At 43.5% G+C, this 65,414-nt stretch overlaps 2 protein-coding genes across 2 annotated transcripts; one reads left to right on the forward strand and one right to left on the reverse strand.

Moving 5' to 3' along the window:
- Window positions 1-6,235: 6,235 nt before the first annotated feature.
- LOC112571127 (forkhead box protein G1-like) lies at window positions 6,236-10,266 on the forward strand (the record flags this gene model as incomplete). Its single annotated transcript, XM_025249939.1, has 1 exon — window positions 6,236-10,266. A coding segment is annotated over one exon (1,701 nt), but the record flags the coding sequence as incomplete, so codon positions are not given.
- A 35,189-nt stretch (window positions 10,267-45,455) lies between these two features.
- Window positions 45,456-60,591, reverse strand: LOC112571084 (fork head domain transcription factor slp2-like). Its single transcript, XM_025249892.1, is given in 4 exon segments — window positions 45,456-46,751; window positions 46,754-46,810; window positions 48,793-49,093; window positions 59,510-60,591. Coding segments are annotated over 4 exon segments (1,149 nt in total). The 5' UTR covers window positions 59,945-60,591; the 3' UTR covers window positions 45,456-46,395.
- Window positions 60,592-65,414: the final 4,823 nt, after the last annotated feature.

Below are 65,414 nucleotides of genomic sequence, written 5' to 3' on the forward strand. Positions count from 1 at the left end.
TAGTCGGCGACAATATGGCGTATTAAGAACGCGGGGGGCCTCTCTCCACCCGCACGTAATGGGAGCCTGGCTGACAAGTACTGAGCCAGCAAGAGTTGTCCACCAGAAGCAAACAACCCTCGTCGATGCCGATCGAAAGTGTGTCAACGCCTCGACCCATCTTTTTTTTTTTCTTTCTGTCTTTCTCTCTTGGCGCCTGCAGTCGTTACGGGGGTTACGTTTCTCGCTGGAGTCTTTCCCGAGGATTTGCGGACTGCGTAACAAGAAGGGAGCGGAGGCGACAGATCAAAAGCCAGAGGCCCATCACACCATCGACTTTTCAGCGGCCACGTCGTCCGAGCTTTTCTTACGAGCGTTCAGTGATCAATACATTCCTATCGTCGCTTGTTTCTCATCTGATATCGAACGGTGGAGTGGGGCTGTAAAGCGGTCGGTTCATCCGTGCTTTCACATCCGGGTAAAGCTTTGCGCATGGGCATGGCGTTGCTGCGTCGGTGCTAAGCTTGACAAATGTTTTACAGAACTCGCCCGAGAGATCAACTTTAGTGTCGATCACTATTTGATGCCGCTCTTTATTCGGAAAAGCACTTCCCCTCTCTCCCAATCTGTCTTTGAAGAAAAAGCTGTGAAACTTCTTTATCGGTTGTTGATTTAACCCTATTTTCGTGAACTTTTTTTTTCTCCTGTATATTTTTGTCTTGTTATGTTGCTTCTGCTGTTGGTGCTGTTGTTCTCCTTCTCTTCCTTCTGCTTTGTATCCTACATGGAGTGTGTAGATGTATTTGACAAGAGGGAACAGCGGACGTATGTGGATGATAATGGAGTTCGATTATTTAGTGCTCTTTGGCTTTGGGTAGCCAGTCCAGGGTACCATTGTGACCTCATAAGGTGAGCACTCGGCTGACCACGTGATCAGGTGCCTATGCCTACTAACTTCTAGAAATTGTCAAGAAAAAGCAGGAGAAAGGCATGTCCGTTAACAAATAGGGATTAACAGTGGATATTTAGAAACTAAAACTGCGATGACTCATTATGTGCCAGCTTATTATGGACTTAATTGTGAACTCATTATGGATTGTGTTGTCTATCCACTCTATCCTTCTCATGTGATTGTGGCGAAGTTTCAAGTGTGTCCGGACAAGAACAAGCTATGTAATATCATCGTCATCATCATCATCTTCATCTTCTTCTCACCACATTTCTTGATCTTGATCAGCCTCTTGATGATACTGAGTCTCCATACAGTCATTTTCTGACTTTCGTCCACTGTACACGTGACTCTTGCCTCCATGAACACGTGCCGGCGAATCGAAAGTAGCGAGAGTTCACTTTGCACTTGCACTAATTAATTTCTGACTTTGACAGCCCAGGACCACCGCAGGCGGCAGGGCGAGTGACGCAGCTGGAAATCTGGGAAAAAATCAGAAAGTTAACCTGGCGATTTTTTTTTTTAATGGCTCTTCATTTATAGAAGGAGACCCATGGGCTCTTGTGCCAAACGGTAAACATTTATAAACCTCCCTGTGAGCTGAAAATGCAGTTTGTGTGGGAATGTCACCCTCCTCCGGGTCTGCACAAGGTAGCTAACTCTATCCAACCTGACATCGGTTAGCAAGACAAGATGTGAATACCTTTCTGTTGCTGTTGCTGTAGTTCGAAACAGCATTGCTTCCACTGACAAGGTCTTACTAAATAAACAGACATTATTTGGTAAACAAAAAAGAGGCTGAACTAATGATATAAACTTTAACAGAATGTTTCATTTTGAAAAATGATATTGAAAAAATTTTAAAACACATTGAAATCGATCTCCAACCACATAATTTTGTGTTTTTGTCTGTGGTGTGAAAGAGAGACTTGTGAACAAACGATAAATAGCTTTTTTTTTTATTCTCTCATCCGTAGTTTAGGAAACACAACTCCTGGAACAAAACAATAAAACTTCTAAGAAAATTTACTTCTTGGAGTCTTTCGACCGTGTTATAATGATATCTGTCTGTTAGACTAAGCCATGTCCAGCCCCGCTGTCTTTGCCACAAATGTCGAGGATGTTTATTGTGCTCGTCAAGCGAGCAGTGTGTCTTCTCATGGTCCGTGCCAGACAGGAACACGCCCATGTCCGTTTGTTTAGCATTTCTCAGTAGCGGGAGGTGTTTACTTCCGGTAGGGGTCTGCAATGAAACTCTTCCCCGGAAGTCATGTGGAAGGCGCGGAGTTCCAGGCCCGGGGCTGACCAGTTTACGTGAGGCCGTAAAATACAGTCACCCCGGTCTCGCCATCGCTCAGCCACCCACGTAGTTACTTTAGTGGACGTGGGTAAGGAGGAGGCAGGAGGAGTTCCGGCGGAATCAGTTCGCATTAGCGCGGGTAGGCTCGCGCATTTTTATTGACAGGCGGACACAAACGATACTTCTGTCTGAGACAGTCATGCCACTGTGCCAAATATTGGCTTTCGTACATACTTCGTAATAACTTCACTATTTTCCGCTCAAAACTTTATTGACATTGAAGATTCCATTATTTCTGTGTTCCTACTTTTGTGAAGTGCTTTGAGCTAGATAATAATAATAATAAAAATAAACATCATCATCATCATCATCATGCTCAGCGGTCAGACGAGGTTTCGAATGGCTTGTAAGGTCTTACTTTTTTTCCTAACATGGAAGAATAATCTTGAATTCTGCATAGTCCAAGTCGTACATGAGCCTGAGGAATGTCGTTGTTCATAAACCAAAATACCAGACAAAGACATGGAAGTACCAGTATTATGTCTGCTCTTGCACTTTATCAGAAACTAAATGAGAACATTGTGTCAAGTTATATCAGTGCTGACATTTATATCAGTTGTAAAAATCATGACTGATGAGACAAAGAACAAAGCACCAAAAGAGAAGAATGAAAAAAACACTTTAACAGTATGTGGTTTTCATTTCCATGGTGACTCATGGCCCACACAATTTTCTGGATAGTGTTTGTACTTTTATGACTAATAGCACTGTATCGAGTTTTTTTTTTTTTCTTTTGGCTAAAACACCTTTGAAACGTTTTTCTTTCACCTTTCCCTCACTAAATGTTTTTGTTTTCATTTCTGTCACTTTATTCAGCAAATTCTTTCACAGTCACTGTTGTCATATGTTCGCAACATTCAAGCATTACTGGTTTTGTTCCATTACAAAGTATTTACATTTTACACATTTACTTTTCAAAATCTGAAATTCCGCGGGAATTTTCTATTTTTTTTTTTTTTTTTTTCCTTGTATATGGATTATAGCAAAGGAAAATAACGTGATAGCCAGTTACGTATTGAGTGCAGACAATTAGCTGGGACATGACTATTTTTACTGTTGATGCCTCAATATTGTCTGGCACTATAGCCCTGAATTATTTCATTACATTTTCTGCTGAATGTCTTAAGTTTTAAACTTATAATTAACAGCTTGGTGTATGCATCATCATCATCAGCAGCAGCATCTTCTTTTTCTGTCAGCATCATTGTTTCATCGTTTTCCACATTAGAGTCGTTGCCCACACCTGCAGGACTTGGTTACTTCCGCTCTAGACAGACTTCTGTAGCGAGTTGTGTCATGCACGGGTCCATCCTGTCTTCCAACAACTAGGACTGGCAGATAGGGTAGAAATGAATAAAAGAAATGTCATCGTTATTAGTGTTATCTAGTTCCACTAGCACTGGATGCTGCTGATGCCTTGAAAGAGCCTGTTGCGCTTTAGCGACAAGATTCGGAACCGTCAACGACCACCTCAACTACCACAACATCCATGTCCACTACACCTGTAACCACCACCGCAGAAGGTCAAGAAAGTTTCATATTCATGGTACGCACGTGGGCGTGTGGGTCTGTCTGTGTGGGGCAGGAATGTGACGTAACGCGACCCAGCTGGCGTTGAGACGAACCACGCAGGTGAGAAGGTGCACCTGTCCTAACGGGCTGCATGTTTGTGCCATCTTAATTAATTAAATAACTGAGTGTTTAGTTCGTTTTGTGTCCTGGCAGTATACATGCTTCAGGAGTAGTCACTAAACGTGAAGCCTTCACGACAATGTCCTAGAGGACCTAGAGGACCTAGACCTTATCTCAACAGGAAGTGTAAGTTCAGTAGTAACGAAGTCTTGAAGTCAAACTATATAGGAAAACAAACTTTGAAGTGAAAGAACCTATTAGAAAAAAATCACTATTATGCTGCAGCACTAACTGCAAAATTACAGAAGCTGTAATATAACATTCAATTAAATCTTAAAGAAGAATGAAGTTCCTGTATTGGGACCATCAAGTGATTGCTAAGTTCCAAAGATGTGGAACAGGGTATCCTCCCACATGACATCATCACCGAGTGATCTTTGGACAGAGAGTCTGGACATAGATAACACAGGGCGTTGGATGTTTGAGTGTCACGTCCTATGGTCGGTCCTCAGTCTCTGCTGGTGGACTCTAAGCCTGGTTGTCAGGTAAAATATAACACATGAACACTTTTAGCTCTGTGCACCTGGTCCGTGGGATCAATCTCGGCGAGGATGTTGAGTGACAGCAGCGTGGTGTGTGGTCAGACTGCAGACTGCAATCCTTTGCTGCTGGCAGCGTTTTCATTGTGTTGAATAGAACTGTAGAGCGAGCAGACTGTGTCTGGCATCCCTGGGAGCTGGCATTAGTAAGACTCAAGCTACTGTTTTTAATATACTTTAATTAATTCTTGTGCAACTTTGCAACTTCTTTAGCGATCCCATACACGCTGTTCTTCTACCTGTTGCTAATTGTATTTAAAGACTCTCATTGAGAGTATACGGACTAGATTAGGATGAGTTGATGAAAATTAATTATATTCTATAGGACGGGATGGGGGATAACCCTGACTAGTCAAGGAAAAAAGTACAAAATAACTCTTAGATAATTATCGTATTTTAAACTATTCGTAGCGCAGTCTTCAAAATTACAGATTATACTTAATTAGTATATACCTAATATAAATATTATGCAAAGACAGTAAATATTAGGTTACCACAACAAGAACTAGACATGTTGTGCTTGGCAAATACAAATAATGGTGTAGAGAAATCTATAAATTTACATACTGTCAGTGACAGAATGTTGTTGTTTGTCCGATGTTTGGTTGTGTCCTGTACACATCCTACTTACACAGAGCAAAGTCTCGTGCGCTGACAAGAGGAGTTAGTCCCTCGTCAGTGGCAGGGTGGCTGGGATTTTCAAGTAATAATCGGGCGCCGCTGTGAAACGGTTCTGTGCAGATGGGGGTGGAGAACTAGCATACAGACCCCATCGCATAGGATACAGACCCCCATCGCATAACACACGCGCACACGCAGAGCCGTTGCTCGGCCGAGAAAACGCGCTGAACAAGAGGCGTGTCACGCAACACTCGTGACTTCCTCACGAGGTGACTGGCAGCTCCGCCCACCAGCTCAGCGCGCTGACGACGCGGAACGGAGCTCTCATTTGATTGGCTGAAGGGGGCCGGGCCAGACGAGTTGATTGACGCGCGCGAGTGGAGGAAGGCGGAGGCAAGCCGGAGAGAGACGTCCGTGGCATGTTATTTGCTGTGTATCACGCGCTGCCCTCGCGCTTTGTAGAAACAGGAAGGTGCGAAACACCTCGCCATATGTATTAGCAGCCGCTAGTCAAACGGGTAGACGACCATCGGCATACCTTGCCTTCATCTTGTCCCGCTGAGTGTGTTGGGCCTGTGATCGTGGATGGAGTTGTTTTGTCTTGTGGACACATCCGAAGGCGACATGTCAGTTCGGGACAACGACCGTTAGGCCTCGTTGACAGCTGGCGTGTGGATTACAGTGTCAACCAACGACCTGCAACTCTCTTTCTCTCCAACTTGGTCGACTGCCTTCAAGTTCAGTGACAGCAGAGAAAAAGACTGGCGAGGACTGGAGAAAGTGAATGGATTATCCTGACGAGCGCTGGCTAACCCTCACCGCGTATTAGCCAGAGAGAGAGAGAGAAAAAAAAAAAAAACCCTGAAAGCAATCTTCCTTGTTTATTACCCTGTGTTGAAGACTCGGACAGTAACCTAAAAGATAATGGTTCATCTTCAAGGGCTCATCAAGCACCCAAAGCCTCGACTCCCGTTTAGCATCAGCAGCATGTTGGGGCAGGACTACGAGGAAGACGCGGATGAAAGCGAGGTCGACATTGTCGGTAACGATGACGAAGATGACAAGAGTTACAGCAGTCAGTCCTGACCATGGCCTGGGTCCCCGCAGCGCCGCGCACGAGGCCGCGATTTGCTTGATGAGCGGAGAGAAAGATCCCCTGCCGACGACAGCGACGAGGATGCCCTGTCGCCCAGCTTGGAGGACGAAAGCGATGGGTTTCCAGCGTCGTCTCGTAACCATGGCAACCACTACAGAGCGACGCCTCACCTGGACGCCAGCGCGTGTCATTACGCCGAGTCGCCGTCAAATGACGCCGCGCTGGAGTCGGAGGCGAACGTCAGTTGCCATGATGTTGCATCAGAAGGGTTCACGGACACCGAGCTGCACCCTGACGACGATGCGGAAGGGGAGAAGAAGGACAAAAGAGACGACAGCGAGGAAGGACAGATGGAGGCAGGGGACGACAAGAAAGACAAAGACGGGAAAGATGAGGACAAAGGTCCCGAGAAGCCCCCGTACAGCTACAACGCCCTCATCATGATGGCCATCCGCAGCAGCCCGGAGCAGCGCATGGCCCTCAGCCAGATCTACGAGTTCATCATGAAGAACTTCCCTTACTACAAGGGCAACAAGCAGGGCTGGCAGAACTCCATTCGCCACAACCTCAGCCTTAACAAGTGCTTCATCAAGGTCCCTCGCCACTACGACGATCCGGGGAAGGGGAACTATTGGATGCTGGACCCGGCTTGCGATGACGTGGTCATCAGGGGAAACAAACTCGGTCGTCGGCCCAAGTCTGTTGTCCGCACTAAGTGGTCTCACCTCTGGATGGGTGGGTCTCCCATGGCGTCCGCATACTCTCGCTACGCCTTGGCCGGAAGTCTGTCCGCTGGGGGACTGTATCCTAGTCATCATCCAATGAGCCGCTTCCACCCGTATACCGCTCTACCCCACCCTGGCTTCTACCCTACCAAACTGACCGCTGCGGCGGCATCCGTCAACGCGGTCGCAGCTGCTGCTGCAGCAGCTGGACTAACCACCTGGCCACATGCGGCCAATCCTGTAAGCTATCTTAGCCACATGCCCGCCACCCGGGGTGCTGCTAACCCCGCTGCGTCTGTGATGATGTATCCAGAATATGCGGCAGCCTACGCAGAACACTTGGCAGCCGCGGCTTCTGCCGTACCCAAGCTGTCAGCGAAGGCGCTCAACTTCTCCGTCGAGAAACTTCTGGCTGGCAACGGCAACGGTGGTGGCGCAACGGACCTCCAGGCGGAAGCCAGGAAGAAAGGTATGGACGAGGTCAGGAAGTCACTTCCGGTCACTCCGGTGCCTGGGTCTCCCACCTCCCCATCCCGCCAGACGCCACACGCCACTAAGCCAGTGTCACCGCTAACGTTGGTGGCGTTGTCGTCGTCAACGTCTGCCCTCAGCCCCGCGACCCTGACGACGGTGGGTAGGGGAGGTCTCCAGGTGCGCGACAGAGGTGCGCAGGCGACCCCGACCTCGCACGCCTTCTCTCCCTTGTTCCTCCAGTCCTCCTCGGCCGCGGCGCTGGCGTCTTTGTCGTCTGCCTCTTCTTCTTCCATTTCAACATCCTCTTCCTCGTCGTCGACCTCCGCCTCTTCGCTGGTGTCCGCGGGAGGGTGCCTGCCGTCGGCGTTGAGCGAATTTCACATGTACCCTCCTCTCCAAGCGGGTAGGGGCTATCACCATCACAGTCCCCACCCCGCTCACCTGTCTGTCATGGCAATGCCAGTGACCGCAGAACTTCACAGCAGAGACTGCAGCAGGTAGCCGTCAAAACGACTTTTTCTTCCCTTAGTTATTTTTTTCTCATTTTTTTTTATCACCATTACTACTTACTGACAGGTTCAGTGAGTAATGTAAACAAGATTTACAGTGCGAGTCAACAATACCACACAATGTGTACATTTATGCCCTAACTTACAGTGCCGTTCAGTACAACCAGGCAATGTGTACAGTTTTCTTTTCATTATTATTATTTTTGTTTTGTTGATGTGTGTGAGTGCGTCTGACTTCAACAGAACCAGATCAAATATGTACAGTTATCCACTCGCTACAGTGAACCACTCAATGGCCACATCGATATTTTGTGAGGCTTTGATGTAACAAAAAAATGAATGTTAAAAAATGTGCTTGTGTTGACATTAAATTATCCAGTGATGTGGAAAAAAAACTGACGAAGGTCTGGCACATGCTACAAATTTCTCTCAAAATATTTGTGCCCCAGTGAATATTTCTGGAACTCAAAGGAACACCATACCCATCAAACAGTGTAGTCTCTAGTGATGTGGGTTTTTTCCCCTCTAGTGTGTTTATGTGAGCTTCGATGTCACTTGGTAGGTTCTACCGACACTGTGCAGCGAATCTGTTGATCCTACAACGACTCTAACCAGGTGGACGACTAAAAAAAAAAAAAAATAAATAAGTAAAAAAATATATAAATCTGCCTACAGTGTGTAGTGAAAAGTTATTGCAATCTACATGTTTCCAGCTTAGTTATAAGTAATATTGTAGATTCGCAAGTAAGATAAAAAAGAGTGTGTGTGTGTGGATGCAAAAGGTGTGTGTGTGTGCTCTCTGAAATGTTCTGGAGTTTTATACACTCGTAAAAAAAAAAAAAAAAACTCACGGGTCGTCGGAATGGTTTCACTGTCGTCTGATGGCGGTAAATGTTTCTCTCATTACCGTTGCCCAAACACCGTTTCACTTCATTATAGTGAAACCACGACATATAATAAATTTTTCTTTGTTGTAATGCTAGCATTTATAATGAGGATCGTCTCTAAAATGTGATTTTTAGGTCCACTGGCAAACATCCACAAAATTTATATCGATTGCATAATGGCTCTCATCTCATTTTTATGTTAACCACGACTAATTATTCAGTGATTTCCGTGTTACATTTGCATGAGGATGGTTAACTCAACAATTGTTATTAAAATTCCTGTAAAACATTGTGTTTTTAGGATTATTTTTAATAGTCGTCTATTGCTTGAACAATTATTTCTACTTTAATTTATTCCACATAAAGACACGAGACATATAAAAATTAATTAACTTTGCCTCTTTGTGAAAGGAGCTAAGCTTTCTCTTTGTTTAGTTGAGCTGTAGCAGATAACTTAGAGAAGGTTCTGATAACTAAATGTATTTTCTCTCATTTTATTTTATTGTGGCAATCTTGAAAACCCGCTGTTTCTAAATTAGGATGATAGTAGGATTATGATAATTGTGACGAAGCGCAGATAAATTTTAAATAATTATTATCTAATTACTAATGTTACTATGTTTTGTTTTATTATTAAATTACTACTATCATCTTGTCACATTTTTTAAAATCTAGGCCCGCGGCAGGTTAATTTTTTTATGGTCACCAGATTACCGCTGCTTAATCATTTTATTGTTGGGAATGAAAAGAAAGTCATTGTGTAAAAGTTTACTTTTTATGCAGTGTGTAGTTTGTTATAATCTTCCATTGCTATTTTATTGCCTCTTGCACTTGGGAGAGTTAATGTTTTAAATATTTTTTGTGTGAAAAAAAAAAATCTGTCGTTTATTCACGGTGCTGTCTGAAAACCCTGAAATATCTTTCGACAACATAATGAACATGGTGAGCTAATTTTGTGCCCATCATAAGGAATGAATGAAAATAATTCGTTGACATTCTTCTCCTCTTCTGGTACAAATGCTGCTATTAATGTCCCAACTATAAATAATAATGATTATGATGATTATTATTATTAATGCTTATTACCTTAGTTCCCATGTACACCTTTCATTCTTTCCACATGTGCCCCCCTCCCATTCTGGTGTGACAGTAACAAAGCACTTGTTTGTTTGAGTGCATTCATTATTGTACATTTTTACACACAGGAGAGAGGGAAGAGGGAAAAGAACTGGCAGAATGCGGCCTTTTTTCTTTTGCCGTGTTACCTGATCTTTCTGAGAAATGAAACTGTGTGAAATGGCAAATTAGGTTGCTGTTTGCAAAGCTTTTTTTTTTTTTTCATTGGTGTCACGGGGTGAATGTTTGGAAAGCCACCCATCATTCAGTTTCAAGGCATAATATCAATAAAATGCACGTCTTGTGCTAGCACATTTTACAAGCAAGCTGTTGTTTATTTTAGTTTAAAACTTGTAGCAGATTGCACAGTATAGAATGTCAGCGCGTGGTCCATGGCATACCTGTTTATTTTCTTATCCATCATCATCATTGTCTTCTATCTACATCTACAACCTCCCAAACCTCATGAGAGTTCTATAGCAGAAGCTTCAAATTATTTTTAATTTTTTACAAGTGTAAGACTATCAGGTCAAGGTTCTGGTAGCATTTTGGTATCAACAATATACATTGCTGTTCTCCACAATAGAGCCTCCACTCTCTCCCATCTTGGTCTGAATGCGCTGTAGACGCCAAGTTCTCAACACCAATCCTAATAATCATTTTCTTTCATTTTAATTGAAAAGCATCAGCACAGATATCAGTAAGCCGCAGTTCAAATACTTAAACTGAAACCATCTAGAATAATTACAACTTTTTCTTTTCACGCCAAGAATCAGCAGCACTCCTCGACCATCTCCGAATTCCCATATAATAAGACATTATTTTTAATAATGATTAACATCATGTGACACGTTAAAAAAAAAAGCTGAGTAAGTAGAAAAGAAACTAATTATTCTGCTTCTGCTGATCGATTACTACCATTTGCAATTTCCAAGAAAGAATTATAGATTGTAATTTTTTTTTAATCGTGTCTGATAAACACTTAGCACACGTAATAAACACAATCCTACTCTTTGCTTTTACATCCAGGGGGCGATAGTGAGTTAGAGTGGTCTCCCTTGATCTCCCATGACGTGGCTAGACTTGAAGAGAAGCGGGTATCGACCTCAGCTTTCTTCCCCAACACTAGGCGGCGCTGGGTGCTGAAAACTGTGCCCAGTATGCAAGAATAACAAATGATATCATGCAATCCCATTTTAAGTCGGGTAGATCATTCATACTTTCTTTCCACGACCTCGTCACGACATGTGAGACAGACCAGTCTCAAACTTTACAAAACTGCAGGTTTGTCCTCTTCTCCCTCCACATCTTCCCCCTTACAGAGTAGTTCGTCCCTCCCTGTTGCAGTGTGTTTTTCACTTACATTGTTTCGAAGTTTACAGAAAGAAATTTGTTGTTCTGATAGAATTTTATTTTATTTTTATTTTTATTGTTATTTCTTATTTTTAGTGCCCATTGGTTTAAAATACAGCCACGTAAGTCATTACATTGTCCTTGCTTGTTTTCACACAGATTATGTAGTCCACATACTCCATCACTAAACTGTTGAGACCTTGCAAGTGGAGGTACAGGACAGAGCCGTCTTATTTTGCCTCGCAGCTTAAGAGCGTGCACGAATTCAAAGGGATACAACAGTGGCAGTTTGATGATCTCGGAAGGAAGCAATGGGAAGGTAGCTTTCAAGGTTTTGTCAACACTGCGGGTAACCGTTAAAGAAAGGTCGGTGAAATTTCAGCAACATAAACCTGACAGTCGATTAACTGTGGGAAAACCCCTGATTCACCGCATGTTTCAAGTGCTCAGTGTGTTGCTGTTGCCCCCATCCCACCCACACCCTCTCATTTGCATTTTTTCCGATGCGAAAGTGCATGCGCGCACTTGCTGTGGCATTTGGCAAGGACGAGTCTGGGAAACAAATGTCACAATAAACACAGACACGGAGTTTGTTCGCTATCTAAATGTTGCTGCTTGCATGGCAAGAGATGAGATTCTTCGACCTTAGCCTTGCGTTGTGGGTCACTTCTTACCTGTGACCCTAGTCCTTACCTGACGGTCGACGTCCTTCAGGTGCGCCCCCACGGCGCGTGTTTGGCTTGTCTGCCCAGGGACCTCGACAATCAACCAATCACAGCAAGAACAAAGGACAGTTAGCGCGCAGGTAATGCCCTCCCTCCCTAATCACCCTCTCCTCCCAGTCTTTTATCTTTTTATAGCGAGCTGAGTTTCTGTTGGTGCGGTTTAAGAGACATTTTTAAATGTTCTATTGCTAATGTTTTTTAAATTCGCATTTTGTTTTTCTCTATCTCTCTTCCTTCTCACCCTTTCCCCAGTGACACTGCTGAAGTAGTTGCTCACCTGCCTACCCGTCTGGTACTTTGCTCATCTTCAGACGAGAGACTCTTCAAAAGCTCTAGCATCCACTGAGTGTCCCTGATTGTACTGACGACTCAATTAGCTGAATAGAAAAGACGCCAAAAAGTTTGTTTAAATTTTTTTTTTAATCAGTATGTTCGTTCTCTTCATTCACCGCATCAAAATATTTTCTGTCGTTATTAATATATAGTATAATACTAAAGGTGTGTGTGTGAGAGAGAAAGCGTTTTCTAACTCACATAAAAGGTGGGTTTTTTTTTTAAACATTTTTTTTAAATACCCGAACAGCGCATGCGTAACGTATCTCTTGAGAGAAAAAGAGTTCCGTGTTTGTATACTGAAGATTTAAATAAACCTCTGGAAACACGAGTATTATGGAACTGCGCATTTCTGTTTCGTTTTCTTTGTAACTCGGTACATTTCAACAAACGTTCCTCCGACTCGCAGCCCCTGCACGATCCCGACACATGCCGACGCTGTACCTTAAGGGTGTTAACTCTAAATGGATGGTTGTTTATCTCCCTTTAGCTTGGTAAATATTACTATTCTCCAGTTTGCATCTCAGAATACCGCAAGAAAAGCGAAAGCAACACGAGCTTTGCCGTTAATTCCTAGACTTACTGCTTTATAAATGTGTTTTACTAACAGTTGTTGGCAGTCCCCCACACTACCCTCCTTCCAGCCCTGCCCCCTCCACCACCAACTTCTGTCAGAGTTTATGGCTAGGAAAATGGGGAAAAATGTCTTTGATGAGCAATAGCTCTTCATGTCTAAGGTGTGGCTTGTAGAACATTCTCCTTCATTTCCTTAGTTGATAAATCTTCTTGGGTATTCAGGCGAAGTTTTACAGTACTCGGCCTAGCGGATCTCGAACCAGCGACTTTCTGTTTGCAGTCAAGTGCATGAAACAAAGTTGTTTGTAAAAGACATTCACTCGTTTCGTTCATTAACGTGACTGCAGAAAAACATAGGTAGCACTCATGTAGATATACCAAGTGTACCAGCATCACAGTTTACACGGATCTTGCAAAAGATGGGTGGGGCAGAGTCTGGCATTGCTCGTGGTCAAACCTCGTTCCCGTAACAACAGGAAGTAAAAGTTGGGAACTGCAGAGAAACGAAAGAATCACAGCCTCGTGGCCTTTTATGTGATAATTCGCAAATAAGATAACAAGTTCATCTCTCCCCACTCCCTAGCAGCAACAGCAGCAACACACACACACCTATGCTCTAAAAAAGAGGATAAATCAGTTGGACAATTTAACAAAAATAAACATAACACGCCCAAAATTTGGGAAATAAAGCGTAGTAATCTATTCAGTCCATCTACTTTGTCCAATTTATTCCCTGTCCTGTGCTAAATAGGAAGCTAAAATTGTCTTGTACCCGGGGTAAACAGCGCTGTATATAGAAGTAAGGCGCGCTCATACCATGTAGTCAAAATCTGCCGGACCCATTCTCCCATCGCAGCTCTATGAAATTATTATTGAGTTCGGAGAAGTAAAGATAGCCCTTTTTTTTAAATCAGTGTTTCTTGTCTTGCAGTTTCTGTTTATGATCAGCATACCCTACTTCAGTAAGAACCCCTCAAATGCTGGCTTACATCAGGATGAAAAACTTTCTGCAGGCAATTGAATTGCAGGATCTTTAAATAACTGGGATAGAGAGATGTTATTGTTGACTGAGGATCAAGATATCTAAAACACATCCTCAATTTTCAAATTTCTACACCACTTTTTCTTCCTTTATAATCCTTTTCCTCCCTTTACTTTTTCTTTCTTTCTTTTATGTACTTTTTTCCTCATCCTTTTGCCATTTTTTCTCTTTTTCTTTCTGTCTTTAATTTAATTTTTTATTTGCGTATTTTGTTTTGTTGCTTATGATTGCTTTTCTTTTCTAACACCATTTTTGTTTCCTTATTTTCCCTATCTTTTCTTACGGATAAGGCTCACTGTTTCGTTTCCATCAAACACCTTATATTTTATAAAGGGATCCATGGTAGCACGAGCTGCTGCTGCTAACTGGGAGGTATCGACACACTGCTTGGGAGGCTGGTGTAAATTACTAGACAAGAAATCGATGGCGTGATGGACAATATCCTCTCCCCGTATTGGTTAACCAGACAGTTTATTAACCTCTTGTCTTCTAATGTCAATATGATTCATGTATCATGACTAAATTTCTTGCCAGTAATAGTCAGAGTGTTAAAGGTACAATATCTTTACGGCAATCGAGCGACATGGAATGTCTTTTTATATTGCCGCCCAAATGACTTGCTGGGATCAGTCCCCATGTTTATGAAACTGGAAAGAAAAGAAGGGCTGTCCATTTGTGATGTTGGCTTGACATCTGATTTTTATTTATTGATTTACTTTTTGCGATTTTCTTGAATTTGGATTTTTTTTCTGGTATGATTTTAGCAAGAAAGCCCGTCATCTGTCTTCATCAAATCAAGATGAAAAAAAAACCCATTTTATTCTTTCACCCTCTTAAGAGTATTGATATATTAAATATCCATTGCCCAACATACAAACCAAATTCCGTATACTATTATATAATATATTAGACTTCTAAGAGAAGTTGCTGCAGCTCCGATTTCTTGAGGTCACATCACTTAGAAAGCATGAGATATTGTAACACAATCAAGAACATTTCTGTTCCTCAAAGCGGTTTGTTGAAGTCACGAGTATTTTTTTTTTTCTGATCTTGATACACCACAAACAAGATGAAGTTTACCTGGGAGTGACATGTTATCCGTCGGTGGGCTTAAAAATGGAGAGTTATCGTTTCTAGGAATATTATGCCCCCTTAAATCTAGTTGATCTCACGTTATGACAGCGTTGGCTTTTCTTATTTCTGAAGTTGTTTTGTTTTTATTGCTTTTTGTCTCTTGTTGTTTCCTCTTTCTCTTATTCTTTCTTCCTATCTTCTTTCTTTTTCTATCATTCTTTTGTTTTTCTCTTGTATTTTTTTTTCATTGTATTTTCTTATTCTTGTAGACGGGAATGAAAGAACTTTTTAGATAAAGCTGGTCAGAGCACATTGCTTGTGCTGTTCGTCTAGTAATGTCCGCCGCAGCACACAGGTAGAGCTGAAACTCAATTACCAGTGTTGATTAAACCAGGTAATTGGCGAATAGCAGGCTCCGTGATTCACTGATTGGCTGCAACGAGAGATGAGCAGTTGGGGTCGACAGAGTAACGAGCCATGGAACTAGTCCTCATTCTCCTCCTTTCTACCACTCATCCCAAAATAGAAAAACGAAACCAAATTTCAAAAACAACAACCGATTGTGTTCGCGAATCGGAGGAGGACATAAGTTCAGTGAAAATAGGAAAGCTATAAGGCACACGTGGACTGTAACGCAACTCCCTGTGAAAAAAGAAAATATATAAGTCAATGAGGGTTAGAAGGTAACTGGTGGAGTGTTTGACAGATGAGAACGAACAAGGAGTTGCAAAAGTGGGAGAGAGAGAGAGCGGGGAGGTGGAAAACAAGCAGTAGGAAGAGATAGTTAACTTTGTGTGGCAGGAAGGAATGAGGGAGGGGACAGAAGGGAGGTGGAAGGGGAAGTGAAGCAAGAGTCCTACTCATTACAAACCGAGTGTCACGGGGTGATCGAGGGTCCGCAGGCTACGTCACGCTGGCAGTTAGCATGTTCGTGACGCCCTGCGATCGTCTCCACTGATGTCGGAGCGGCGGCGTCTTTGTGGAGAACAACAGCCATTGCGTGCGGTCTCTCCTTGCAAGTCCCTTTCCAACTCCATTTTTTTAAGCCACCTAATGTTTGAAGCTGTTTTGTACACACTCGAAACCCTTTATCAGTTTAGATTTCACGAGATTGTTTGAATATACAAATAAAATTTCCTCTTGATTGGAGTGAATTCTTTTCACTTCAATTTTCACTTCAAAAAAGTTGAAGTGAGATTTTGTTTAATCCTTCCTAATTTGGGGATAACACGCAATCGCCAATCGCTCTAATGCTAACAGTTTGTATACTGTTTTAATTTTCAAGAGATTTTTTTTTATTCAGTGTTTGATTGCTCTTTACCATTCAGTGTGTAATTTCGCAGGAGGCACAAAATAGGCCGGTAACGAAATAATATATCTGAAGTTTTAATCTGTCTATATTTCGAATGTTATTTACATTTCCGGGATGGTATATCTGGGAGTGACTATGCAGTTGTGTGTATAGTCATTTTTGAAATGTTGTGTTTAATGAGAAGCTTTACACTTGGAAGATTCGCGTCTCTTTTCTCGTCCTCTAATAGCGATGACGTCAGCTCGATCCAGTGTAAAGAACAAGCTGACAGACATGATATTGGACATAAAATGTTAACAAACATGTTTTAGCCAAACAGTCTTGATTTTATACTAATATATATATCACTAAGAAAAAAATTCAAAATTGCAGGGAAACAAGATAAGCATGTTTCAATCAAGCAAACGATATCTTTTGAGTTCAAATCCTAACAATGACCGACACTTCCTGTCCCTCGCTGACGTCACACAACATGTCACAGTCTTTACTACACCTGTAAGCGTTTGTGACCACAGCGATAATCGGGTGTTCTGGATTCAAATCTTGTCTCGGGTACGCTGTTCTTTCACTGCATGTAACACCTGTGTACAGAGCGTTCTTCTTTGCGATGACACAGCCTTGGTTGATGACACCACCAATACCCGCACTACCTCTAACTTAGCTACTGGGAAAAAGCAATGACAGAAGGTGTTGAAAAAACTGTGTCTAATCTATCACTCGCCAGCAGCATTCGAACTGGAAATTACTGAAGAAACTGAAAAACTGAGGCTTTTACAAATTAAGAAACCAATGAAAAAAAAACAGACCCAGAGTCTCCTCACCGCAGTGTCAGAAAGACAATCAATTTTTCGTGTAATAAGTTTGGCTGGGCGGAGTGAATGATTGTAAATAATCTGCCGTGGATGTAGTAGTTTCCTCCCCTGGTATGGAAATATTTTCCCGTCGGCGATAACAACTCGTAGTTACATTCTGCTAGAGCTCTGCACGGTAGCTGACAATACGCCGCATCTCAGGGTGCAACGATACAACAGGTAACGATAAATGCTTGTAAGAGGGAAACGTGCGATGTGTCTCATATCTCGCCCTTCAAACGACAACTTTTCAATAACATGAAAAGTCCCACTCCTTTGTCTACTTTTATTTGTTTTTTCAGTTCTTTTAGCTCGGGAAGGGGGATGTGTTTTGTCATACAACTTTCCTAATCTTGTCTGGTTGAAATCTTCCAGATTATGTATCATCAGTATTATCTCCTGTGTTAGCATCGTACACAGTATATCACCTACATTGCAGCTGTCTTGGACAAACTTGAAATCACGTGATCACTGTTAGTATCTCAATCAAGTTTCCTCCAGTTATCGATGCTTTTCAACATTTGCGTGACTACGCCATGGTTGAATGCTATTTCACGAAATCGGTCTTTTGCCCTAAAAATAAAATTGAGTGACTGTTTACCCCTCAGTCGAACGAATAGAATAATAAGCTAGTAAATAGAAATCTCCAAATTGACAATGACCACCTCCACTGTCGGCGCCATCTTGAGCACAACATGGCGTACAGCCGGGCGTCTGCCTCATTGCACCGCGCAGGCTGACCGGCGCTCACGTGCGAAGAGAGATGGGTTGGCAGAGCTTGTTCATTTCGGGCGAGTGAGTGTAGATCGATAAAAAGACAGCTCCCTGCGGAAATGAATTAAGGAATAAAGGGATATCGTATAAACTCAATTATCCGGCGCAGCCTCAATTACTTATTTATGGAGAGTTTGCTCCCCTTTCTTTCTCCTGCTGTCAATCACGGCGCAACGTGCTTCCTAGCGTCTGCGCGTGCGCTCATCTTGTGAGCAATGGCAGTTGCAGGTCTTTATCGTGGAAACAATTTAAGGTGAGCCTTTGTTTTATTGGCAACGATTTCTGCTAGGCTTACCGTCAACAACAGCAATTGATGATGATGATGATGATGATGATGATGATTTTAAAAAAAAACATGAATGTAGATAAAAGAGCAGAAAATAAAGATACAAAGAAATTTTGTTTAGTTACCTATGACAATTTAAAACCGGAAATCCAAAAAAAAAAAAGGTACTTAAGTCTCTCTTCACACATGCGCGGGCACACGCACTCCATTTTGTCTCTCTTTATCTCTTAGATACAAAAGCTTACGACTGCAATTGTAAAATCGAAAAAAAAAGGAAGGAAGAAAAAAATGTTTCTCTTTAAAAAAGTGATGGAAACATTTATGCAAAGTATCGCTGCTCGCCAACTGCCGGCTAGAGACTAGAGGAGTCTGCACGCGAAAACTGTTGTTAAGAGGATGCGCATTTCGCGGATGGTTAATTTCGGCCTCGCATGCGCGCAGGCGCCGCGCGGAGCAATATGCCAGATTCTAATTAAGCGAAATTTGTCAGTGCTTTCCCTCCGTCCACAGGACCGTCCATCGTCTCCGTGTAATCTGCCTTGATGAGGCCTCCACAGGATGCTTCTCCGCTGAAACAAACTTGCATGAGCAGTTTCCGAGAGGGGGCGGCGGGTTAAACTGATGGAAGCGAATGGGTACTCGAGAAAGAATGAGTAAAAAGTAAGTGGCTTGACGGGTAACTAGGACGGCAGAACACGAATTGGGAGCAAAGTATAGCGAAAGTATATTGTAAGAATGTGTTCTTAGTCCTTGTATACAATGGCTTGGAACATCCACGTTTAATTGCTTTTATTTTTTCACTAAAATCTGTTTGAAGAATGTTTTAATAAGTGCCACTTAATAGTTATGTAATCAGATATTAATGGTACTTAAGAACTGATCCCACAAGATGAGCACGATGCATAACATTTTGTTTATTGGCATCACTGGCATGACTGAGAATGATGGGAAGGGGCGGGTAGGGCGTGTAAGGGTGTGGAGGTGTTGAAGGGATGGGAAAGAAGTCGACTGTCTGGGCACATGTTTTCTCCACAGGTTAAAAAAAAATTGCTAGACTCCGACGACAGGAGACAGACCACTCGGGAAGCAGCGCCGAGACAGGCAAAGGAATGTGACGACAGTGAAGGTCAGAGTGTGGGAGGTCAGAGGTGAATCGAAGACCGACGAGCACAGCGATGGTTGAAACGCGGAGGAGACGGAACCGCCGGAGACTGGGACGACCTGTAGATGCACTGGCTGCCACTGGGGGCGGTCGGTACGGTTCGGTCTGGCATCATCGGTCTTCCCCGGGCGCCCATATCGACACCTAACGATTCTCTGTCACTCTTTCCATTCTTTCTTTCCGGCCTTCGTGTCTGTCTGTCTCTCTGTGCTCCCTCAGTGTTTCCCTTTTTCTTAAAGAAGTTAGTAGCTTAACCGGTGGAATGACTTTATTTGCCTGAAGGGAGTCAGATACAGCAGATACTATATATATATCTTGAAGAATGACTAAAAGAAAAGATATAAATAAATACACGGATTGAGGGTGTTAAATCTTAACTTATTTTGATCAGCTTTTTCCGATATAGCTTTGGTCATCTTTGACAAGTGCACTCTGCAAGTTACAGAATTGTGTGATGAACATCAATTCTAATTTCCCGAATATGAATATTGTTTCTGATCAGTATTTCTGCCCAGATCATAAATAGCAAAGATGAGACTGAATCTCCTTGCCGAACTCCCTGTTGATAGGTAACCGTAGCTAAAATTACATTTAAAAAAGTCGCTTCATACTTCCACACTGAAATACTTTATTCCTGTATTAGTACATATCCCTGTAGTGTATATTCTCGTTTCTAACACAGGTCCCATTTCATGGAGTTAAGGTAAGAGCAAAGGTCGTTTTTGTTTTTCTCTAAAGTCTCTAGAAGGTCTAGAGGACACTTTTCACGGGGCCAGCTTTTTGTAAAAGGCGGTGCCCATCTCCTCTCCCTCTTTACATCACTCACCCTCTAAAGAGACAGGTACCCATTCCCGACAGCTGGGTCGATTAGGGGAAGTTCTCTGCGCAACAAGGATATCGAACCGGCGCGCCTCCGCGTTTGAACGTCAATGCTGTAACCACTCGGCTATCCGCTTTCCGGTTTTTGGAGTTACAAACTAACATCACTGCCGCCCGTCATCTTGGAGGTCATAGTCCGACAGGAAACGCAACTCTTGTTTGCTTCATCAGCGATCACTGTTACCTCGCTTCGTAAACAGACGAAAGAGCGTCAGAGTCAGCAGACGACAACCCGGGGATGAGCGCCACTTGACCTTACGGGACGCCAGCTCTGACGTGACGAAGACGGCGACTTGAGTGTCATCAAGGGGGACGAGACTCCCGTCGCGAAATCCTAATGATCTCCCCTTCACTCCACGAAGGTGATCTCCGCCTGTCTTTCATCGCCCATTTGTTACACGGGGCGATGAGATGGCTACCTGCCAGCGATCTTTTCTCGATCGCAGAAACTGTCCAAGTTTGCGATCCACGAAGTCTTGGTAAACTTCTTTGACACGAGCGGTGACGGCGGGAGACGAACGGAGACGAAACCTCGGGCTTTATCTGTCGACTTGTTGAAATCTCGAGATCGCGTGAGAAGGGGAGAGAAAAGGGGAGACCAGCAAACCTTACTGGGAAAGAAAGAAATCAGCGATTGATGCTAAGGTCGTGTCTTGTATAAAGAGGCCATGTCAAGACAGTTGCCTGCCCATGGCGAGGTGGCACTCCATGTCTGATGAAGAACCCTTTAGAGTTTGCATCATAACTAATGATTCCCTTCCTTCTCCTCTGACTTAACACAAGAATCAGAGCTCGCCGTTGGACTGTTCAAAAAGTGAGCCAGTGAAAACAGAAAAAAACTCTTTCTCGTTTGCTGGCAAGATGTGAGAGGAAGAGTAAGCCTGACTTCAGGGTGCCAGGTGATAACAATCAGTCTTACAAGACCTTGTGACTAAAAGAGAAACAGGACCCAAGCGAGACAGAAAATATACAGAAATTTGAATTATATATAAGAGTTTCAGTATGACACCTAATCATCCTTCATCATCGTATGAACAGTTGAAATAAGAATTTAAAAATACGCTCTCAACAACACTAACCCTAACCCTTTGTCACTATTCACATTCACATGGCAGGACATGGAGATGGAAAAGGAGACAGGCTGGTATCGAAAGGCTGAGGGTGAAGAGAGAGAGACCACAGCAGAACAAAAATAAACACGTGGTATGGTACTGTTACAAGTGAGTGCCCTCCCCATCGTCACGCAAATAAACAGTGGAGTTTCAATGACGGGCCTCGGCGCGAGGGGCGCCATCTCGCGGCTCCCACAAGGAAGCAGAAAGCAGGGAGGCTGGTGTCAGCAGTCACAGGACACTCGTCACCAGACGCCGGGGAGCGGGTACGGGTGCGTATCCAGTGGCGTTACGGTTCACGGGTAGGCTGCGACTGTTTTGTGTGTAAACAAGAGTGACAAGTGCTCACAACGCCCCGGGTAGACAACAGTGCACGCCTTGCTGACTCAGACCACCCTTTACGAAGTAGCAAACAATAGTCAACAAACACACGTAAATACAACGGCGATTCCGAAGCTGCGCTGACTACGAAAAGAGATCAAATTCTTCAACTGTGACTGAATTCACCAGCAGCGACACCGTGTCCTGTTGATGTAAAGAGTAATCTTCTCCTGCCTCTCTGCCGGCTGATACAGATAATCCTTTGCCCACACTCCTGTGTTTGTCCTTCACTTTTTCCGTCATGTCAAACACACACCCCGCTGAGACAACGCGGACACTGGGTGTCTGATTCTTCCACAGTTTTCAAATTTGATTGGCTGGATCATTGGAGAGGGGCTTTAGCGCACATGCGCACTCGTGTCCATTGTCGAGCTTCATCCCTGCGTGTGAGTCTGGTAGAAAGTTCACCTTGGGAAAGGAAAACCCTGTAGGTCACGGTTTAACCCATCGGTTTCCGTTTACATTCTAGGTACTCATTCCGACAAGAATTTGACATTAGATGTCATCATTAGATGACAGAGGTGACATTAGACAGAGGTGACATTAGATATAGACAGGTGGTAGGTTTAGAGTTCCTACAGCTAGAACCACACGTTACCTGTACTCATTTATTCCTTCTGCAGTCCAGATTCTTGGGATGGACACACACTTGATGCAGATGACCATTAGGCTTGCCTCCATCCCCTTTCCCGACTGTCCACGTGGTTTTTTTAAACTGAAATTTCCCCGTTTTAGGGATGTGTACACATTTGTAATAATTGCTAGAGAGACTGTATGAACCGAATGTGGTCAGTTTACTGTTCTTTTTCTAGCCTTAGTCAATGTTTAATTACCTGAAATGGATTAATAAAGATATTTTATACTCATATTTGAGGAAAATTTACCCAGAAAGTAAGCAAAAAGTGGTCATAAATAAAAACGTTCAAATGTGCCAGACTGACTACATTCGAGGTTTGTTTGTTTATTTGCTTGACCCCGTGGCCAAGGTGTTATCTGCTTATCTGTGAAACAGTGGTTTATTTAAATAGAAAAGGGCTAAAGACAGATCATGGAAGCCATTGTCCTAACTTGTGTGAAGTGCGGGAAGCAGACAGGAGAAAAGAAGGGTAACGTGAGTTCGTTTTGTTTTACTTTCGACACTGCCCAACATTTTTTTCTGATGTCATCATCCCACTGTATTGGTCTATGCTCTCTGCTTTGATTACTTGTATATTGTTACTCGAGAGCCCCTAAACAAGAGAGAAGCGGCTCGCACAGACGCACAACACCGCCCTGCCAACAGCGCCACCGACATTATCAACACTCACAGCAGACGACGCAAAGGTCGTCGCCAGGATCGATTAGCCTCCTGCCTGCAGCGACGACTGCAACCCGGTCGTGGGTTTGCTTTCACGTTGTTATCTGCACGTGAATGATAAACAAGAGTACATGAGAAAGCTCCTTTGGGTCTGGCGCAGGCTGAAATGGAGAGAAAGTAGAGAAAGAAAGAGTTTGGGTAAACGGGTAGACAATATGTCATTGATAAGTCGGGTATGGATGATGGAGGAAGTCTGTGCAGCAGAATAGTGTGAATTGTTTTGCAGTAGAGTTTATATTTACATTTTTTTTTCTTTCTTGTCTTTTTTTTCCTTTTAGATTTTTGGTTTTATCTTTTTCTTTTTGTTTTCTTTTCCCTTGTTCTTCTTTCTTGTAGATGCCGTGTGTTGGTTTGTGTGTCTATGTATGTTTTTCTCTTTCTTTCCCATCATCCCTTTTCTTTTTTCGTCTTTTTCTTCCTTGCATGGTCTACAAATCCATCTTTGCTGGTACAAGGATTTGTATCTACGTATAAAGGCACTTCCAGAACCTGCAGACTTTTTCCAGAAAGTTCGGAACGACAGAGTTCTCTACATCTTTCTCTGCCCAGCCCGCCAGCAGAACAGCTGCTAAGTGTCAGCATTTCCTGGCTGCCTACCTTCAGCTCTTCACAATTTCTCTGATGCCTCCCACCTTCCGTACCCCCAAGTCCACCCTGCCGACCTCCGCGTGACGTATCCTTGCAAGCGCTTCCGGAAGTGAGTCCCTGAAAGGATATCCACAAACTCTTATGGAGGCGATAACGCCATTTCCCCATGAAAACAACAAAGCACATGACGTGTGAAGAATGATTCGCACCTTGCTGGCTCCGTCGTCTGCTGTGCCATTTTCTTTTCATCACGAACGAGCGGCGTAAAGGGGGCGGAAGCTGGGCAACAAAGGGGAAGAGGACGCTCAAATTCTGGCCGGCGTCTTCGACAATCGCCGCCATCAGCGGAACGAAGCTTGCAAGATGGCGAAAATAAGTCATAATCGGCTGAAGCTGCGGCCCGTCGCTTCCCTCCATCTCTTCTTTGATTCGGGATCAACGGGTGTGTTAGGGAAGGACGGAAACTGTGTTGGCAGAATCAGATAAATGGCAGTGCGACCCCACATCCCACCCTTTCCACCCTACCCTCCCGACAACCCGGCCACTGAGCGAAAATCATGACCGAAAACAACAGCCGACAGATGCGGTGCAGCGAAAGAACACACAACGAAAACAAGGGAGACAAACACCCGAGAAGAAAAACATAAATATTCTCTCAAGTTGTGGAAGCTGCATGTGGCATCCATCCGCAGCTGCTATCATTGCTCTTCGTTTCTTAATTTCCTGATTTCCCCTTTCTTTCATTTTTTTCTCTCACCTTTGCTTTTCCACCATTCAACATTGCGTCCTGCGTTTCCTTGATGACTATCTCCAGCGGGCCGGAAGCTGGCGAACAGACGACAGGAACTTTTGTTTAGATTGTGTTGTGCAAACGAGTTGGAATTAACCAAGTCTTTCTTTGAAACCCAAGTGCGGGGACAAGGCTCCGGAGCATCTATGTTTCTATGGCAGTGTTCATGCGCATGTGTGCACACATGTGCGCCGCCCCTTCGCTTGCAGCCTGCGGTCGACCTGCAGCCACTGGGTTCTCTTTACGCCGCGTCAGCAGCAAAAACTCTTTCAGAGCACTTTAGAACTTGCAAGGGGCCTAGGATCACAGCCAAAACACACATTCGTTTGTTTCAAAGCTGAAAATGAAAATATCAAAATTTGAAGCACCGAATTTTTTTCCTTATAAAACTTGATGTTTAGTAGCAAATAGTAGAGAAACCAATATGAAAATAGTGAAAAGATAGAAATGAGATTAAACTAAGAAACTGTTACAGAGTTTGTCAACAAATGCAATTTGCAATTGAATGTGACGACTAGCACCATGACCACGAAAACCAATGGACAGTGAACTACAGTGACACACAAATCAGTAAATGAATCATGAGTTGTGCATAAAAAACAATATTACATAGTAACAGAGAGTTATTCAAGATGATAGTATCCCCGCAAAAAAAAAAAAAAACTGTTACTTTAATAACCCAGTGATAAACGTACCCGACCCGAAAACAATTTTGTTTACTATAGAAGGATCAACCCCCATCTCTCGTGTCTTGTATGATGAAGACTTTTTCTTTTCTAATTCTTCTCTTGTTCTTATCATTCGGACACGCAAGCCAAACAGTTTGTAGCAGCCTAGGGAGAACAACAAATGAGTGGTTATAACGGGCAAGGGGTTGTTTATTTGCTCAGTAAACACTCCACCTTAGTGTTCTCCCATTTGTATCCATTTCTGGTAAGTTCTAGAACGGCAGTGGGCTTTCTTTGTTAAGGTTCGGGATCTGTTTTGTGTTTGTTGATTCTGATTTGTCTGGTGGACCACTAAAACAGACGGAAGTAGCAGTCGCGCGTGCACGGTGTCACTTCGCGACTTATCTCGCCTGTAGGCCGCCATCTTGCTAACTCCCATTCTGTGCTGACAGACATGCTATTTCCGCCTCCGAGGATTCGGGAGGAAACTCCATCAAAGACACTGGTTTTGCTCCTCTTGAGCACAGAAGTGAAGGACTATGTAGAGTTATTTCCTTCTTCGTACTCGTCCTTCTGTCTTCCTTACTTGGTCGTTTTTCTTCTCACCTACATGGCTCTAGTCATTCTGTCTGGAATAACAGACTTACTAACGTAGGTGTGAACTATGGATCCGGCAGAAGAACAATATTCAGCACAGTTCTTGTCTCATCCCCATAAAAATTTTCACGATTCGTCGCTTTCACCAAGTTTGTCATTTCGATAACTACTTGAGAATCATACCTTCACTCCTACCCATGGTTTTCTTAGAGCAAATGACTGTTGATAACCTCTGACTTTAATATCCTTGCATGATGTCTAGTACTGCAATTCAAACTAGCATCATCACTATCTATAGTAGCTGGATGGCATGCCTGATTAAATATTAATAAAAAATCCTATTTTTAATGTGACAAGGAGTTAGAAGAAGTAAAGCCAGACCAATCATCTTGAATAATAATATCGCCTCTGCCGTGTGTGTGTGTTTATGTTTATTTTCCAATTTATTTGTTTAAGTCTCGAAAAACATTCTTTGCTTAACCAAATATAAAGTCGGTTAAATGTAACAGACACCCAAAGCACAAATTTTAAGAGTGCCGACAAGTTTTGTTGACTGATAAATTATACTTTTAAGGATCGTTAAGGAGCCATTACTTCTGTTTCCTCCATCTCTGCTTGCTGCATTTCCCTACCTGTCTTTTCTCGGTTATTCTGTTTTGGATGTAACCGATACCTCTTCACGATCTAGTTTGCTTACGTGCTACGGTTTTCATTTCCTTCTCGCTGCTTTCCTCGCTAGAAAGATCTGGAAACCTCGGTTGAAATGATGAACGACCGTCACGGAAGGGTGGAAAAAAACAGAGGCCAAAACCGAACCTCGGAATCGCGAAGGCATCGGAAACAGAAGAGCGTACACATGTAAATACAAGAGAAATCGCACACGATGTTGCAGACAACAAACTTGAGATGAAAGGAAGCGCAGCCCATGCACGGCTTTCCAAATGGCCCTACAATGAGAAGTGCCTCGTTCACAACCTCCTGCTGGTCCTCCCCAGGCCGAGATGCTCAGGCCGTGAGAACTCTGAAGACTGCACCAGGGGCATTCCTAGCCTTGAAACCTACCTGACTGTTTGACAGTCGCAAAGGAAACTGTTAGGCGAAGCTAGACAAAACGCGTCCGTTGCTTGCGCAGGTGTGTCTGGGTTTATTTATCTCTGTTGTAAAACAAAGGTTTCCGAACGACAGAATGAATTCAAAGCGGATCCGCGGACAACGGCAAAACTTTTCATCCCCCACCTTTCAAAACAAGTTTGGCGGACGAGGTAGGTAAACTGTTTATCGCCCGCCAGAGCGGAGTGTTTACCGCCATCTTGAAAACCATTAAGCATACTGTCACGTCACTTCCGCTCGAGACTTTGTACTCACCAACCCACGTGAGGCCAGTGATTGGCGGCGCTTTTTTTTTTCAGCTTTGTGCGCGTGTGGTCGTGCTTTCTACAGCACGAAGGATGAGTTCTATTTCATTCTGTTTCTGTAATTAGCTAATAAGTTAACATCCACTGCGTGCACCCTTCCACCTAATTTAGTTTCTTTCTTGCGAGCTCTCTCCATCTTTTTTCTTCCTGTCTTCTTTCCAATACTTACTAATGCAGCAGTCTTGGGTTGTCTTAGCGTAGAGACCGTGTACGACTGGAGAATATTTTAAAAGCTTGTTTGACTTAGGAGATCACATTAAGGACAAGTCGCAAATAGGTTTGTGCTGACAAGAGCAACGACGACGACGACGATGATCATGATTAGCATCAGCAATAAACGGTCTCATAGGATCGCCTGTCAGACATCTCGCATCCTCTGCCTTCAGAATACTCTTTCCTTCCTTTCTTTGACAATCCTGGCGGAAGCCCGCCAGACGTCTCTGGGCAACCTGTCACGGGGCTGGTTCTCTGCAAAGCTGATACCCACTCTCAGAGGCACGATATATATATAATCTCTCTGGCACTTGTTTGGTTTCTGAAGCTGTGTATATCAACAAATTCAAACTGTTAGGCAACTTGTTGCGGTTCAATACACCGACCATTGCTTGATGTTATTAACAAGACGATGTCTTCATAGGAGTGCAGGGGCCGCAATCACCACAAGTGAAATCAGTTTTGGTGTCTTGCTGAGTCTCGAAGTCGATGCCCGAACAATATTAAAAATTCCCGCCTGAATAAAAATTAATTAATTAATTATATATATATATTCATTGCATTTTCACACATATAATCTCCTACTCTTTCGTAGGAATTGTCTTGAAAGAAAAATAGCCATTGTTGGAATCTCTCTCACACCTTTTCTTCATTGGACTTTTCTTCAATGAGTTTTATCCCCTTGGTTCCAGAGACGTTGGTGAGGGGGGATTTGTTTGTTGTGTTTTACGCCGTGCCAGCAACGAGGGCTATATCACAGTGAAGGTTCAGAGGGGCGGGAGGGCGGTAGCAAAAGAGGAAGGAAGAAAGGAACGGACAGAGAGAGAGGGGGAGGAAAGAGAGAGAGAAGGGCGTGGATAGAGCGGCAGCCTTTGGGGTCGGAGGGCCATCTCATATAGATTCCTATCACAACATCGCGCGTTTGTTTGTATTCAGAGCCGCCGGCCTCGTCTGTTTGAAAACCGCCTTTACACGGAGCGGAACGCGGGCTCCTGGCGGGGAGCAGGAAGTGAGCTGGCTGACGACATGGCTGACGAGCTGGCTGACGAGCTGGCTGACAAACGCGATCTCGCGCGACAGCGTCAGACACTTTCCCGCCGGATTTCTCGCTCCGCGTTTTCGCGGCGATACTCCGCGCCTTGAGTTTCTTGTTGGCTGGCCCTGGCAGAACTAGATGCCATGCACACCTCTCTGAGAGTTCCACTGCCAGGAACAAGATACACAGGGAACCCGAGCCTTCGCACACCTCTGAGTAGTACAGTCTGTCAGTCTGCAATGATGCTACATACAGATTGACCCTTTCGACACATCAAATTGTGCTCCTAATTATTTGTGGCATTTATGTCTCAATAATATTCTACAAAATACGGTTACCCACGGTTGCCTCGCCACTTACCCCCAAAAATAAAAATAGGAATTCCTTTGTAACTTGAAGAACAGTGAAATGACTGACATGCTCAGAAACAGCTAGTATATAATAAATAACGATTTATCTTCCAATCCAATTGTCATCAGCAGCAGCCAGCAGCAGCCAGCTGTAGCCAGCTGAAGCCCCGCCAGCACCACCACTAGCACCACCACCAGCAGCTAGTAGAAGCAGTGTGCCTTTTATAGCTGTCAGGTAGAGATGGAGAGTCAGTCAGGTTAAACATTGGCGAAGCCATCTTTTGGCATCGAGATGCAGCAGAAACAAACGAACGGTAAATCTGTTCAGTTGGATATCGGGCGAGTGCACACACACACACGCGCACGCTTCCTATCTCTTTCACCTAAAGGGAGGGAAGTTTCATATTGGACAGGAGAAGGGGAGAGAGATGAAGATGGCGGCGCTGATGGCTGCAGCAGGAGCAGGCTGTGTCCCGGCACGCTTTGCGCGCCGATCTTGTCATGGTTTACCGAGAAATGGCGTGTCGCGGGCTCCTGTAACTGCTGCGACTGTGAGGGATTGCTAAACAGGATATCTGTGTTTATTTGTGACCCCGTCGCAAGACGGACACGCGCGTTGCCTCCCCTTCCCTCATTGGCCTGGCTGTATCGGGAGTGATCTCCATGCGCCAGCACGGACACCACTCGCTGAGACAAAGAACCTGCTGATAGCGAGCGCTTCAGGATTTCCACTTACGTGCTGTTCAACCGAGATTTCCCCCTCTTTCTCTGTCTTCTTTCCTTTTCATAGTTTTCTTTCTTTGTCTTCTCTCATAGTGATCAATGCTAATTTGCATGCCGTTTATATCATTTATTAAGAACCCATAGAATCTGTAATATTTAAATATGGTTAAATAACTTGGAAGTAAGTAACTTAGATTATAAATATTTTCTTCAATTTTGACTGATTATTTTTCATAAATAAAAGTAACTGTATATCTTTTTTATTCGTTGAGATGTTGATAAAGATATATAACAGGTCTTCCACACTAATCAACAAAGTTAATAAATTCAAGTCCTTGCTTCATTTACCTTTTCATTTCGATTTAATTCCCCTGAGATACTTTTATCAAAATATATTGCAAATTTTTCGACTTTTCGTGCAGAAGAGGAAACCCGTAATATTTTCGATCCGCTGATCAGGATAACATTAGCAAGCAAATCATTCTATGAAAACCACAAAGCAGGAACACCTTGTCTTGACTGTCCCCCTACCTTTACTACCTCCAGCCTCAAAGACTTCCCCCCTCTGAGAATGAAATTGATTCGTCTTTCCTCCACACTTGAATTAATCCTACGGCACAATTGCCCATTGACTCAAGTGCGACTCTGCGCAAAAAAGCAAATATTTCCCATTTGTTGGCATGCATTCAGCAAGGTAACACGCCGTCCACCCTCGAAAACTCGCGGCCGGGTACAATGTGCAATTTTTGACACCAATCCATTGGCGGCTGTTAAAATATCCCATCAAACTGTTGAGGCTTAGTCTAACTGAGTCGACGAACACTTCATTGACAGCCCTACACTCCTCCAGACAGGAGACAGGGAATTATGAAATCACATGCAATGTTTCTGCGGCAAAAGCACCGGGACGCCCCCGTGCGGGAAGTCAGGTAAAAACGAGGAATACAAAGGTTCGCACTCGAGCGCAGCCAGTGACTGTGGCGCGAGCTCCAGCACCCACAACAATCTATTATCGCTCCTCGCAACTGCCTATTGAGTGAGGACTTGGCAAATGTGAGAATTTGATTAGCCAATTGTAGTGGATTAACTGCAGCAAGCCCGGAGAAGAATAAACTGGAAATAGAGATATGCGCGCGCATATGATTGCCAGCGCGTGTGTGCACGTGTATGTAACTCCGCTTTGTACATACAACTACTTTTTGTAAACTTTACCTAAGGGATTTTGAGCTCTATATAGTGTCGAAATAACTGCTGATGGATGTCAGACTGAAAGGGACTGTGAGAGTTGCACCAAAACTCAGATGTGATCGTAAAATTAACTTTTGGTTATTCGCATTTTTGTATATTTAAACTATTTTATAATCAGAAGGGTAAGGAAAGGTCGATTTCCAACAATTATACTAATTTCCTAACAGAAAGAAAGAAAAAAACAGAGAGATCAGTCTAATTTTGCGTATCGGTTAATACAAGCATTAATATAAATGTCTTGAAGACAGCAGGACCTAGTGTTAGGTATCTGTCATCAGTCAGGTTCTTCACTTTGTGAACAAGGGAAAGCCTGGCATGGCCACTGTATGTTGTGAACAGCTTTTGTGAAGTTCCAATCCATAACCCCCCACACTAAACCTAAAAAAAATCATTTTCAACTGCCTACTATCTTATATACCCCATAACATGTCTATATTCATGCTGCATTTTCTTCTTTGTTTCGTGTGTACCAAAGTATTAGGGAGACTATTTCAAACGCATTAACGACAGACCTTTCCAGTTTACATTTTCTTATTTGATTTAATTTAATTAAATTTTGTGTTATGTCTTTACAACAGACAAAGGAAGTAAGTAAAAACATCAATTAGCTTAGATATTTCAAAAACATTTAATGTAAGCAAATGACACAAAGTAGACAGCAATGAGCAGGTATATCACAGTAACTGGCGTGAAGCACGTGTTCTACAGACAAAAATAAAAACAACAGAAGGTGTAAGACACTTTATTTACTTGAACTGTTATTGCAAGTAACCCAACCACGGATTATATATCAAAGTTAATAAAGTCATTTCAGCACTGCGCTGCCTTCCTCGAGTTTTCAACCGAGGTGGCGCAGAAATACTTCTCGTGAAGAGGTTCAGTGTTTTCACAACGGAATGTACCTGGTGTCTAACGTCACTTCCGGTGGCCGTGATTTGCAGTGAAAGACGAGGTAAAGTTGGCAGTAATCGAGGCGGCGGAAAGCAGAATATAGAAGGAATGTAGTGAAAATATCTCTTGTCCCAACATAGTCCAGATGGTTAAGTGTAAATAAGAGGTGAGGCTTGTATAAAGCTATGTACATTTGCTATCATGAGTCCGCAGGGGCTGCCAGCGATGTACCATCTGGACACACACACACACGTGTGCGCCTGTATATATCTATATACGTATGTTAATTAGAGTGCTACATACGGAGCTGTAAATTTTTGAGTCCATGTGCAAAGTGTGTCTGTCCTTGTCCAAGTCTCCACGTCCACGTTGTGTGGATCTGGCGTCCACCTGTCAAAAATTCTCACACTTCCAGAGCTGAAAAAATGGCGGCGGTGAATAGCACCACGTGGTTACTGTCACGTGACAGCTGGCGCCACCTGGTACTGCCGAGGCGTTGTACGGAAGGGAAACCACCCACACACGTGTTTCCTTATTTTGACACCCAGCGTTTACCTGCTCTTGCCCGCGAAGGGAGGACTTCAAGCGTGAGCCTTCAGCACAAGGCCTGGAGCCGGCGGACATCTTTCATTTGTTGCCTCCCTTGACCCTGTGTTATCGTTCTTGTCGCGTGTGTTTACGTGCGCCAATTATGGAACACATCTTTGAAATGTTTCTTGCGCCTGTCGGGCCAAGAAAATAAAGATGAAATAGAATAAAGCGTGAAAACCCGCAGCTCGGAAGGACTGATGCTACAGGTTACCTTTGAAGTTGCCGCTTTGGACTCGCGAGATGGAGCGAGGCTGGCGACCAACCTACGAAAGTAATTAAGCACGTGGGAAGGGGAAAATTGATTTCGCCTGGAGAATGAACCATCGAAAAAAATCTTGGGATCGGGGCCACAAGTTGTCTTGTTGGGAGACAAGCTGGCTGTTCTCTCGTCCACAACCAGCATCTTGCGCCATCTGTTGAACATTACCGCCCTTACCTTTTAAACCAATGAACGTTTATCTGAACAAGATTCGTGGTCTTGCACAATGTAGATAATTAGCGTCGAATTAATTAATTAATTTCCCGACTCTGTGACCTTTTCTTCCTGAGTTGAACTACATTACTCCGAGGTAATTCGAAGCTGAAGCATTCTGGGAGTCGGACTCGGTACTGTTGTGTAATAGAGTGTGGAGCACCAATCATTTCAATGTTTCTGATGACCTTAAACCGTTAATCTCTCATACAAAAAATGTAACTTCACCGACAAATTCAAGCATTGTAGTGTTCTTAAGAAAACACCTGAATTTTGTTTTGACGATTGCCTCGCAGACAGTATAGGTCCCCCATGCGTGCTGTTGGAGCACCTCCATCCAACTCAAATTACAGTGATCACCTGACCTGCAGGTAACTCTCTACTTTAAGTGTTGTGCCCTACTTGACCTGCAGGTAAATCCTAGTCAGCACTACGACTGCGACACTTTCTTGAGTTTCCATCGCCATTCTAGCCTGCGACAGTACAACGCTCAATTACAAACAACCCAACTTTCTTTGTTAGAAAGTAGAAAAAGGAGCCTACCTGCAGGCAAACAGCACCTTGTCTGTCCAAGGGCGGCCGCATTCCGCAAACAATGAGATCGCACACACTTAAATACTTCCACCCGTTAGTGATACACTCCTTAGGATTAGTGTTACTTATCGTTAAGTGTCGGCAAATGATTTAATGTCTCCCTCGCCACGTCTTCTTCTTAAGTGACATTTTAAATCCTTTCCGAGCAGCTTGCCCGCCAGTTAGGCCACCCGGGGTGGTGTCTGTCTCGATTTCTCACGCCTCGGAAATCCGCATCCTTGTCCTTCTAACACCCTGGGTATAGAGCATCAGATATACCCGAGCAAGAAGTCGAACTCGAAAGCTTTTCCCGAACCCAGAGATTAGCGAGAATATTTACTGAGTTTCTGTCGGCGCGAAACTCGGGTCTCCACACCTGGCTGAGGTGTGAAGGACAAAGGACTTTGGTCACATGGTCACAGTGAAGACCTGACACAAAATGTGGTCCTGGGTGTGCATAGGTATGTGAAATGTAATGTTTGGCTGTGGTCGTAGATATACAAAACCACTAGAATTCATTCATTATACTTGATAGTTTTATTGGCTGTTTATCTTTTGACAAAAAATACGGTTTTAATGGCATCGTTAGGTACGACATTAATATCTAAACAGAAATTTTAAATCAAAAATTGTTTTTATAAACAGACAAACTTGTTATTTACATGGTTCCTGCAAAAAAAACCGACGGGTACATACACACCAACAAACGGACATACAAAGTGCAAGTAAGCAGGTAGAAAGACGGATGGACAGACCGAGGGGCAGACAAAGCAGCGCGTGACGATGGGAGGAGAGGAGGAGGAAGGTGGGAGAGGGAAGAGTGATACAACACCTTTAGTGGGAGCGGGAGGTGTGACCTCGAACCTGAAGTTTATAGCACGAGCGTCTCTATCCTATTGTTGCCCAAACTGTCAGCGACCGAGCACCGGTGTCGCCGTGCGACATAGACATGCAAATGTCGGCGGCCGCCATGAATCGAACACGTCGGCAGTTAAAGTTGACTTCCTGACATGCGCACTGAGGGGCTGGAGGACGCCTTGGTAGGAAACAATCTCAAAACCGCAAAGAAAACGCCGAAAATATTTCTGCTGTTCGGTGAAAAAAAGAGGATCGGACAGGCGAACTTAAAAGAAAAGGGGGAGGGGAATGCGAAGAAAACATATTAATGGATCAGGTGAGCGGGTGGATAGAAGAATGAACGTGTGGATGAATGAACGATTATGGTAATGCTCGTCTCTAAATCCGTTTGTCTGTTCGTACGTGCATACATAAGTGAAGACGAGAGCATGCCAAACGTTCGAACAGTTTTGTCGAAAAAAAAAATTGAAACGATTGATTTTGGAGGGAGGGGTGGGATTGTTGGGTGGCGGCGTAAGGAATGAGGCTGAACCTGAAGATTAAATTGATTAAGTGTAATCTCATGGAAGAAATAAATTTATACCGAGGTCAATCACAGAAAGTTCAAGTTGATTTGAACTTTTCCGAAAACGAGCGCGAGCTCTTCTCTGTGACTCACACACACACAAACACAAACACAAACACAAACACAAACACACCTATGTGCGCGATGTCCTTTGTCCGTGATAGAGAGTAAAGACCAGGTGTAGCCAGGCCATAAGGATACAACATTGATTTATTGTCAGTGTCTTTCTCTCTTTGTTTTTCCGCCTAAATAAACCCCAATCCCGGGTGGCAAAAGCAAGCGAGTATATAAATGGTTTTATTATTCTTGATTTGGTCACGAGCGCACTAAACAGCCTGCATTCCAACTATTGTTTCTGTTTGCAACAAACGGAAGAAAAATTCCTACCCTGCTTGCCAACACGGGGCCCAATGTTTCGTGGCACTAGTCAACCCACCCGGGGCGTGAAACAATTATGCCGCAACTACCCAACAGGCCTCATATCGGCGGCGAGTTTGGCAACGACAACACGACGGCCGCCCCGCCATCATTTGCATGCTACGCGGGCGCGCTACCCGTATAATATCGTAAAGGGATGCTGGCGGTCGGGTGGTCGCCTGAAAGAGGAGGCGCTAGAGTTACCAGCCTTGTCCTATAAACTACGGCAGTTTGCGCGCAGACTCCACGTTGCTACCAACGGTTACTTGGCGCCGACTGCCGGGGCATTGTCTTCCCTTGTCTGATGCTCGCTGGTCAGGTCCTGAAACACCAGAGGGCATTGGCCACACACCCGGGGTTCTGAGCACAGTTCTTGCTGACGTCATGCACAGCGCGTGCATTGACTGTGCTGGGGGATTAGAACTAAACAGTGTGTGTGTACGTGAGCTCAGTTCCTGCTCATTCCATGCAAGGCACATTGTGTACGTGTGTGCTCGAACTAAAATCTTGTTTGTGTCATGCAAGGAAGCATTGACTGCGGGAAAGTAAAAAAGAACGAGTTTACAGTTATCCAAGTGTATAATGTTTCTGGGTGGGTTCGTGCATGAATATGAGTGTCTTTGTGTGTGAGAGTGAGAGAGAGAGAGATATAATAAAGCAAACAGAGGAGTGTGTGATGTGGCACCACATGGTGCGAAGAATAAAAAACAATGTTTCGGAGGACTAATTCCAATAATATACTTGCACAGCTTGGGAACTCCTGGTCATGTCAATGGCCTACAACATGGCAATACAGGATGTTAATTAAGTTCACACTTCTTATTTTATCCTGCTCGTAGGCAATCATTACCTGACCTCTGACGGTCGAATGCGACAAAAGTGAACTGTGTCTGCATGTAAGTGTACAGAATTACAAGTTAGCAGCAACTACAGCAAAAGTAGAAGAACTAAAAGTTAGCAGCCTGGTATACTAGTGTAGTAAGGTAAGAAGGTGGCTACAATAGCTAGAGTTGCAGACCAGCAGGAGAGGAGGATAAGATGGACACTTTCGGCAAGAAATTGCTGTTTGACGTGTCGCTTCAGACTTCTGTTGAATTCCTCCTTAGGGAACAACTACCTGCTATGCTGGTCACGTGGCTCGTGTCCACTCACTCTTTCTTCCCCGTGTGTGACAAAGGAATGTGACAGAAAAACAGCGGAACCGAACCTGTAGAATGGCTTCCTCACTCCTTCCTCTACCGATGGCCGAGCAATAATCGAGGGGGCAGCGGGGTGTGTGTGTGCAAACATCGTCTTTTGTTCCGTCGCATCCTCGCTGTCCCTCTTGTCGTTACCGGCCACTGATGCAGTCCTTTCACCCCGAAATGAAACTTGGAAGCAGCCAGCCCCCTTTCCCCATCCATCCCGCTCTCCCTGACCACACGCGTGTTTACATTTTCTTTCCTCTTTTCTCGCGAGAGTTTGCACGAACGTCACAAGTGGCGTCCCTCTCCTTGTATCATCTTTCTGGTGCCGGCCAGGAGGCCCGTTCAAATCAACGAAAAGTTGAGAAGACCTCTAGCACCTCACTCACTGTTGTTGTTACTTCAACTCTCAGGGAATCTGAAAAAAAAAAAGCCAAGAAGCGGCGGCTGTCTGGTCCATCCAGGTCGCCTCTTGTACTTGCTCAATTGCCATTGATTGCTCCCCCACATTTCCATGTGCCGCGGCGTCAGCTCGGAGGCCACCCGACTGTTTCGCCTCCCGCCGCCAGAAACACAGGACAAATAACGGCTTTTTATTGAAGTGTTGTTTTCCTCGACAGGAGGGCAAGGAAAATCACCAGTTCCACGCCCCTCGAGACGAGGGTGAGGGAGGGAGACAAATCTAGTCCGGCTGGGACAACTCCGCCTTTGTTGAAGTGACAGTGGAATATCATTTATTTATCATTCCTTATTTTTTAAATTTATTTATATGATTTTATCGTCGGTATTTATTTACATATTATCTATATTTATGTCATTTATTCGACAGTATTTATTTATATGGAATAGTATTCTGTCGTTACTAATCAATAGAGTTCTCTGGTTTGTTCTCCTCAGAACATTAGAATAAAGTGAAAATAGGGAAATGGAAGAAGGGGTAAATGGTTGATGATATAGGACATGAGAGAGAAGCGTATTTTTTAATTTTAATTTTTTAATGTCAGCGTCCTCAGTAAGTGATGTTTACGCATAAAAAGAAAGATTGTTGTAAACAAAGGAAATAGAAAACATCTGAATTTCAATGGTAAATAATAGGTAATTGCTTTAGTGATGATATTTTATTTAAAAATAAGAAAGTAAATAAACAAATATAGAATATAGCAGCGGTATTCAGAATCCTCCCGGGCCATAAAGTCAAGTCCATAGATAATCAATGGCCGCCAGGCTGTAGCCATCAAACGTATTTTGTCGTCAAACGGAACAGCTCGTTACACAGATCGATCTCAAGCGAGCCCTGGTACAGTCTGATGACAACTTACTGCAATCGTCATTTATGCACAACACAGCAATTGCAATTTGCGCGCCATTGTGATTACCAATTGAATTTTCCTTGCCTGGAGTTGCCTCCGAGTTCCAAGCAACCTTTTCCGCAGGACTGGAAATTCAAACGAAGAAAACCAAATAATCAGTTGCCGCTTCCGAGCGCGAAACATCAAAACGATGTGTGCACATCACTCATATACCCAATCGCCCACCCCATCACCCACCCCTCTACCCTGCCTGTACTAGAGGCCACCCGGCAAAGACGCTGAGATTATTAGGACAACAGAGCCACCAGATGTCAGCCTCTTGATTATCCCTGCAAGTCGAAACAAACCGGAAGGGAATCAGAAATTACAGGGTGGAAGACAGTGGCCACGGAATGCAATGAAGCGTGACCACTGAGTGACAACATCACCCGCTTTGCGGCGCTAAGCCGTGTCCACACTTGGTTTGTTCTTCACGCCACGTGACCCACGGCCGAGTCCCTCGTAGTGCGACACTGTTCATTCTCTGTTAGTCTTTAGAGAGTGTTGAGGTCTCGAGATGTAGGACAAACATCAGAATACAAACTACTTTATTCTATCACTGTCGAAGTCGTCTGGTGTATCTGTATCACAGCAACATGATAAAATGTCCACGCTTCACTTCCGGTACGCTGGGGAGTGAGGTTCAAGACGAGGGTTTTCACACCTCTGCAAGATGATGTTTGTAGACTTTGAGTATCTCGTGAAAGGAAGGACGATATTCGCTGAAATCTGGGGACATAATATCTTGTACTGAATATCACTGTCACGAGAAAAAATGTTCTCTCCACTATTCCTTTGATGGCAACGGACTGAAAACAGATGACGTGGCTGTCCACGGCTGTTCACAGTTGATCATGGCTGTCTATGCCAATCAGCGATGGCACACAGACAAACGGTTATTACGAAACGCCGCTTCTAATCAAGAAGCACGTTGACTTCCTTTGAAAGTGCGCGGACTCCGTCCGCCATCATGCGGCCAAGTCGACAAGGACGAAGGTAAAGATTGCAGGAATCCATGCCTAACCATAGTTCTCTCCCCTTTCCGTTTGTTTTGCGTGTTATGATCCAGCATAATGATTATCATCGGCAAAGTTTGCAAATGAACCTCAGTGTGTTTCCCCCTTTAACATCGATCGCTAGTGCTCAGGTGGAGCTCTCCTGACTCTGGAGGTAATAACGGTCATCAGCGGAAGTGATGTCAAACAGCAGGACACGACAGGAGGACGCTATCGACAGGCGACCGTTCCAAATCACAAGCTGTAAAAATCACAGTCGACAAGGAGCGGTCCTAATTTTGCCAAGATTTCTGCATTATTGAACCGAAGGTTCTGACTTGGCTTTGATCGAATTCCCAAATGAGGACCCTTCGCTGGCCGCCCCAGCAAATTACTGACAATTACTACCCAGCAAAGGCCCGGACATGGCATGGCCTCTTTGCCTGGGATAATCGTCGGTTTGTTTGCAGTGAATGAAATTGAAGATTCATAACCGCAAGACAGTACAAGACTGTTTCCTGATGAATTACCCGCTCTATTTTTTTTTCTTCTTTTTTTCCTTTGCCCCACACTCACCCAGCCACTCACCCACTCCTGGAGTTATATTTGAGAGAAGGAGGGGAAGTTACTTTTTATTTCGTCTTCTGGAATGAGTCTGTTATTGTTCTTTTCGTCAACAGCAATATGGAAGCTGGTCCAGACTGACAATTTTTGATAGAATTAAATCAAGGCTTGATTGCTTTTCTAGTTTATAAATGACATCCCTCGTATTTTTGTTGTCTGACCAATCGTCTTTGTGTCTTCTTCAAGTCTCTCTCTGCCTGCAAGTCTCTCCACCTGTCGGAGTCTTTCTCCTGTTCCTCCACAGACTATCACATCAAGAATAGCAAAGGTTTCCATCACCTTGATCAGGTATTGTCTGGCAATACACAGCCCTAGCTGTCAGATGTGAGGTCCCTGGGTGCGCCGGGTGCGCCGGTTGTGTTAAGTATGCAGTTGTGTTCTCACTGTGACCGTATCATTGGCACAGGACGTGTGGCGGCGGCCTTGTGGCTGGCCGTGTGGGTGTACAGCGGCCGGCGGGTGTCCCGATGCACACTGGGTCGGCTTGCCTCGTAAATCCGCCAACATGGCGGCCATAAACCTCACACAGCCCGCACATGTCGCGGCGAATTAGAATGGCTTGGAATACAGAGGTATGCCTCCGTGGCTTTGGACGCCATCTTGCTCAAACCCGTTGGAATGAAGAAGAGGAAGACAAGAAGAAAACCAAGGTTGGGGATAGAAAAGGGGAAAGAAAAAAAGAGGAAACAGGAAGAGAAAACAGAGTAGAAAGAAAAAAAAAGATAATGAGAGGAGAAAGTAAGAGATGAGAAAGAAAAAAGAAAAGGAGAATTAAAAAAAAGACGGAAAACAAATAAGAGTATTATGAGAGTAATAATGCAGAAAGATTAGAGAAGGAAGGGATGGATGATAAAGGAGGATAGAAGATGAGTGAGAGACGGATTTGTATGAGAAAGAGAACGGCTATGAGGATTAGAAGAAAAAGGAATCAGTGTGTTCTTTTCTGCAAGTTAAATGACTGACCTGCTTACATGCACAAATGTGTTCTAGAGTATTGAAATATGCCCAGTATCGTCTCGTAACAACATGTCGAATTAAATAACTATCAGGACACGTTTTAACCATCTAAATGCTCTTGTTAACCAAGAGAAATGTAGAAGCGCCAAACCTCTAAAATGTCTCCAATGTTCCATTGTATTGGCAAGGCAGGCAAGTGCACTGGCAAACACCTTTGTACTTATCTCATCATGTTGACCAAAGTTCCAATGTCTCAGAACCTTTGCACATGGTTTTACCCAACTTTGTAAAATGTTCGACGGCAAGGCCTGCTTAATAGCCCTCTTCTCATTAGCCGTGCCGAGATCCGAACCCTGGACATATTAGTTCCACTACAAATGTGATAAACGAGCTTTTTACTACTACCACCGCGCACCCTGAAACGTGAAACAGTCGTTGTAGAGACCCACCCGCATGTACTTCTCGCAAAAGCTCTTTTTTTTTTTTAGTCAAGACCTGCAACCTTCAAAATAATCGAGCGGGTATAGGGGTTGATAGGGTTACATGGAGGGAAAGGGAGGAGACTGTACCATGTGTTTGTACCCGAGTGGACAGTTTTTAACGAGTAATTTACCGCCGACCATGAGTAGCAAGCCTGTAGAGTATGTTGCAAGTCAAATGAAGATAAAGTCGCTATAAAACTCGGGGCTGTGAAGACGCCATGCTCACGTGAGCGCAGGAGGAGGACGTGGCTGTGGAGGTAAGTGTCTGTGTCACCATGTATCTGGGAACTCAGTCCGGGAACAACCGAAGGCTAAACTGTTTTTAACCATCTCAAGAATTCTAACTTCCTGTGTTGTTCCTCTTTTAAAAAAATTAAGACTTTCCATGACATCTCGCCTTCATTAGAAATATTCATGTCATCGAATCCGATACGCCTACATCTTTCTAGTTATTTTACTTTTTAATTTTCGTCACCTGTGTGGTTGTACCCAACAGTGTGTGTGCGTGACATTCTTGCGACCCAACCTACCATAAACATGAAGATGTATTCTTCTTTAATAAATTCCCTTAATTATTTTAGAGATTAAGTTGATTGTGTATCTGTGTTTTTTAAAATATTTTGAAGAGTCACTTTTTCTTTCTTGTCATCAAGATGACCTGGTGTTTATATCTGTGTATTGTATACTGTATACTGTAAGCTTAAATTTATCTGTTAGTCTGCACCATGTCAAAGTGAATCAAGCTCCCGTGTGTAAGGGAAATGCTATGTACAACTGATCTCCCTCCTCCTTCCCATCATCATCATCATCATCATCATCATCCCTTTCTTGTATATCATTTGAAGATTTACCTTGATTACAATCATTTTCAAATAGCGGTTTCATTGACAATAAGATAATTTTTTAAGAGGAACTACAAATTTCTGTAGGTACAAGATTTCCAACCTCACACTTATCACCTGGACAAGACTTCTGTACCAGCAGTCAAAATTAACACTGATTAGCAACATCTCATTAGCATATCCTCTGTACATTGGTTGCGGCTTTTAGTGACATCCGTTATTTAAATTTCTCTAGTGTCCTCTTTCAAAAAATTAATTCACCACGAATTTTTCTTTAAAAACAAATATGACAGCGCTGAGTTTTCTTAAATTACAGTTGTTGACTTTGAGCTTCTTTATATGTGTGACTAGGGTCAGCTTTGACAACAGTAAATGGAGTGGATGTGACTGACGGCCCTGACCAATGACAAACTCCCCGAAGCTGAGGACATGTCATCTATTCTCGTCTGCATGCTGCCATGTGCTCGGAGATGGGATGCGAACAGACGGCAAAAAGCGAACTGAAAAGGTACACAAGATACTTTGCTTTTATGTGTTTGGCGATGGAAATGGGGAAGTGTGCCGGAGGGGAGTTTCATCGCTCCCATGTTTACAAAGCGTGCTTTGATTTGTAAAATAAATCTGCGCGGATGAATACAGACGGTATGAGAACCTTTTAACTCCGTTTCTTCCTCTCTTTCCTTCGTTGCCCCTGCGTTCTCTAGAGAAAGCCGGGAGATTAAGCGAAGCGTCCAGCGCCGGTGGATGGGGAGTCTGACCAAGGTGGGTGGTGGGGGCGAAAGGGCAACTTCATGTTGAACAAAACACAAACACGAAATAAAAAAAGTAGGATCAGAAAGCGACAGTCAGCGAAAGTAAAAGGAGATCCAAGAATGACTTGTAACTGGTGCGTGCGGCTAATGGGATCCTGGCTTGTCAGGACAAAAGGAAACGCCGAACACGGGGAGGGATATTGTATTGACACTCGCTTTTCCAATCTGCGCCCCGCTTCCTGCCTGACCAGTCATTGTTTTTCAACCTTTCCACGTAGCGGAAGTGACGTGAAAGCAACAACTGCGCACGCCCGTGTTTTGCCTGTACTCGCCGCCAAACCGTAATGGGGTCTTGATTCGCCGCCGTGTTTCAAACGAAATCAAACTTAAGGGAGGCTGTTTGGCCCTCCATTAGCCCGGCGGAAGAGGAGATGTCAACTGAAGCACTATATCGTGACGCGGAAATATCTTCTGGCCTCTCCGTCACATGCGGTTAGCGAGCTGGTCGGGCGGAAAGATTCCTCGGGGGCAAAGTAGTGCAAAGCGTTGGGTGTTTATGAAACAAAACGTGTTTTGACTGGAGAAAGAAAAACAGTTAAAACTTCCAAAGTCTTTGATTCTTTTAGCTCTTCTTCGTGCATCCAATTTATTTGCTGACAGTCCGAAAGATCTCTCCTGTTGTTTGCTGTGGTTACGGTCATTGTAGTCGTCGTTATCAATGTGATCAATCAACATCATCACAATCATTTATTTTCCTTCAGGTTAATGTATGAGAAAAAAATCAGGGTTTAATTTTAGTTCCCCGAGAACGAGTCTATAGGAATTTATTTTGGTATTTATTTTATCTCCTATTCTCAATCCCTCCACCTTTCATAATCCCTTTTGTTTTGCATTTTTATGCTGATTTGTAATTGATGAATCACTCTCGTTGGATAAGAGAATATAGTCCCATGGCTTTTTATTTTAATATTTCCCATTTTTATTTTTTATAGCTCTGTTCACGCCTCGAACCGAGCGAAAAGACACAATAAATCATTCTTGACGAATTTTACAACATCGGAGGGGGAGTAGTTTCCGCGAGCAATTTCTACATCACACTTTCTCGTCCCTGGAAAAGCTTCCCAGCCTCGGTTTCGAGTGTATGTCAGCCTCCCGTCGGCGAGAGAAATACAGTGGCTGTGATTTGATGGCCCATTGTTTTGTCACAAACAAGGCAACTCCACACAGAAAGGGCCCAGGTAATTTCGTCTGCAAGGATGCCTCGTTTTTGTTGCTGCAACCCTCGCCATGACACAAATCTCTTTGTGATAGTGAGAGCTTACAGTTTTCATTGAGCGCACGTGCGGCTTTCTATGGGGAGTAAAAATAGCAAATCTCATTTTCATGTCTGCTTTGCAAATTCTGTTCTTTTTCATACCTGCGTGTCTTTTTATAATTTTCTGGTGATGCCCACTACTCACCTGGGCGAGTGGCATCACCTGGGTCCAGCAGGTAAGTGGGACGAGGTTACACACTCTTGCGTCTTCACGGACGAGTAAAAGGAGATGTGGGGGAGTGGGGAGGTATCTTCAATGATTGATTTCCGTCCTGTTTTGCAATGCCTCTTGGATAATGCGGCAGTTTTTTATGGAATGTATTCTGCAAGGAGAATGAGACAGCCAGCTTTATAGGAAGGTACAATTTCCGCAACCCTCAGCCTCGTAACACAGAGAGCACCTGATGCAATATAGTAATGACAGGACAGTTTTATTTTTATATTTGCACCTGCATAGTTGGCTTGTGTAGCCTTACTGCTTACTTCACAGCTAGTCTGGAAATACATTCACGAATGTGCGTGGGTGAGTGTGTAGAGGTAGACGTGAGTGAAGGTAGACATGAGTACTAGAAGGTAAATGCGAGTTTGTAGTGAATGTGAGCATAATGTAAGCAAATTCGAGTAAAGGTAAATGTGTGCAAAGGTAGATATGTAAATGAGTATGCGATGGCTGATGTTAGTGGTGTGTGTGTGTTTATAAATATATATCTAATTTATTTCTATACAACCCAATGGATGTAGGCGTGTGATGTGTATACAGGCGTCCTTCTCCCTAATGTCCTCTGTCTAATTAAATGTGCAAACAACCTGTACCTGAGTGCATCTGTGTTCTCCGACTGGTAGCTAACACCTGAAATAGTTCATCTCTTTCACGGATGAGATCTAAGGAAGTGATGGACATTGACCTCAGCTCATCATCAAGCGATGTCTTAATTCTGGTTTCGCAGTCAAAGGTTCGTGTTTAATTAAAAGCCGTTCACACACGATCTGGATTCATGTCGATCGCCAATCTCGGTTGTCATTGTGTCCAAACCTACTGCCAACTCTTCCAAGATCGTTGTTACTACATACAAGTGACTGAGAGGTTGCAGATAACTTTGTATCAGTCTTTAAACTGAACTGGTAAAAGAAAAAGCAGCCAACAGCTTCCCCACTCTGTGTCCCATTACTTTCAATCGTTCAGCCCCTTAATTGTAGTTTCGTCTACTGTTGCTTCGTCATTTATTTCGTATTATTACCAATTATTTCGTGCAAATAATGTTGCAGACGACTTTGTACAAAGCTCCTTTTGCTTCAGTGACACGATAATGGGGCTTTCCACCATTTTCTCATTCAGTGCCTTCCTCGCTCTCTCTCTCTGTGCGCATGCGCGTATTAAGCAGAAATCGCTTCCCATGGCAAGTTCTCCCCTACTCCTATCCTGAACCTAGTTCCCGACCTTATGTTGGAGGTATTCAACGCAGGGTTATTACTGGCTAACAGCAAAACTGGGTTGATGATCCTCAATTAAAATACGAGCGACGACAATACGATGATTATAATATGCCATCTAGGGCTAATGGCAGATTAATAACACAAAACATACCAAAGAGAATACAAATAGACAGCTAGATAAATAAATAGATAAAATGGTAGAAAAATATAATGAAAAGACAGGAAGAACAAAGAAAAAAGGGAAAGAAAGAAAGAAAAACAAAGAAGGAAAGAAAAAAACATACAAAAGTAACTTGTATATCGTAGAACTCAGATTATTCCACAGAGGTGACAGAGAACTGTGAGAAATAAAACAATTTCTGTATATTTCATTTTGTTTTTTTCATGAGGATACACTAAACAGTCGTGTTAGCGTGCATATATATCAGTGTATATGTACACATCTATACGTACATAAATACATACAACATCCAAGAGTGTTTCAACTTAATTAATCAAATACAGGTAATATTATTATAATTTTTAATGAGAAGAATATCTGATTAATAGATGCCCGAAGGAGTCAGACCAGCGCATGCACAAAAAATGTTTGACTGGGGTTCACCCTGACTCTCCTATGTAAGCTGACTTTTGTCTATACTGTCGTCAGCTATCGGAGAAAACAGATATTAGCACAATACTGAGATAGTTCTGACCATGGCCGATTAATAGCACTTAATTACACTTGACATGGCGGTTGTATGTGTACAGGTGCACAGGGACAATACAAACACACAAACACACAGCTTCACTATGATGTTCTGCCATGACTGTTGACCGGTGTGAAGGAACTGTTGGGCGATCCTATGAGTGCTCGCGGCTCCACTCTCATCGAGTTCCTGACTGCGTCCATCGCAGACTCCTCCATCCCCTGCAGGCTCCCAAACACCGAGGCAATGGGAAAGTTCGAGAAGGTGGCAGCGCGCAGGCGCCCGTACAAGTCCGAGGCAAGCGTTGCTGCACTTCCGCTACACGCCTGCGCATGCGCCAGAGGAGGCATGAGGACCGGGGCAGCGGACGCGCCAAAGAACAGGGGGAAGTTGGTCGTTGGAGGAGACGTGGCTGTCCGTCCTTTATTTTCGTTGTCTGTCGCTGTCTCGCTGTCCCCGAGTTTGTTGGCGCTGATGTCGGCGCGCGAGCTGGAGGAAGATGCGCCAGGAGTTGTGGTACCAACACCAGCATCAACATCAACTCCTGCAGCCTTAGCGAGGAGTTTGTCGATGGAGAAGCTGAGCAGGTTGGCCGGAAGTTGCGGGAACTGCGCTACTCCTGTTGGTGAGTGCTGCTGAAATAGATGCGCGGCCTGTGCGTGGGGATGAAGAGAAGGGAGATGAAAAGGCCGAGGAGGAGACGGAGGAGGAGGCTGTGGGTGGCTATGCTGAGTGCCGTTGGGAAAGGAAAGCGGTGGTGGGCGCCACCCAGCCCGCAGCCCATCCCGAGTCCCAAGTTGATGCCATGGGGGAATGTGTACCCTGAAGAGGACAAAGCCAGCTGGAAAGCTGCCAAGCGATCAGGGGTGGTGTAAAAGCCGGCGTACCCCGGGTAGGTCAGACCCATCCTCTTGATGGCAGCCAGGCGGTTTCTGGAAGCGGAGGAGGACCGACGGCGCAGCTTGCCGTAGTTCCTCCGATGAACACGTCATCGCATGAGGGATCGAGCATCCAGTAATTCCCCTTACCTGCAACCAGCACAAAACATCAGGTGACCGAGTACCACTGTGTTGTCTAGCTGATAACCTATCATCACTGTGTGTTGTCTAGCATGTTGTTAACTACATGTCAAAAGACAGTTTATTTCAGTCACATTCTCCCATCTTCTCTCTGGACATGCCAACAGACAGCAGCAGACAACCAGTATCCAATGTTTCTGATTTTTTCTTCAAAAGGAAATAGGAAGTCCAAAGAAAAAAAAGAAACCTGATATATTATAAACTGTATAAAATAGTTACTTGTCTAGCACAAACGTTTTAACGACCAAGTGTCTCTCTTCCCTTCACTTTCTTGTACTTTCTGTACTTACTATAACAGTGAACAGTGATAGATACAGATATCAGAAAGACAGAGGGACAAACAGGCAACAAAAAAAAAAATAAGAAAGAAAGAAAGGACAAAGGGATGCAATGAACGAAAATGAGACAATAAATGTACAAAAGAGATGTTCAGATAGAAAGGCTAAGACCTATCTCCTGATACAATCTGGAGCTTTTAGCCCTATATCATCTTTCATCCAGTAGATACGATTTAAAGCTGAAGAAGCAATCTGCCTTTTTTGTTTATACTGGCACTCTTCTCCCTTTCTTCAGATTTCCTGTTGCTGATCAGGCCTGTAGCTATGGATGTCCGAGGAGAAATTCCTCTCTTCCCTAGTTGGAGGCTACATCTTAACAATAGGATAGTACTGTTGAATAAGAGAAGAGGAAATCTCTAGTTAATCTGTGTGTGATCACCAGGGTTGCAGCAAGGAACCGCTAGGATGTGTATTGACTCTCTTTTCTCACATTTCTTGGTACCAACTGCAAGACCATCCAGCGGCTTTTTCCAGCATGAAGTCTTAGATGTCAAGATTAAAGTGGTGTTAGTGTTTACAGTTCCGTTCATACAGAACACAAATAACTTTTGTCCCAATCGCCACTAATTTTAGATAAGCACCTTGCACTAATTTTGGGTTAGCTGGCTGCATCTTTGAGCAGAATTTTTGCGACAATATCCAATAAGGGGTTCTCTCAATTACTTATGATGGAGTCCTTGTTAATTATTTTGTGTTCGACTCGTTGCAGTAATTTTGAATAAATTAGTTGCAGCAATTTCCACAAGAGTCGTTGCAAGAATGTTTACCTTCCTGCGTCCTATCGGACTTTTTTAGTTATCTTGCTACGACCGTCCTTTGTTTGCCCGACCAAACTAACTTATTCGGCATGTTTCAAGCAAACAGATTGCACAAGCAGTGCACAAATAGAATTCACCAAGAAAAAGGAGAAAAAGAATTAAACACACACACAGCTTTAGGGTGATAAATTATCATGAACATAAACATGTGTGATAGAAACAGTTTATTGCGCTATCAAGTTAACTTTTTTTCCCAAAGCAGCTTTCCATTTAACCTCTGTAGCTTTCTGTCTGGAAAAAAAAAGAACAGACGAAAGGACATTCGAGTTTGTTTTAATTCAGCCTTGTACCTCATTTGCAGCTTTATGCGCAGTTTACACGTTCAGTCTGCATCGTTTTCTCTACGCTCATGTATAATGGAACTGCGCACGTGTTCCCCTGGCTACAACGAGCTCTCAGCGAGGGCTGAGTGACACAACAACACGAGCATCAACACAACCGGGGTAAACATCCATGTCCGTTTACTGTGTCACTAAACGTGTTTATATGTTTATGTAATGTGTCTATTATTTAAATTAAGTCACATTGTAAAGGAGACAAATTTAATATATGATGTTTCTTTACCGATCATAAATTCTGTCTTTTGCGTTGCATGACGGTTTTTTTTTTTTCTCTCTGAGTGTAAAAAAAAAAGAAAATTCCCCAGCCCCCTCCTGGGATTAAAGCCAGCCAAAAAATGAAAATCAAGAAAGAAAGAAAAAAAAGAAAAACAGAGGAAAAGAATGAAGCACAAACAGCTTAAAGTGACCACACAAAACGTGGCCTTCACTCTCACCTGGGTCGTCATAGTGACGTGGAACCTTGAGGAAGCACTTGTTGAGGCTGAGGTTGTGGCGGATGGAGTTCTGCCAGCCCTGCTTGTTGCCCCGGTAGTAGGGGAAGTTCTTCATGATGAACTCGTATATCTGGCTCAGTGTCATCCTCTTCTCCGGGCTGCTGCGGATGGCCATCATGATGAGGGCGTTGTAGGAGAATGGCGGCTTGTCCGGCTTCTTCTCGTCCTCGCCTTTGGTGCTGCTGACGACGGTTTTGGTGTCGGGGGCCGTCTGCTCGTCTTTGCAGTCTCGCTTGTCTGCCTGCAAGACAAACTTAATTCTTCAGGTTGATCGGATTAGAAATTTCACAGGTGAGAAAAAACTGAATTTAGTCATCCTTCTGTTATTTTGCCTTGATTACTGTTTCTCATGGCGTACAAACATGAGTAAATCTCGCAAGAGAGCTCCAAAATCAGAAAATTTGACAAGGGTGGGAATCTGGAGAGGTTAAATGTTTAGGTTGGAGATATCATTTTGTAAGAAACAGGAGATAAAAGGTGATAGCTCGTCATTGCTGGTGAGAGCGGTACATATTTATATGCATAAAAAATGAAGGCTACAATCAAACAGTTTCTTGACAGAAATCAAGGTAAAATTAAGAGATGTACGCTGGCGGAACTATCCTGCGACCAGTTGATAAAACTAATATTGTTCACGATAGAAGGTCTTTAAAAAAACAGCAACAACAATTTAAAAGCAAGGTCTGAAAACTTCCAAGAATTTTAACTGGTGGTCTTAATCCTTAGCATTTTAAGGATAGTAACACTGATTTCTGTCATTTTTTAAAATTATTTTTATTCTTACTCTTGCATGGGTTCTCTTTTAATTTAAATGAAGTTATTCTTCCAAGAAAGAAAAGCGAAAAGGAATAAAATATAAAGGAAACAATCAGAGCGAATAGTTTTCTTTGTCAGACCTATTTTATTTCTGTTTCTGTTTCAAATAATCTGTCACAGCGGGTGGTAGATGGCCATGACAGAAGACGCTTATCGCCACTGTTGTGAGAAATATGAAGTCTTAGGTTCGGATCCCGACTCGGAGCAGCATGCTCATCATATCATATCTACCCGGTTTACTCCGCCAACACCATCATCCCCACCCCAACCAATTCACCCATCCCCAGTATGATCCGATACACTTCTCAAATAAACCACCAACCAGCTGATCCTCATCTCATCAGCCTCGAGCTCGGTGCGGAACCACTGGTCTACTTAGGCTACGCAAATAATGTCCCCAAGGCTGTGGCCCTAGGGAAGTGCAGCCTCGCCATCGATTGCTAGCTGTCAGGGGAAGTCAGCGAACAGCCCCACAGAGTAGCTTCCCTTTTTGTCTGTCCATGCGTGCTCTCGCGTCTTTCTTCGCCTCAGTGTTATTACACATGGATTTTTTTTGTTCCTGTGAGGAGAAAATGGTGATTACTTTCAGCATCATGCAGGACTTTGTTGTTGTTGTGCCAGGTTCACAATATGTTACCTTATGTTCACAATATGTTGCAACGTGTTGCCAGGTCTGTGTCTACTAACCCTGACAATCGCTTGTTAAAATTGGCTTTATGGAAGCCATCTTGCCTCTGTCAATATCTAATAACACAGTAACAACCTGTACCTTGAATTGAGGAGGATGTGGAAAATATTTCACTGAGCATTTAGGATATTATTGTATGAAGGTGGAATAATTCTTAATTACACAGGTGTATGTGATGCACACGCGAGTAAGCATAATTGCCAACGATTTTGTTACAGGAACATAACAGCAGCATTAGGTTTGTAAACAAAATTCCGAGCGTAGAAATGGACGACAGCGATAATCATGATACTGATTACGACGACGACTGTAAAGCAATGAAATAAATAATGCGAAAGAAAAAAAAAAAGCACGAAAAAAGACCTTAAAAGGAAAAAGAAATCAAAAGAAGGAAGAAAGAAAAAGAATAAAAAAGCAAAGAAAAAATGAAAGAAATAAAAAGAGAATAAATGGTCGGGAAAAAGAAGAAAATAAAACAAAGAAATGCTGTACGTGATCTTTAAAAAATGAAACACGTTTGGTAGAATTTCTTCAGTCGGAACTGGACGTCCACCTGTGCACGTGCGTGCAGGTGATGTCCATAATGGACCGAGCAGGTCGTCGAGGTCATCGATGAGTAAAGAAGGCGGGATGGTGGTAATGACTTGCTGTCACCGCAGTAGATGCTGAGCTCTTTGTTTACCTACAACACCAGTTAAAGACACAACCTCGCGAGATTCCGGTCAGCACAGGACCTACCTCGTCTTAGAGAGACCATGTCATTAGCTGCCAAGCAGGCCTTAAACACCAGTTCAAGTCTCGCCAAGAGCCTTGATCTTTCTGCCGGCAAAGAAAGACAACTCCCAGACTCATTATGTCTCGCCATCTCACATTTCGCCGAGAGTTGTAATTGACCAAGGGCGGGCACCCAGGCGACACCTCCATGAGGGCCGTGAATGCAACAATGGGCTTTGAAGCAGTTAAATCTTGGAGGCTAGGATTTCCATCTAGATTCTCTTTTCCAAAGTGGCAAGTGAAAAAGGAGCTGAATGCTTGGCTGTTCGCCTTCAAATCTCAGGTTAACGATAAAATACATTTCACATTCAACAAGGAAGGCTTGAGGGCACGGTGTGAAGAGGATGAGTATAGCCTTCAGTGAAACAAAGCGTGGAAGCTGAAAGGAATTCTGAACGATTAAAATCACGTTCCAATAAACATTTATTATATTGTACTGTTTTCAATTCCCGAAATAAAGTTCCCCAAAATTAAGACATCAGTTTGATTAGTTGATGCTGAAAACTTTTGACACAAGTACAAATTATTTTCTCCAAGAGATAACCTTCCCGGTGGTTGGGGAGGGAGGTGTTAGAGACTACTGTCACTACACTTTTCTCGGGGAAAGGGTGTGTGTGTGTGAAGGCAGCGACCACCTCCTCTTTCTTGTTTTCTTTCGTTTGCGAACCTTGGTCAGGTAAAGCTTGGTCCAACGAGGGGAGAAGGAGGATACAACAGTAAACTTTCCGGAAAACGTTCAATTACAACGACATGCGCACTGCTTCATTTGAGTTTTTAAGGGAAGTAGGGGTTAGGTGAAATATTGGTTACTATCCACTCTGTGTGCACATTCATTTCTGAGAATTTTACAAGCAAGACAACACCAGCTCCTCTCCCTCTTTATACCCATGAACCACTACAGTAGGAGAACTATATGAACACGCGACACTCGGGGTAGCTAGATTAAAACGTTACACTCGTGGTAACCATAGCAACATGCCACGCCTGACATAATTGATACTAATAATAATAAATAATCAGCTTTTCTGCAAATAAAGATGCCGAAGGAACAAATGAAGTTAGCAAAAACGAGGTAAGGCGAAATCAAAAGACAGACAGACAATCAAGCAGGGAGGTCGACAGACAAGTGAGACAGACAGACGGAACGAAGGGGTGCAATCGGAATGAAAAACACAGGTATCTATTTGTTACTGCATCAAAAGGAATCAATTTTAACACGAACTCCGACTTAGTTGCTTTAAATAGTTTTTTTTTTTTTAAATTTTATACCTTTCGCAAACATTTGTCAGAACTTTTTTATGTGGAGCGGTGGAAATATTAACATTTTGATTGTAATCTTCACAATGCATATGTTGTTCTTGAATATAGTTTACTGTTAAGTATGTTTGTATGTTTTGGGTATTTGTGAATTACAGAAAAAAAATTGGTAGAAAAACTCAAAGCGTGTAACTACACAACAATAAAATTGAGCTACTTCCCTTTCATTTTCTCCAACTCTCCACCTAGAGTTTGTTTTCTTTAAAAAAAAATCACTCTATGCACAAAAAGACAGCATCTCAGAAAATAAATAAATAAAGGCTTACTAATCGATCTGTGAAATATGAAAAACGGCAATCACAGAAATACTTTAAAATCGTATCAATAAACAAATCTGAACATCGAAAGACAATATGAGTCCTTCACTGTGATCATCACAAGCGCTAAGTATAAAATAAAGTTATTATTGCAACCAACACTTCTTACATCAAAGTCAAAGTCCTTCCAAACCTAAAACTAAGAACACAATAGCCAAGCCATGAAGAATAACCGTAACTAGAAGTCATTAAAAAAAAAACCTGATGAAAATTGTAAAACTCAATGAAACTACAATGAAAATAAGAGCAAACACACTACCATCAGGACTTTTTAGCGGAAAATTGGCCAAATACTTTTAAACCTTTAGTTTTTATTATTCATTCAACATTCAACATTAAACATTCAAGATTTATTATGTTGTTTGTTTGGGGTTTTGTTTGTTTGTTGTTGGTTTTTTTTTGGGGGGGCAGGGCGGGGGGTGGAAGGGGAAAGAATGTAGAGAAGTGGCGAAACTTTTGCGAGGTTCAGAAAATGTTTATAAACTGATTGTGTTGAGCATCGCAGTGCAGCCTCCTCATCACTGCACGAGATCCACAAGTGTTCCAGATGCTCTGTGATCGATAACCGGGTGAAGCCCGCATTTTTGTGCCACGGCCATTGTTTAGAGCACTCACAAAACTCGCTTTCCATTTCTTTCTCTCTTTCCCGTTCATTCAGTCAGTCGGCTAGTCTTTCATGTGCACTTTTATTCTTTTCTTCTTTTTTTTTAGCACAACGTACGTGTGCGTGCGTGCTTTTCTTATTCGTCTTCCCTAAATCAGTTTTCTTCATTCTTGCTGCCTGTCTTCCAAAATACTTAAACTCTGTAGTTTATTTGTCAGATTTCATTAAGTGTAACCAATATACCATTCGCCTGCAAAACTCCAAGAACAGTTGGCAGCACGCTCTCAGCTTTCTGGAACTTTCTAGGAACCAACCATGGCCGCTTTAAATAGAGGAGACTCCGGCTAACTACATCATGTCACGGACTTCTCTCGTAGACAATTCCCAAGTCTCTCGCGACGACACAATCTCCTCGAGTAGAAAAAAAGAAGCAAATTTCCGACTTTACTGAATGATACCCTGAATAGAAACACCTTGAATAGAAACTCCACAGACAAAATGGGGACACAAGCTGTTGAAGTAGACTGTAGGTGCTTATGAGGAGGTTACCTGTAAGTAACAATGTTGCAGGTGTCCATGAAGAGGTAAACTATAAGTGCCGAGTAAAATTTTATTGGAAATGTTTGTAGGCACAAGTGGCAATGAAATGACGAAGTTAAGTTCCAGTACCGATGTTAAAGTGTAAGTGTGATAAGTTGAACTGTAAGTGGCAGTCTGGAAACAAAGTGTAGGTGACAAATTTAAAGGTGTTTAATCTTGAATTTTCATTGCATTCACAAAGGATCTTGGAGCAAAGACGAGGCGCAAGGTGAGACCTACAGACGCATGTGCCAGACTTTCAGATTTGCATGTAAACTGTCAAGTTAAAATTATTATCAAGACAGGAGACTTAAACTTTCTTTAAAACAAAATGTCTGAATGTGTTTTACGGGAGAAGGCGGTACCGCTCCGTGCGCTAAACCAAGAAAACTAATTTTTGTAAAGTCTTAAAAACACAATGCACGGTGCTCACCGATTTTTTTGTTAAATTAATGTCAGCTGAACTCCCATGACACACATTCAGGCAAGTAAGGAAATGACTGTTAATTATCATTAACTGCGCTGTTTAACTGCTGCATGTATTACTGAAGGAGAAATGGTATTGAACTGCACTAGAAAATGGCGGCCTGCCAGAGTGCGCGTGGTCTGACAGCAAGTACTGACACAATCGACACGTCACCATGGAGGGTACGTGTGTGCCGAGCAGTCTCAGACCTCTCGGCATCGAGGGCAGCACACACACACTCTCTCAATAATGACATCTCAGTTCTATATTTAGTAAACTGGGAACAACGGATCTCTGACTTTATCTCAGTTCTATATTTAGTGAACTGGAAACAACGGATCTCTGACTTTATCTCAGTTCTATATTTAGTAAACTGGGAACAACGGATCTCTGAATTTATCTCAGTTCTATATTTAGTAAACTGGGAACAACGGATCTCTGACTTATTCACAAAACCATCTCAGACACATCTCAGTGTAGTAGAGATCAACAGCTCTGTACGTGTGTAGGGGGGATCTCACACTTCAGTCTCGGTTAGCCAGACCTTCTCACTGCTCAAAGCAATCTCACATTTCTATTTCGGACTATTGGGTGAGAGTTGGGTCTCTATCTCCTTTAATATACACACAGATGGTAAATAAAAATAGAGGTTATGATGCCCACGCGAGCGCCCCCAAGGGGAGACGTGTTGTTGGTGCTAAAAGGTGAGTGTAGTCTCGACAAGGCGGGGAGCACTCCATTGACATTCCACGCATGAATGATTTAGTCGGAAAAATCCTTTTTTATGTTTTCCTCCTAAAGTAAGTATTTTGTATTTTCAGCACCCATGAAGCTTAATTTGCCTTGACTTCGAATGGTTTGACTTTTTTACTGGCATAATAAACTGCAACAATGAAGCAACATGTGTTACAATAAAGCAGATAGTAGCAGCGCTTGACACGTATGGTGGGAAGAGTGCTAGCAAGGTAGTGTTGTTGTTGCTGCTGCTGTTGTTGCTGTTGTTGCTGCTAATAGTAGGTCGCTGGAAATAGGAGATAAAGTTTACTGGCTTTGAGTCATAACACGGTGAGAATAGCAAAGCTTGGCTAGCAGATGGTCACACGCTTAATTTCAGGTGTGTGGCATAGTTGAATCTTCTTTTTGTTTGTATGATTGTATATATTTTGTAAATTGTGTATAAGACATATATTTCTTATCACGGATGTTTAAAGTGGAGGCAGCTGCACCTCCTTTGGTGGATCGGCTGAAAGAACTCTCTCTTTCTCCTTTTTCTCTCTCTCTGTGTGATCAGGCATATCAGCTACACGAAGAAGGATGGGTCACCATAGTGCATAAAGAAGAATCGCGACTTAAAAAAATCAACAAAAATTATAATCAATATACTTCGGGCGATTCTTCATTTTAAAAAATAGATGCTGTCATTTATGTTATCTCTCACAAACAGAAAAGGATAATAGGTTCATTGATTAAAAAAAAAAACAAATAAAAAATAATTGTTACTCGCATCACACGTTGTCTTCCTTGTCACCTGTGCCGCTTGGGGCGCTGAGATACGTGAGCTCTATAGAAATGAGATCTTTGTTTTTAAGTTATTTGAAATAAATATCTTCCATATGTTTATGCTGTCTCAGACGTACCTCTGTGGATACATAGTTCTATCTCACCGCTCCCCTTCATTTAAAATCTCTGTCTCACCGAAGCATCTATCTGAGATATCTCGGTCTGGATGGAAATACTGGATCTGTCTCAATGCAATACCACTCAGATAAATATCTCGAGTGCAAGGCACGATCTCACGATCTCTCGATCTCACTGCCGTCTGGCAGCGCTGCCAGGTCCTCTCACTCTGTACAGGAGACTAGGGCCGCATCCGCCAAAGTAAATAAATAATATAATAATAAATATTTATTTATAGAGAGCCCTATCCCACCAATGAAGGTGGACTTAGTGTTAGCCCTGTAAACAGGTGTCACATCCAGGGAGATGTATGTCGGAGCCAAGATACGAATCCACGTCACCCGATTCTCACTGTCGGGGTGGCAGGCGCTGTAGCCACTACGCCACCAACCGCAAACATAGTCAGACAGAAAAAAAAAATCCAACGTACCAAAGCCAAGTCAACATCCTCGGTGTTTTATGAAGTTTCGTGTCTTATTTCGTTACACTGTCATGTCTGTAAATCTGAGAAGATAAACAATCCCTACGGGTATTCTAATGCTAGAGGAACGAGTCAACACTCGGGTAGGTGAACGCCGAAGAACAAGAGGAAACTGCAAAGATAGACGAGACGGGTGTGTGGAGAAGGTGTGGGAGTGGGTAGGTGGGTGGAGAGACTAACACAAGGGGAGGGGGTGACTAAAGAACAGAAAGAAGAGAAGCAGAGAAGCAAGCAGGGCAAACCAGAATTCGTGATGCAGACTGCGACTGTCATCGACACAATTATCTTCACCAGATGACAAAGAGTTACCATGTCCTGTAACGTATCTACGTGACGTACCTTACCTACGTCATTTACCTATACGGCATATCTTCGTAATTTACTCACATGGCCGACCTATGTGACCCAGTCACGTGATGTGCCTCGATGACACGATAACGCATTTGATGATATGATTGCTGTGATTGACAACAAAAGGCAACTTAAAAAAAAAATTCAAAAGTTTAAGTTTGCCTGGCAATTTGCCAAACTGTTCAGTTATCTACATCTGTAACAGTTTAGTACACTTGCCTAGTTGCCAGTACTAGGGATTTTTATAATTTACTTCCTTTAATCCTACAGCGCGGCATCCAGCCACACGATACAGTTTATTTATTTATTTATTTTTTTTTTTTTAAAGGAGCGTCCTGTCGTGTATGCACGAGTATTAAGCAGCTTACAACAGTGTCTAGGGATGTAGACATGTACATAAGTAGAGAATACAACAGTTTACGCCAGTGGTTAGAGAACTCAGCGTACTTCCCCGATGACTCAGCTGTTGAATGCCTACCCGACTTTAGCAGGTTGTTACAGGAAAGGCAGGAAGGGAGGGTAGACGGGTATCGCTCTCACAAGAAAGCTGGTCCCGAGAAAAGTGCGCCTCCCGTAACAACGCACTCCCCAATGACCAGAAAGTCTGGAGACGACTTTAACCTGCTTTTTTATACACCCCAGAAGTTTAACAATATATCCTTTATAAATGAGTCCACCAACTTGCCACATCCTGTTTTTGAGATCGAAAGATCACCTCCGATCAGTCCGACATAGGATCCTTTTGGAATAATTTTCACTTGTTACAAGACTTATTGTGACTGAATCTTTAACTAGTTCTTATTTGTTTAAATTTGTATTTTAAATTGTCTTGCACTTTAACTTTCCAGTCGGTGCAAATAATAAAGATGTGGGACAGTTTCAGAGTGATATTTCTCTTTCCTCCCCTCTCTCTCACACATACACCTGTTATTATTTGATACATGTACTTATTGTTTTAGCCAGCAAAAAAGCAGCCATCTATTTATATGTCTTTTGATTACTAATTCGACTCAGCAACCTACCCCATCCACACCCCACTCCCACTTCTCCGTTCACTTTCTTCACGGCTGCACGCAGTCCTCCCCTTGGCTGTGCACACAGCCGCGCATAATGTTGAACCACTCCCTCCCCCTACTCCTTCCCTTCCTCCCTTTCCCGCCCTCACCCCCCCCATGCCTCTGCATTATTCTTGCCCCCCTGGAGAGTGGCTCTTACAAATATTTATGTTTCGATTTATGACGCACGCCCGGCGAAGCCACCTCATGCATCTACGGGGCCCTACATATGTCAGCCATAATCTGTGTTATAGTTTGTTTATAGACGCTGTCTTCGCCAAGACCTCGCTACATCCATTATATTGCTGGAGGTGTCGTCCAGCCCTCGCTACTCGCCGACCCTCGCCTGCTTTTGCCAGTGACACAAGCGACAGACACAAGTGTTGTGCTCCGAGCTGGCAGCAGCTTTGCAGGTCTCACAAAATAACGACAGCTCCATTATCGACGGGAGGGATGGATGAATTGGGGGAGAATAAAGCCAGCGGAGGAAAGTTCTGAGGGTAACCGAGATAAACATGTTTGTTGACATTTGTAGGTGTGGGTGACGATGTATTAAGGTTGATGACGATTAGGTCGAGGAATAAGATAATTGGGAAGGAGGAGTAAGTAATGGGAAATTAAGGAGACAGCTGGTGCAGATAGTAATGGGAAAGTAAGGAGACAATTGAAGGAGTAAGCTAGTTAGAAGGTTTGCTTGAATCAAGAAAACAAGGGCTTAGCTTTGAAGAGACCGTATTTTCCCGTTCACTGAATCAACAGGAGAAACCGTGAAGTGAACATAATGTATACCTCTTACATGATGGGGGTAGTACAAATGACTTGCCCCCTGACAAAATGGTGAGAATGGCATTTAGTTAATATTATGGAATAACCTTCAAGTCCTGGACACCGAAGATGATTTCAAGAAAGTACAGAGATCCATCTTTGACTGTTTATAAAGTAATCAATCGTCAAGCGCACCCACGAACGCGTGTGTTTGAGTGGAAAGAGAGAAGAGAGAAAGAAAGTGACTGTCTTTTATTGTTGACCTTTTCCTGTTGACCTGTTCCTGCTGTTGTTCCTACTGTTACCTCTTGTTTGGGTTTATTTTGATGTGTCAGAAGTAGCGATAGTAGGGAGAAACTACTTTTATCGGATTCCACACACAGACTCCATTTTTCTTTCTCCTCTTTCTTTCAAAACTGGCTACAATCATCATTTACCAATTCTTCCTTCTCAAATTTCAAACTTAGCTGTCCTCCCAAATTTCTAACAGCCTTAGACATGTGTAATTACATTGCCTTGGCTACTCTCTAATAGATGGACAGAAAGACAGATAACGCAGTTTAAATATTTTTGATATATAAATATAAGACAACGTCTCAGATATTTAGCCAAATTGCGGATTCTACCTCTGTTTATCTATGTCTGTGTCTCTTTTATCACATTTACCCTTCAGTCACTCTTTCTATCCACTTCCCTTCATCCCTTTCTCTATTCTCTTCCTTTTCTTTCATTCTCTCTCTCGTTCTTTCTCAGGAAGTTGCTCTCACCTGGCTGTGCGCATCCTCCCCGCTGCCCCCCATGGACATATCCAGCACCATTTCCTCCTCCGCTGACCGGAGCTGTTCACAGCCCCTCCCTTTGCCATCACTCCACCTTCTCTCGTCCTCCATCCTCTCCTGACTCCGGTGGTCGTCCGGCCGCCACCGTCGCTCCTTCCGGTCAACCATCATCCCCCTGTCCTTCCTGGAATCCGACTCGTCAACGGAGTCACCATGGTCGACAGAGACTCGAGTTTCATCGGCGAACGACGAGGGGCTGAAAGAGTCGTCAGAGGCAACATCCACGGCTTGACAGTTGACATCGCTGTCGTCCACATCAGAGCCAGCGTCAACGGCTCCCCAGTCCTCCTCTCCCAGCACCCTCCTCATTCCAAACGGATTGAGAGACCGCGGAAGACGACCAGGACATGTTGCTTGATGCATCTCTTGATTCTGTTGTTGTTGTTTTTTTTTTAATGACTGTCGATATCTTTTATATGATCTTGTCTGCTCGTCTTCAAAAGATTTTCACCCCTTGCTAACTCATTCGCTCTCATACACGAGAAATGGCGTGTGGACGGACAGAGAAGAAAAATTACGGCCGATGAACCTGTCCTGAGTAAAATGTTTTCCCTGCCCCCCCAAAATGGCGACACGCTCTGGCTTTTTCCCCCCCGTGAAGATCATAGGAGATTTGGTTGATGTTGGTGCTGACTGTTGACTTCCAGGGGTGTCCTCCGTGGGCGGGAAGCGCTTTATACACGTCACTCGTCTTCACTTGCTTCCAGCTCTCGGCAAGACTCGTGAGTCGGCGCTCAACTCGCGACGATTACCTCTCGCTCGCTCATGTTTGACAGCACGCGCAGCAGATAGGTCAGCACGGGTAGGTGCCTCTCAGCCCGGCCTGTCACTCATCGCTGGAAGGCATGGCTCGCCTGTAGGCCGCTCGCAAGCCACGCCCACCGCGGAAAGCTCCGCCAATGACAGATTGTTTCATGCTCGCCGGCAACACTCGTCTGTTTAGAGATAATTAGTCGATTGCTGTCATTATCGGCAAAGGGGATCTTGAAATCCTCACATATGCGCTTAGTCTTCAAGCTGTCTGATAATCAGGTTTTATTTATAGAATTTTTTTCGTGGTTGGCACATTATGCAGGTAGTTTGCGATTATATATTGAAGTTAAAAAATTTATGAGGAGATAAGATCGCAGAATATGTCATTGATTTTTGGATTGATTGATTTGCCGGCCATACATGCTTGAAGTCGAAGGCTGAATGTATTTGCTGCTGATTAGAAGTCCCGTTAGAGTTAAAAGATTTATATTTCCTCATTTCTTACCCTCCCTTCAACCCATCTTTGAAATAAAAAGTCACAGTACAAATGTGAAATTTTCTCCATTATATCTTATCTCAAGATCTCATATTCATTTCAATTTCTAATTTTTTTTTAATCGATTCAGTCAAGGTTTTATTTTTATTGAAACCCTCGCGAAATTGCATGCCAACTGGTTGGTCAGTAAATTGTAGGGTCAAACAAACAACTGGCAAAAAACATTCGAGTGATGCACTTATTTTTGCACCTGCGTGCTCCCGGAGTGGAGGTACCTGCCGATAGACGATGAACACAATGGAGTCGGCGACACCCCGGCAGGTGGAGAAAAGTGCTGGGAGCAACGCTGAGCTGTGTGACGTCGCGCTATTCTCGGCGTCAGCAACATGGCGGTGTGGGGACAGCGTTGACACTGGCAGGAGCGTGCGGAGAACAAGATGCTGAGGATTAATGACAACAGCTCCGTCTGATGATGCTCATTCACACGTGGTAACAAGGACCAACTCACGACCTCTTCTTTGCCAGGAATGTCGGGATATAAGATGGAAAATTATGACACTAATACGATCAACAGTGGGTTGTTTGTTGAGGAACTGTCTTACTTACCCTTTCTCTCTATCTTTGTGTTTGTGTGTGTGCAATGTGTGTGTATGTGTGTCAGTGGATGCGTGCATACTCCCACATCTACTCTTTAAGCTTTAACTTGCCTATCATTATAGTTCGATCAATACACGTACGTGTGTTAGACAATTTTCATCATTCGTGTCGCCTCATTCTGTTTAATTATTGCTTGTCATCTGGTAATTACCGCCAGTGTGGCCATTGTGCATTCTCATCACATGCCCTCTCTGCACCGAGTTGCCTCCAACTCATCCACGCATGCGCGTCGGTGGGTCTACAAACGCTATAAACCGCCGGCCCGCCAATAAAAATTGCTGCACATCAGTGACACGTCGCGACAGCGACATTTGCATCAGCAATCTTTGGTGTACTCACACTACCTCCAACGGTTTCCACCACCACAACCACCGCAACCACCACCGCCTCTACCTCTCGCCAAACACCCGATCTTGTCTCACCCTTCTTCACCCTCTTCAATGGTGATCGCGACTCATGTTGTGCAACTTTGGCCTTGTTGGGGTTGCAGCTGTTGTCGACTTAACGTATGTTCAATGAAAGTCGATATCACACTCAACCTCCCTTCCTACCTCTCTCCTTCTCTCTCTCTGCCTCTGCCTCTATCTTTCCTTTCTCTCCTCTCTTTCCAGCTTTCAGATGTCATCAATAAACCGTCCACATTGGGGTTAATATATATGGAGACATGTTTATGTCATATGTTGGTGGCTCTGATCTCAAAGTTTCCGGATTCCTGCTTCGCTAAAAGTAAACAGTTTCCACTTTTAAGAAACGAAAACTAGTTTTTAGTGAAAAGTACAGGTATGTCTGTCACACCTGTCGGTCTTGCACAATGCAAAGCTCGAGGATGCGAAATAATGCGCTCTTGATTTGAACAGAAACCAAACATTAAGTTAATAAAATTAAATTAACTGAATTATTAAAGAACTCGAACTTTCCAAAAAAAATGATGGTCAGACGAGAAGCGACCACGGGCCGGGTACAAGACGATCTACCCGGCAGCTACAAGTTAGCTAGCTTTCAACCAAGCTGTTAGCATGTTAGCAGGGTTGCTAGTGTTTAGCTGACAACTAGGGCTAGCTTGCAACTTGTATGTCTGTACAGTTTGTCCCTGGTTAACTGCGGTGCGGCAATGATGGCGGCCCATCTGCTGTTGCTCCACAAATCACGTCAGGCACTTTGCGTAAACACGACGCGGTGCCGTGCGACATCTGCTGTGCAGCAGACAGCAGCTGCAACGTCGGAACGTGCAGGAGCACAACCGCTAAATAACAGACATGCACTAAATGCTAAGCGGTATTGTCATCAGCTAGACAGTGATGTGCAGTCAGAACACTAAATGACTAAGCTGCACTAAAACTAAATAATATTGTGCGAATAATGGTCTCTCTCCGTTTAGTTATCAACTATCCAGGCGTTCGTGTATCCGTCCATCCAGTCAGTCAGTCAGTCAACCAGTCAGCCAGTCGATCAGAGTCAGTGTTTATGATCTCCTTCCATTATTTTCTCATTTGTTTCTACATTACACCTGCAGCAGTTCTTAAACAACAAGTGATCATCAACAAAAATGGGGTGTACCCCTATCTCTTGCCGAGTTTATAAAAGTGGGGATGTGACCACCCTGACACAAGTGTCGAGCGAGAGAGCAAGTGTGTTTAGACCTTCTCCACCACCCCTCACGATGATACACAAAGGGGGTACACAAGCAGGGGGATACACAAGTAGGGGGATACACAAGTAGGGGTTAATTTGCCGTACCAGTGAACAGGCGAGGGATTAACCCCTTTGACATGAAATAGTCCTGGATTTGTTTTCTTCCTTAGCCTCACGTGACATGCAAAGTATGTACGTCCTCGCCACCGGTGCTCGACAGATACAGCACGCGCTCCATCCTCCTCTGTGTATGAGAGGTTGCGAGGTCTTGGAAATTGAAAACAGCACCACTAGGGGGCGCTGCTAGAGTGCCAGCCATGGCTGTTTGTTTTAATGGAGACATGAAGTTACTGGGGCTCTTGCTGATTTACGGCACTTGTCATTTTCATTTATTCATTTATTTATTTTTTATCCGAGCTTTGCTGCCGATCTCTCTCTTAAACTTGTGTTCATTGTGATTTATTAAGGAAATCTCGAACAGTATGTGAACATGAATCTCGCCTGTTTGTGAGACACTACATTCTTAGAATGTGTCTGTAGTATCCAGTGTTACAGTTTTGCATAGTCTCCTGCATCCAGTGTTACATTGTCTGTTGTGTACAGTGTTACATAATCTCCTGTATCCAGTTTTACAATTCAATTGCTTTGCTTTTATGACCTGCCCCCTTCTTATGCTTGACAGTACCTGCTCCATAACCAGTGAAAGCGGAATAAACCGAAGGGAGCTCACTCAAGATATAACAGCAATGATGATGACAATGATGATTCATGTTTCTATTATAAAACATATTTTATTTATACTGCCAAGCTGGGTGTCAGACAATAAGAAACCCAGTATACTACCATTGCTAATTTCTGCATGCTAAAACAAGTAGAACAATGAGATGCTATCAGCTGTGTCTGCTCCCAGACAAATAGTTGTCATCCTGCTGAGCCCCGAGACAAAGTGCACACATAAAAGTTCAGAAATATTCGGACCCACCGCGCTAAGACAATGCCAGCTAAATCACGGATCGAGGGAATAAAAGTTTATTTTGCGAGTGGAACGATCGTAAACCCGAGTCATTAAGCCCAAGCGTGCGGGAACAATGGCTCGTGTTTATCTCAGACATACTATCAATAAAACTCGCAAGAAGGGGGTGCTGGTTTAACTGTTTAAGTATTAAATTTCTTGTAAAAAAAAGTTCCCTGAAGGTGTGTAGAATTGATGCGGTAGAGAGAAGGGGGCTGTTTGTTCGTAGTCATGATGTGGTAGTCTGGCGGGCGGCGTTCTGTACACAATGTTCATGATGTTATGCTCGTCTTCCATTGAAAGAACATAAACTGCAGTTAGACACTCTTTGAATATCCATCGATCGACAGGAATTAATTTTGCAGACTATATTTTGATATGTCACGTGCTCGTGTACATTACCATAGTATTTTTTGCGAAAGAGTTACTACCTTCAACTTTAGGATACTCAGGCTAAGCGAGCATGAGTACTCGCGCATGGACACTAACAAACAAACAAACAAACAAACAAACAAACAAACAAACAAACAAAACTGAAGAGTGAAATAGATGTACACATCTGGAGCCCTCTTTCATTTTGTTTGTTTTGTTCTTAACTGTAATATGTCGAGAGGGTTTGGCTGTTGACTTCCTAAAGTGGGGCAATAAAATAAAAATGAATACTTAAAAAAAATTTCTGTTTTCGACGAATTCTCATTCATCTACCACTTCTGAGAACTTCTGAGGCCACGACGCCTTTCTTTGAGGTAGAGAACGGGTAGAGGCCACCCCAACAACTAGTGGTAGCCCGCCAGTGATTCACCCCAGACACCGCAGTAAAGAGGAGATAACTATTATGGGGAAGCGACGCCCGATGAGGCGCGAGCGACTGCGAGGGCGCTGCGGGCGTCCGGATGCACCATTGTGACGAGGTTGGCGTTGCTGCACGAGCCTTGCGCTAACGCCCCTGCGGTCGCCGCCGCCGGTGGTTTTATGACCAGCAGCGTCAAGCGCTGCAGCACAATGGCGTGTCGTGACCCAAAGCGGACCTCGCACCCGTCGTCGGTGGAAACGAGGGGCAGCGGGATCACACCTGAGTGGCAATTAAAGACGGAGGCTGGCACGGCTTTTGGGGGAGGGGTAGGGGACGCCGGTGGAGGGTGTTTAGTAACTCGCAGACGTGTTTGTCGAGGACAAATAAAACTTTGAGGGAAGAACAAAACGTTTACTCTGCGTGCGTGCGTGTGTGTGTGTGAGAGAAGGGAAAAAGTCTTCCACATTTCAGAAAGTAGACTTCAATTAAA

The sequence above is a fragment of the Pomacea canaliculata genome, linkage group LG8 (assembly GCF_003073045.1).
Source record: "Pomacea canaliculata isolate SZHN2017 linkage group LG8, ASM307304v1, whole genome shotgun sequence".
Classification (NCBI taxonomy): Eukaryota; Metazoa; Mollusca; class Gastropoda; order Architaenioglossa; family Ampullariidae; genus Pomacea; species Pomacea canaliculata.